The 64,882-nt window shown below is 49.2% G+C and overlaps 2 protein-coding genes across 9 annotated transcripts; one reads left to right on the top strand and one right to left on the bottom strand.

Moving 5' to 3' along the window:
• Window positions 1–21,301: 21,301 nt before the first annotated feature.
• Window positions 21,302–30,808, bottom strand: CCDC105 (coiled-coil domain containing 105). The gene is made up of 7 exons (XM_047849450.1): window positions 30,168–30,808; window positions 29,216–29,320; window positions 23,529–23,727; window positions 22,971–23,137; window positions 22,737–22,832; window positions 22,529–22,642; window positions 21,302–21,716 (listed from the first exon to the last, which is right to left on the bottom strand). Exons 1-7 carry the CDS (start codon window positions 30,735–30,737, stop codon window positions 21,465–21,467), a joined length of 1,503 nt encoding a protein of 500 aa, XP_047705406.1. The 5' UTR covers window positions 30,738–30,808; the 3' UTR covers window positions 21,302–21,464.
• An 18,003-nt stretch (window positions 30,809–48,811) lies between these two features.
• Window positions 48,812–64,671, top strand: SLC1A6 (solute carrier family 1 member 6). Of its 8 annotated transcripts, none has more exons than XM_047825806.1 (13): window positions 48,812–48,955; window positions 50,292–50,388; window positions 50,844–50,847; window positions 54,574–54,833; window positions 55,029–55,166; window positions 56,656–56,860; window positions 57,605–57,647; window positions 58,152–58,495; window positions 60,988–61,221; window positions 62,414–62,608; window positions 63,395–63,529; window positions 64,102–64,181; window positions 64,372–64,519. In XM_047825806.1, exons 4-13 carry the CDS (start codon window positions 54,629–54,631, stop codon window positions 64,389–64,391), a joined length of 1,599 nt encoding a protein of 532 aa, XP_047681762.1. In that variant the 5' UTR covers window positions 48,812–48,955; window positions 50,292–50,388; window positions 50,844–50,847; window positions 54,574–54,628; the 3' UTR covers window positions 64,392–64,519. The 8 variants fall into 8 exon arrangements, with proteins under 8 accessions (XP_047681762.1, XP_047681772.1, XP_047681729.1 ...); XM_047825816.1 differs by having other exon boundaries at window positions 64,102–64,147; window positions 64,372–64,502; XM_047825773.1 differs by lacking the exon at window positions 64,102–64,181 and having other exon boundaries at window positions 64,372–64,671.
• Window positions 64,672–64,882: the final 211 nt, after the last annotated feature.

Here is a 64,882-nt window from a genome sequence, read left to right as displayed (position 1 = left end):
ATCTCTGAACCCTCCCTGGACCAGGTCAGATCCTAACTTCAAGGGCTCCCTCCACTTCTCCGGGGCATTCATATTGTTCTTATAATGCCGATGTGATGTCTGCCTTTCCCAGAGGAAAGGCTGAAAAAGTGTGAGCCACACATACAGTTTTCACTCAGCAATCGGTATGGCCCAGGGAAACATTCAATAAAGGTCTGTGAATTGGGAACAAATGCCTGGCATTGTCAGAATCGACACTCATCATGTTCCCTAACCCTGCAGGTATAAGCTGGAGTAATACCACCTCCCTCATTAAGACTATAGTATGAAAACATCTAATACAAGACTTGGGGCAGGGGCCCAAGAAGGGGAGTTCAAGAAATCTTTGTGGAGTGTGAATGAAGATGGTAAGGAGGTGGGGTGCCTGTGTGGCTCAGTTGGTTAAGCATCTGAGTCTTGGCTTCATCTCAGGTCATGATCTCATGGTTCGTGAGTCCAAGCCCTGCATTGGGCTCTGCACTGACAGCATGGAGCCTGCTTGGGATTCTCTCTCTCCCTCTCTCCCTGACCCTCCCCTACTTGCTCTCTCTCTCTGTCTCTCTCCAAAAAAAAAAAAAAAGATAAGGAGGAAACTATGACTCATCATAGGCTGGGGTAACTGTTAATTAATCAATTAATTAAGTTGATGAATTATATTTAGTATTACAATGTTAATAGTGGTCTAAATTTATTATTTGGTGACATTCTGTTGTTTTATTTTATGATGGTGAGCTGTCTGCTTGGAGCTCTCATGGGGGATCCAGACAGTCTGTAGACAGTTTAGGATGGCCAGTGGTGAAATGGGGGTACAGCAGGCTGTGGGAACCCCAAGGAGACCCCTGCCCTGGCCCAGCACAAGAAGTGGGGCTGAGCTATCCCCATACTGCATTTCCATTCTGGTTTGGCTGCAGACAAAATCACAACCTTTCTGAGTCAGAATTGCCTCACCTATTAACACCTGCTTGGAGAACTGTTCTGAGGAAGAAATAAAACAGCTTCTGGAAAGTGACTAGGCACAGCATGACCATTCAGCAGGCACTGGTTCAGAACCGGTTTTTGGAGCTGTGGATACACAGTCCTCAGGGGCTTACATACCAAGGCAACCCTTCTTTTCCATGGCTATGCTGCAGTTACTTGGGAAGCTCTTAAAAATATAGATGTTTGCATCCTCCTCTAGAAGATTCTGATTTAAGTCATCAAGGGGGGTCTTGACATAGATTTTTTTTTTAAAAGAGACCCAGGTGAACTGAATGTGTTACAAGGTTGAAAACCAGCAGTTTTGTGGGAAGGGACAGATAATAACTGAGCATATTAATAAACAAGATAATGTGGATGGTGAGCCATGTTTAAAATGGAAATAGACCAGAGAGGGGGTGACAGAGGATGACCACAGATGGTGACAGAGTGGTTGGACTGGGTCTTGGAGGAGACAGCTTTTGAGCCAGTCCTGGGAAGTGGATGTGCTTGATTCACATGACTCTTGCCTCCTCCCCTTACACTACTGGTTTTCCAACATCGCTGCACATTGGAAGCACTGAATGAATGTTAAAAAATGCCAATGCCTGGCTCCCATCCCTAGAGATCTGATTTAATGGAGCTGAGGGCATATATATCATAAAATTTATCATAATAACAATTTTATTTTTATGTTTTTAAGTTTATCTATCTATTTATTTAGAGAGTGTGTGTGTGTGTGTGTGTGTGTGCACATGTGTGCACGTGAGGGGAGGAGCAGAGACAGAGAGAGAGAATCCCAAGCAAAGATGCCAAACCCATGAACTGTGAGATCATGACTTCAGTCAAAATCAAGCGTCAGATGCTGAACTGACTGAGCCACCCAGGTGCCCCTATTTTTATTTATTTATTTATTTTTAAAGATTGTATTTTTTAGAGTAGTCTCTACATCCAATGTGGGGCTTGAACTTACAACCCTCAGATCAAGAATCACATGTTCTGCTGACTGAGCCGACCAGGCACCCCTATTTTAATTTTTAAAATCCTTTTTTGGGGGTGCCTGGGTGGCTCCGTCGGTTAAGTGTCCAACTTCAGCTTGGGTCATCATCTCACGGTTTGTGGGTTCAAGCCCTGTATCGGTGTCTGTGCTGACAGTATGGAGCTTGCTTGGGATCCTATCTCTCTTTGTCCCTCCCCCTGCCTCAAAATAAATAAATAAATTTAAAAAAACACAAAAAAAATTTTAGTGGAATTATAGGTTATTAATTTCTCTAAAGTTTTTTTATTGTAACCATTTTAAAAGGTAAAATTCAGTAGCACCGAGTACATTTACAATGTGGTGCAACCATCACCTCTAATTCCAGAACAGTTTCATCACTTCAAGTCAAAACCCTGTAATCATTAAGCAGTTCATTCTCCCCTTCTGCCAGCTCTTGCAATCATTATTCTGAATTAATTCTGTCTCTATAAATTTGCCTGTTCTTTTTTTAAATGTTTATTTTTGAGAGAGAGAGAGAGAGAGAGAGAGCAGGGAGGAGGAGCAGAAAGAAAGGGAGACACAGAATCCAAAGCAGGCTCCAGGCTCTGAGCTGTCAGCACAGAGCCCGATGCGGGGCTCGAACCCACAGACCGTGAGATCATGACCTGAGCCGAAGTCGGAGGCTTAACTGATTGAGCTACCCAGACACCCCTGCCTATTCTTTTCTTAAAAGTTTATTTACTTTATTTACTTTGAGAAAGAGAGAGAGAGAGAGCGTATGAGCAGAGGAGGGGCAGAGAGTGAGGGAGACAGAATCCCAAGCAGGCTCCATACTGTCAGTGCAGAGCCCTACACGGGGCTCAGTATCACCAACCGTGAGATCATGACCTGAGCCTAAATCAAAAGTCAGATGCTTAACAGACTGGGCCACCCTAATGCCCCTGTCTCTATAAATTTGCCTGTTCTTGTTCACAGTGGCCAAAAGGTAAATGCTGAATGTCCACGAATGGATGAATGCATAAACAATATGTGATCTATCCATATAACAGGATATTATTCAGACATAAAAAAGAATGAAGCTCTGTATGGACAGATTTTGCAAGTATCACTCTCAGGTGAAAAGAACCAGACACAAAAAGACACACAATGCGTGGTGTCCCAGGATTTCTAAAGCCCTAGATGACCATGACGTGTAGTGAAGCTTGGAAACCACCACCTTGTACCATATTGAGTTTCAATCAATAAAATATTGAGGTCTAGGCATAGGTTGACGCTGCCACAGTCATAGCCAACAATGACATCCCAGACCTGAAAGGAGCTTCCTTCTCAGGTAGATGTGGGTGGGGCACCCAGTCGCTACACTGCTTCGTGTCCTGGACTGTTTCACAGAAAAGTGAGGGGAGACCCTTTGCTGAATGTGCACACGCTCTGTGGACACCATTGTCCTGTGAGCTCATGGGCATAGGGGCAACATCCTGCCTCTACACACAGCCAGAGAATGGCCATGTGCTCACCCAAAGAATGCTCACCTCCCGGCACATGTGTGAAGCCATCTTTGTAGCAATAGAGCCGTTTCCTTGCTTGGTGCCTTGATTGTTGTTTTTTCCCCCTCTGGTCTTTTATTTTTATTTTAAAAAAGGTTTTAATTTAAATTCCAGTTAGTTACTATGTAGCATAATGTTAGTTTCATGGGTACACAATACAGTGATTCACTACTCCCATACAACACCCTGTGCTCATCCCAACTAGCACACTCCTTTATTCTTATCTCAACTAGCCCATGGTGCCATTTGAACCTCAGGTCCTGACCTCTGGGGCCCCCTTTGCTTGTGTCAGGGTTGCAGCAGTGAGAACTCGTGGTGACGAAAGGAGGCGGTGTTGCTCAAAGACTTGGCAAGTTCTTGTCGTCTCCGTCTCTCTTGAGGGGTAAACAACCCCCTGGGCGCCCGACAAGATGAGACTGGCATCTCGTCTTGCTGGATTTTGTTGGCCATGGTCTTGGAAGACGCCCGTGTGCCCCAGGCTCTCCTTCCCTCCCTGAACGTATCAAAGTTATGGGAGCCACTGAACTTGTGATACAACGGGGAACACAGGTGTGGGGCTGTCACTCGGAGCATTTGAGGAATGGGCACTCTGAGCCCGACAACAACTTCGAGATTGCTTGGAGAAAACCGAGGTTTAGGAAAGCGAAGTAAGTTAGGCTCAGCAGACAGCTCTCTCAGCCTCCTGAGGCCTCTTATTTTCTTTCCTTCATGGTTCAGGGTTCAGATCAATGGAAGAGAAATCGAAGAAGGGTTTGGCTAGTCCCCCAAGTCCAGCCTGAGAAGGTCATGTGAGCTCAACAGGATAAATGAGCCAGCCCAAACCACTCAGGGTGTCTTGAAGCAGGTCTGGCAACAAAACAGTTCTCTCTCAGACCTTGACTGAGTGAGCCCACAGTGCAGGGCCACGTTCTGCAGTCTGGTCTACCCCTTGCGCATCTATATGTCTCAACCGCTCTCATTCCTGCCAATCAGTATGATGTAGGTGTATGTGTGTATGAGGGAGTGTGTGTGTGTAAGGGGGGGCAGGTAGAGGGAATGCAAATACGTGGGCATTCTTCACTTTAGAGCAAGCCGATAGCTGAGTGGAAGTCACAGTAACATAATGGTTAAAGACACAGGTTGTAGAATCAGACTGTCTGGTTGGGTTGCCCGACCTCAGTGACTTAAATAACATAAGCTCTTAGTGGCTTGGTTTCCATGTCTGTAAAGAAGAGACAATAAAGTCCATCTTGCTTTGCTGTTGTAAAGAGTTAATATAGTCAAAGCACTTAAAAGAGCGTCTCTTATTTATAGAACACTCTATTTTACTTCCTGCATACCTCTTGGATTCATCCCTTTCTCTCCAGAATCAGTTCTTAGTTGGGATGGCCAATATCCATGACCTGGACAGTGGCTGCAGATTCCTAACTGATCTCCACTAGCAGGCGTGAGCCCTGGACAAGCCCCTGCCACACCCCAGGACACCAGCCTCTTTACACTAGGAGATTGGCTCTGGTCAGCGAGTTGGTGTTTTGGAAGCTGCATGGCGTGTGCACTGTATGTCTTTTTCATAATGAGGGCGGAGAAAAGGAGAGGGGAAGGAGGTGGCTGTAAATTGATACCATCAATGGACTGAGCCAAGTCTGCTGGGAAGAGGCCTGGTTCACCCTGTTGTGGGATGCAATGACTTAATAGTAATTAATGATGGCTACAATCGTTGTGCACGTGATAAAGATAAAAGAATGATTATAATGTATTAGTGCCATGAGCCAGCAGAAATGGCAACTGTGGTTACTCTTGCAATGAAGAGTCACAAACATGTTTTTGTGTTCAGAAATGGGTGAGGAAAGAGATGGGAATGAATGAGTGAGTGAGAGAGGATTCTAGCAAGTGTGTGGAAACTTACTGCCAGAAAAGGGATTATGCTAGAATTGCCTGCACAGAGCCGATGCTCACAGGGCTGTCAGCTACGTGTCAATTGATAAGACATCGTGGATCTCAAGGGGGCTCCACTGGTGAGTTATCAAGGCCTTCTGGATGCCTTTCCATCATGGGTGGAAAATGTCTATGTGAAATAAGGTCTTCCAAATACTGGCCTCCTGAAGTTCTCTTGATTGTGGACAAGACACGGGGCCATTCCTGCTGGGGGGGCAGGGAGGCTTACTGGTGTTACACAGGAAGCTTACTGGTGTTACTCCCACAGTGGGAGGAACATTTTTAAAATTTATTTATTATGAACTACTGGGACCTTATGAAGATAAAAAGCTTCTGCACAGCAAAGGAAACAACCAACAAAACTAAAAGGCAACCAACGGAATGGGAAAAGATATTTGCAAATGACATATCGGACAAAGGGCTAGTATCCAAAATCTATAAAGAGCTCACCAAACTCCACACCCGAAAAACAAATAACCCAGTGAAGAAATAGGCAGAAAACATAAATAGACACTTCTTTAAAGAAGACATCCGGATGGCCAAAAGGCACATGAAAAGATGTTCAACGTCGCTCCTTATCAGGGAAATACAAATCAAAACCACACTCAGATATCACCTCACGCCAGAGTGGCCAAAATGAACAAATCAGGAGACTATAGATGCTGGCGAGGATGTGGAGAAACGGGAACCCTCTTGCACTGTTGGTGGGAATGCAAATTGGTGCGACCGCTCTGGAAAGCAGTGTGGAGGTTCCTCAGAAAATTAAAAATAGACCTATCCTATGATCCAGCAATAGCACTGCTAGGAATTTACCCAAGGGATACAGGAGTACTGATGCATAGAGGCACCTGTACCCCAATGTTTATAGCAACACTCTCAACAATAGCCAAAATATGGAAAGAGCCTAAATGTCCATCAATTGATGAATGGATAAAGAAATTGTGGTTTATATACACAATGGAGTACTACATGGCAATGAGAAAGAATGAAATATGGCCTTTTGTAGTAACGTGGATGGAACTGGAGAGTGTGATGCTAAGTGAAATATGCCATACAGAGAAAGACAGATACCATATGTTTTCACTCTTATGTGGATCCTGAGAAACTTAACAGAAACCCATGGGGGAGGGGAAGGAAAAAAAAAAAAAGAGGTTAGAGTGGGAGAGAGCCAAAGCATAGGAGACTGTTAAAAACTGAGAACAAACTGAGGGTTGATGGGGGTGGGAGGGAGGGGAGGGCGGGTGATGGGTATTGAGGAGGGCACCTTTTGGGATGAGCACTGGGTGTTGTATGGAAACCAATTTGACAATAAATTTCATATATTGAAAAAAAATAAAATTTATTTATTTATTTATTTAGAGAAGGAGAGAGAGAGAGAGAGAGAGGCAGAGAGAGGGAGAGAATCTCAAGCAGGCTCTGCATTGTCAGTGCAGAGTCTGATGTGGGTCTTGAGCTCACGAACCGTGAAACCATGACCCGAGCCGAAGTCTGACGCCTAAGGGACTGAGCCACTCAGGCGTCCCTGGGGGAACATTTTTAGGTAGGACTTCCTTTACTTTCTTCCCTCCCTCCCTGGTCTCCTTCCTGCTACATTTATTAAGTGTCTACAATGGCTCCGGCATAGTGAATATAACAGAGGAAATTTAGGTACGGTCCATGCTGTTGTGGCTTTTACATTTCCTTGGGGGAGGCAGTCAGTCATTAGCAGGTTTCCCCTGCTCTCCCCCAAAGTAGAGGACTCTTAAGCCCAAGTGGCATAAAGTGAAGCAGTGATCACCATTACTTTGTGTGGAAAAAAATTTTGAGCATTCTCAGACCCGCCCCCCCCCCCCCCCACCAAAAAAAAAGCCTTTCTGACAGTTCAGGACACACCCTGCTAACGGATGCACAAAATAAGTTGCGATAAAGCGCTGATGCTCCCAGACAGGTTCAAAGCTATGGCGGCTTGTGTGAGGTGTGAGGAAGGGATCAGGTTCCTTCTGCAGGTCGCTGTCCAGCTTTCCCAGCACCACTTGCTGAAGAGACAGCCTTTCCTCCGCTGGATATTCTTTCCTGCTCTGTTGAAGATCAGTTGGCCACACGTGTTTATGCGGAGATGCTGAGAGTAGTTCCCAGGGAAGGAGCTTGGCAGGGAGACTTGCGATGCATGGGGTGTGTGCTGCCTCTATCGCGGCTCGCTGAGAAACAAAAGTCGAATGCCATTTTCACTTTTTGCCTTTTTTTTCCCCATCAAAGCAGAAATTGTCTTCAAATTTCCTTTAATTATCAAAGACAGATACCAGTGTAGGTCTTTCCTAAGAGTGAAGTGGTATAATGGGAGCTTTCGGAAAGCGGGGGATACTTGTAAAACAATCCCACTAATGAATATAAGGTTCATTAAGATAAATCTGCTGAGGTGTGGGGGAGGGAGTGTGGTTCCATGAGAACTTGAGCCCAACCAAGAGTACTAAGGGATCTGGCGAGGCTTCCCTGAGGAAGGGACATGCCCGAGTGGGTGTCTTCTGGTTGAGGCGTAAGATGGGGGTGGGGAATGAGAAAGAGTGGTTCACGTTGAGAATCAATGTGACAAAATGGAGTGAGACTTTCCTCCAAGTGAAGCAGAATCAGATTTTCCCACCTTGACCTCCAGTACTGCAAGTGGCAGTGCCGGGACTCAGAGATGTGTGTAGCTCCCAGATCACTCAAAACAAACCCAGAGAAGCCTTTCCCCAATTTGTAAGGCATTAGACTATGTGCTTGGTGAGTGTCCTGATGGAGTGAACCTCTTCAGGAGTCTGTTGATAGGGGTGTCTGAGTGGCTCCATTGGGTAAGGGTCTGACTTCGGCTCAGGTCATGATCTCGCGGTTTGTGAGTTCGAGCCCTACGTCGGGCTCTGGGCTGACAGCTCAGAGCCTGGAACCTTTTTCGGATTCTGTGTCTCCCTCTCTCTCTGCGCCCCTCCCCCCCCCCCCCCCCCCGTGCTCTGTCTCGCGCTCTCTCTGTCTCAAAAATAAACATTAAAAAAAAAGAAGTTTGTTGATAAAAATTGGGTACTCAGGACTGCTGATCCTGACAGTCCTTGAACCCTCAAGTATACTGATGGACCACAGAATTTTCCATCAGCGCTAATGAGCTTCCTAATGGAAGAAAGGGGCTTTCCAACAGAGACCATGTGAGGAAAACAATGAGGGATGTGCAGAAGAAGAGGGAGGTCCTAAATTAAATACGTATAAGGGACAAGGCATCTGGACCACATCCAAACAGAAATCTGATCTGTCACAATGGGTCCCTGGCCACCTCTCCGGCCTCATCCACCGCCACCCTAAAAATATCTTTCAGCTTCCTGAAAATGTACCACTTTCTTCCTCCCTCCCTCCCTCCCTGCTTCCCTCCCTTCCTCCTTCTTTCTCGTGAAATGTCAGATCTTTGTTGATAAGCTTCTCCTGAAATTTAATTTTTTTCTATATGCAATATAATATTAGTTTCAGGTATACCACATAGTGATTTGATATTTGTGTACATGACGAAATTATCGCTATGATAGGATTAGTTACCATTTGTCACTACACAGTTATTTCAATATTATTGACTATATTCCATACATGATATCCCTGTGGCTTATTTATTTTATAATTGGAAGTTTGCACCTCTTAATCCCTTTACCTATTTCACCTGTCTCCCTTATCCTTCTCTCCTGTAGCAGCCACCAGTTCTCTGCATTTATGAATCTGTTTCTGTTTGGTTTTGTTTGTTCATTTGTCTTGTTTTCTAGTTTCCACACATAACTGAAATGATACGGTATTTGCCTTTCTCTTTCTGATTTATTTCCCTCAGGATAATACCCACTGGGGCCATCCATATTGTCACAAATAGCAAGATTCCATTCTTTTTCTATGGCTGGGTAATATTCTTTTGTTTGTACGTGTATATACCACATTTTCTATACCCACTCTTCTATAGATACACACTTAGGCTGCTTCCATATCTTGGCTATTGTAAATAGTGCTGCAGTGAACGTGAGGGGCACATGTATCTTTTTTACTAGTGTTTTTCTTTTCTTCAGGTAACGAAAGTGGAATTGTTGGATTGCATGGTAGTTCTGTTTTGTGAGGAACCTCCATACTGTTCTCCAGCGTGGTTATACCATATATACTTTCATATATATGAAAGATCTTTGTTGATAGACTTTCATATACTTTCTTTCTTGCCCCAGGACCTTTGCCCAGACTGTTCATTCATTCTAAAACATTCTTTCTTACTTTCCTTTTTTCTTTTTAAATATGATTGATTCTTGTTCATATTTCAGGTGACAGCTTTAATGTCAGCTTCTTTAGGGCAGCCTTGCTTGACCTGACTTCTCTCTTGTAGGTAAGATCTCCTTAGTTTTATGTACCATCACAGCTTGCTCCTGTCCTCTTTATCATGCTTCTAATAACTCAGGTCAAAATTTGTCCTGTCTGTTTATGGAGTGCTCACTGTGTGCCAGGTATTATCCTCAGCACTTTAAATATATCGTCTCTCTTTTTTTTTTTAATTTTTTTTCAACGTTTATTTATTTTTGGGACAGAGAGAGACAGAGCATGAACGGGGGAGGGGCAGAGAGAGAGGGAGACACAGAATCGGAAACAGGCTCCAGGCTCCGAGCCATCAGCCCAGAGCCTGACGCGGGGCTCGAACTCCCGGACCGCGAGATCGTGACCTGGCTGAAGTCGGACGCTTAACCGACTGTGCCACCCAGGCGCCCCTATCGTCTCTTTTTTAAAATAAATATTTAAAAAATTTTAAAATGTTTATTTATTTTTGAGAAAGAGAGCATGAGGTGGGGAGGGACAGAGAGAGAGAGGGAGACACGGCATCTGAAGCAGGTTCCAGGCTCTGAGCTGTCAGCACAGAGTCCGACGCAGGGCTTGAACCCACAGACCAGGAGATCATGGCCTGAGCTGAAGTTGGAGGCTTAACTGACTGAGCCACCCAGGTGCCCCAATATAGCATCTCTTTTAATTCTCATAGCCCAGTGAAGAAAGAACTGTTTACTATGACCAATGTATGTATGCATGCATGTATTTTTAAAGTAGGTTTCATGTCTAGCATGGACCCTAACGTGGGTCTTGAATTCACAGCCCTTGAGATGAAGATCTGAGTGGAGATCAAGAGTTGGACGCTTAACCGACTGAGCACCCAGGACCCCCATGACCACATTTCATGTTGGGGAAACTGAAACATGGAGAGGTTAAGTAAGTTGGCCCAGGTTTCTCAGTGACTCCTTGGCTGCACCAGGGTTTGAACTGGTATCTGATTCCAGCATCCACGTTCTTCACTACTTTTTGAAGCATAGAAGGAAGAAGGGTAAGGCTGGAGAATTATGCAGGGGCCTCTCAGAGCAAGATGAGCCTGCTTTTTCCTGGCCACCTGACTCTCAGAGCTTACCCCAGAAAACAGGATCATTAAACCTCATGCTAGAGATATGATGATTCGCAGGGACATAAGGGTTGAGTTGGTAAGCAAGTGATGAACTGGGGGAGGTGGGAGCAGATAGCTGCTCAGTGGTGGAGGGTTATGTCTCTGGAAGAAGGAGACATAGGGGGCCTTGGGCTTCTCATTCTAACACAAAGTGGGAACAAGAAGCATCATATATATATATATTTTAAAATGTATTATTTAGAAAAAAGTGTGGTTGTTGTAATTGGCTCAAGAAATACAAGGCCATTTTTTTTTCTTTCAGGTAAAAATAGAAGTAGATGGTTCAGAGCTGGAATGGAAACTCAGCAACCAGGAAGCCAAACTCACTCTATTGTGCTGCTCTGCTTCCCTCAATATGCAGCCTTTATCTTGTGGCCCAAAATGGCTGCTCCCACTCCCATCACCACATCCTACCTTCCAGTTTGTTGGAAAGAGAAAAGGGGAAGGGGAGAGCATGTTCCTTTCCTTTAAGGGAATGAGGGAATGAGGGATATTGTGTGTATCACTTCTACTTACATTTCATTTGCCAAAATATTGTTCTATCGCCACACTGGCCTCTCTGGATTCCTCAAATCATCCTCAGCTTAGATCTTCCTTTTCAAGGATCTAGTGGTGTCCTCCTTCATACATGTCAAAGCCGTAGCCTCCTGGTTTAATTCCTCAGACCACAGCTCTAGAGAATGAATGGGGTTTTGAAGAGATCTCTGAGCAGGGATCCAGGGGACCTCAGTTCTAGCCCAAACCTGCTACAAGCTCAATTTGAGACCTAAATTTAATTGCTTCTCCTTTCTGGGTCTTAGCATCTCCTTTTGTAAAATGAGGCAATTGGACCCTTTCCCTCTCCTCTCCTTCTAGGTTCTAGAAAGTTCTTCACCATTTTCCACAGAATTCCACGGGGTAACAACTTTGTTAGGACTGGGATGCTCACTCCTAGACCACCTGTGGTTATTCTGATCACTCAACTGTTTATTCCATCTTTCAAGCATTCCCTCAAGAGGTGCACCTTCAGGTAAACCTTTGTTGATGGCAGAGAGTGTCGCAAAAGCTTCAAGTTTCCCCCAAACCCATACCCCATTCTGAGTGCAGAGAAACATAAACCTGAGCTGGCTGTATGGCCACCAAGGTAGGGATTACATTGCCCAGTCCCCCTTGCAGCTAAGCGTGGCCATATGAGTAAGCAGTGGCCAATGGGAATGCACAGGACTTGTAGGTATGACTTTTAGGTCATACCCTTAAAGGGGAGGAACATACCCTTTCCTTCTTCCCTCTTTCCTTCTGTTGGCCACAGGTGTGAGGAGGGGCACAAGGTGAAAGCTATAGCAAGATAGTCACGAAGCCCCCCAGCCATCCTTCCTCCAGTCTTGGACTGCATACCTGAAATTTTACCTTGCTACTCTGTTGTACTGGGCTTATGTGCTTTAAAAATCACATCTGTACCCTAACAAATACAGAATTTAGTACCAGGAGAAGGATGTTACTGCAACAGAACTACAAATATATCACATGGGCTTAGCATAGTGATTTTCAATCAGGGACAATTCTATAATTCTGTCCCTTCCCCAAGGACATTTGGCAAAGTCTGGAAACATTTTAGATGGTCTTGAGTTGGAGGGAGATGTTACTGGCATCCACTGAGCCAAGGATGTTGCTAAATATCCTATAAAACACAGGGCAGCCCCATAATGCAAAGAATGATCTGGCCCAGGGGCACCTGGGTGGCTCAGTTGGTTAAGTGTCCCACTTTGACTCAGGTCATGATCTCATGGTTTGTGCGTTTGAGCCCCACATTGGGTTCCGTGCTAACCGTGCAGAGCTTGCTTGGGATTCTCCCTCCCTCGCTCTCTGCCCCTCCTCTGATCTCTTTCTTTCTCAAAAAGTAAATAAACACACTTAAAAAAAGAATGATCTGGCCCAAAATGTCAACAGTCCCACCACTGAGAAATTCTGGCCTAGCAAGAAGTGGTGAGGACACATGGGTACATGCTGAAAAGCTGGTAACTCATGTTCTGCTGTGATAAAACTTTTGATAAGGCTGTTAACTACAATGTGTGCAGAGCCTATAACTCTAGAGGAAATTGTTTTAAAATTTAGAATGTTGGAGTAGTGTGTTGACTGCTTCTCGCTGCTGTCAGCAAAGTCCTGTAAGAACAAGAGGGACTCAGAATGTGCAAAAGCAGAAAGAGGAGAAAACACGACGAGTGAAAGAAGCCAGACACAGCAGGTCTCATATTGTATGATTTCTTTTACATGAAATGTCCACAACAGGCCAATCCATAGAGGCAGAAAGTAGAGTGCCAGGGGCTGGGGGAGGGGGTTGGGGAGTGACTGCTTAATGGTCATAGTGTTTTATTTTGGGGTGACAAATGTTTTGGAGCTAGACAGTGGTGATTGTTGCCAACACTGAGGATGTAGGAGCTAAGGCTGTGCGGTAGGAGGGTTTGATGAGAGAGGCCGTCTAGAATCTTTAGGCATATTAAGCATATTTGGATGAATTTGTTGGCTTAAGTTATTTATCACAGATGGAACTGACCAGAAATAGACAGACTGAAAGTCTACTAATTTTTTGGGAGAAACCTGTTATTGAAAAAAATTATGTGTGGCTTGTGTCAAACAGCCTATGATTGTTTATTATTTATTTATTTATTTATTTATTAAAAAAAATTTTTTTTAACGTTTATTTTTGAGACAGAGAGAGACAAAGCATGAACGGGGGAGGGTCAAGGAGAGGGAGACACAGAATCTGAAACAGGCTCCAGGCTCTGAGCTGTCAGCACAGAGCCTGACGCGGGGCTCAAACTCACGGACCGCGAGATCATGACCTGAGCCGAAGTCGGCCGCTTAACCGACTGAGCCACCCAGGCGCCCCAGCCTATGATTGTTTAAATCCCCAAACATCTCTGGCTCTAAGTTGATACTAGCAGAAAGTAAACTTTGAAATCTGTACCCTCCTTCCCCAAGGTTCCATTTCTTATGTCCACCTAAAATGTATTTTTTGGAGAAAGATAGACAAAGAAGACCCTTACTGAAGCAAAGCAAGAAATCCTGGAGACAGTGGACAAGGAAATTTCTCCAAAAAGAAGAGTGAAGGAGGAAAGTGAAACTTTCACTCTATCCTTAGCGTATCCAAATTTCCATCATGGCTAAATATGTACATCGTGTCATAGCCAGAAAAACACCTTGCATCCTGAGAAAACCACCCCCAAATTGTACCTTATCTTTTCTTAAACTGTTCAATGGTTTTGCTTAACAATCTTCAAATAGATTAAATATTGGGCCCTGCGGTAGGCACCTTCTGACATCGCTGGCAAGACTCCCCGCCTCTTGGTATTCACTTCCTCGTGTAGCTTGCTCACCTCCAGTGTGGGCTGGACCTAGTGACTTGCTTTTGATGAATAGAATATGGGCGAAGTGATGGGGTGTCATTTCTAAGATTAGGTTACAGAAAGACTGCGACTTTTGCTGTCTCTGACTTGTCTCATGTGCCTTATTTTTCACACGCTAATGCCATGAGTTGCCCTGTTGGGGAGACCTATGTGGCCAACAGCCTGGGAGGGAGGGACTGAATCTTTCTACAACTTGGTGAGTTCAGTCTGGAAGCAGAGCCTCTCCCAGGAGAGCTTCCAGAGGAGACCACAGCCCCAGCTAACATCTTGTCTTCGGCTTTGTGAGAGACCTTACGACAGAAGACTAAGATATGTTGTTTCAAACCACTGAGTGTTGAGGTCATTTTTTACACGGCAATAGATAGTGACTACAACCATATGTTGCTGACCCCTTAAAAGAAAACAGTGTATTCCTGCTATTTTTGCAGTGCTGATCCATACATATAACCACAATGAGGAACCACTCTGTCCCCCCACCAATTGGAATACTGAACAAAATAACCATACTTTTGTTGTGGGGTTAACTTTTATTTTTTCTAATTGAAATTCTAGTTGGTTAACACCTAGTGTCATACTGGTTTCGGGAGTAGAATCTAGTGATTCACCACTTACATATAACACTCGGTGCTCATTACGAGGGTTACTTCCCATCACCCATCTAGTCCATCCTTCACCCCTTTCCCTCCATCAACCCTCAGTTTGTTCTCGATCTTTAAGAGTCTCTAATGGTTTGTTTCCCCCCTCTCTTTTTTCTCCCCCTCCCATATGTTCCTCTGTTTTGTTTCTTAAATATCCCATTTTTGTGAAATGGTATGGTATTTGTCTTTCTCTGACTTATTTTGCTTAGCACAGCACACTCCAGCACCATCCATGCTGTTGCAAATGGTAAGATTTCGTTCTTTTTGATGGCTGAGTAATATTCCACTGTATATATGCCATATCTTTATCCATTCATCAGTTGATGGACAATAGGGTACTGTTTTTTTTTTTTTTAATTTTTTTTCAACGTTTTTAATTTATTTTTGGGACAGAGAGAGACAGAGCATGAACAGGGGAGGGGCAGAGAGAGAGGGAGACACAGAATCAGAAACAGGCTCCAGGCTCCGAGCCATCAGCCCAGAGCCCGACGCGGGGCTCGAACTCGCGGACCGCGAGATCGTGACCTGGCTGAAGTCGGACACTTAACCGACTGCGCCACCCAGGCGCCCCGGTACTGTTTTAGTTCTACGTGAGTCTTCTCCACGACAACATCCCTGGTAAATTCTAGCTCATGCTTAATTGCTTCTGGGTCAAGAGACTCACTACTTCACAAAGTCTCTCCCCCTTCCATGGCTATACATCTCTGAGAAGCAGAGTAGAATGGGAATGATTGCTAATAGATATGGGCTCTCCTTTTGGGGTGATGGGGATGTTTTAGAATTAGATACAGATGGTGGTTCCGTAACACTGTTCACCAATTGCCACTGAGTTGTTCACTTAAAATGGCTAATTTTATGTTATGCGAATTTCACCTCCATAAAAAAAAAAAAACTTGAGTTTCACCATTTATGGAGACCTTCCTATATAACAAGCACTGGGGAGGAATGGCATACAATATTGTCTCGAGTCTTCATAGCAGCCTGGTGAGAGAGTGCTTCTATTATCTACAGTTTTACAGGTGAGAAAATGGAAACTCAAAGGGGTTAGGCAGATTGCCTAAGAGGACACAGCTAGGAAGGATTGCAACCAGGTTTTCCTCTCTTCCCAGCTTCCTCTGCCAATCTCCTAATTGCTAGGCAAACTGGAAAGAGAATAAGGAAACAAGCAAAGTTGTGGTGAGCTGGAGAAGTACCAAGGAACCTTTCCATTTCTTTTTCTTTTTTAAAAAAGTTTATTTATTTATTTTGAGAGAGAGAGAGAGAGAGAGAGAGAGGCAGAGAGAGGGAGAGAGAGAGAGAGAAAGAGAATCTCAGACAGGCTCCACGCTGTCAGCACAGAGCCCCACGTGAGGCTCAAACTCACAAACTATGAGATCATGACCTGAGCGGAAATCAGGAGTTGGACGCTCAACCGATGGAACCACCCAGGTGCCTGGAAACTTTCCATTTCTAAAACTGAACCTTAAGTAAGACAAGGCACATAGAAACACTCTGCAAACTTTAAGTTAATCCATTGATTTGTTCGCTGTTCATGTAACAAATATTTCCCCCATGTTTGCTGTGTGCCAGGTAGTGGGGCTACAGAGGGAATCAGACAGATAGGATCCCTCCTTGCAACAGGTGCTGTGGGTGTCCCACTCAAATCCTCCTGGCATCATTCCCAGGCACACTGCACTGGCCTTCCCAACTGCTAACACCCGCGATTCCATGCCTGAGGGCTATCTCTGACCATTGAAGCTTGGTGGGTCTCCCCATCTTCCCAGAGCTGCCCTCAATCAATGATTGACTAGGGGTGGTGGATAAGCACCAGCTCCCTTGCCCCTTGATTGGAGTAACGGAGACGCATGGTCCCCATGATTTCTGAGAGGTCCCCAGCAGGACTGAGCCTCCGTTGCTCATGGTGGTAGCTTATTTGACACCTGTTACTGGCTGCTTTCTCTCCCTGCATCACTGCCCTGTTTCTAACCTAGGGCTTCTTGGGATCACCTTCTTGATAATCTTCTTACACTTGAATTCTTGCTTTGAGGTCTGCTTCTGGAGCACCACACTAAAGCAGTACCCTCAGGGAGCTTACGGTCACTAGACTGTCACACACAAAGGATTCGAGGATTATGAAGGAAAAGTGCAGGGTACCATGGGCATGTGTGACTGGGGCTTTGACCTAGTGTATAGGGCCAGGGAAACTGAAGATGTTACACAGGAGAATGGGTAGGGAGATAACTTTCTCTTCTTTTTTTCCTCTCAGTGTAGCTTGCGAGTTGCATTCTTTCTTTTTTAAAAAATGTTTATTCATTTATTTTGAGGGAGAGAGAGCAAGTGAGCAGGGGAGGGGCAGAGAGAGGGAGAAAGACAATTCCAAGCATCCTCCATGGTATCAGTGTGGAGCCTGACTGGGGCTCGATCACACAAACCTCGAGATCATGACCTGAGTGGAAATCAAAAGTCGAATGCTCAGATGACTGAGCTACCCAGGTGCCCCACAAGTAGCATTCCTAGAAACATCTTTATAACAAATGTTCTTAAGCAATGAAATACATGCTTTGCACATATGTATAACATGAATGGTATAACTTCCATTCGCTGATACAACACTTAAGAGAGAATTTTCTAAGCAGAAGCAGTAACGTGTGCAAATGCTCAGAGACAGAAGAAAGTTTTGTCTGTGAAAGAAACTGATAGGCCAAATAGTGCCCCCCTCTTACCCCCAAAGATGTCCATGTCCAAATCCCTGGAACCTGTGCATGTTACCTTACATGGCAAAACGGACCCTGCAGATGCACCAAGAATTTTGAGATTGGGAGATAATTCTGGATTATCTGGGTGGGTCCAACGTAATCACAGGGCTCCTTATAAGCAGCAGCCAAGAGGGTCAGGGTCAGAGGGAGATGTGATGACACAAGTAAGGAGTCAATCAGAGGGAGACTTAAAGATGCTGCTACTGGCTGAGGATATGGAGGAAGAGCCACAAGCCAAGGATGTGGGTGCCCCTAGAAGCTGGAGAAGACAAGGAAATGGGTTCTCCCCTAGAGCCTCCAGAGGAATTGTGGCCTTGCTGACACCTTGGCTTTGGCCAAGTAAAGTCCAGTTTGGACTTCTGACTTACGAAACTGTAAGATCCAAATTTGCATTGTTTTAAGCCTCTAAGTTTGTGGTGCTTTGTTACAGCAGCAACAATGAACCGATACAGAAATGAAAATGGCGGAACTGAAAAACACGGGAAGCAAAGGGTGGGGCGTGGTGGGGGAGAGTTGCCTGAGAAGGCGGTAGAGTAGGATAGGGATCAGGCAGTGAGGTCAGATGGATGTGGTCTGAATGGTTGTGTCCCCCCAGAACTCATATGTTGACCTCCAAACCCCCAAAGATAGTGGCATTAGGCGGTGGGGCCTCTGGGAGGTGATTGGGTCCTGAGATTGGAGCCCTCCTAAATGGGATTAATGTCCTTATAAAAGAGACCCCACAGAGCTCCCTTGCGCTTTCCACCACATGAGGACATAGTGAGAAGGAACCAGCTGTGAACCAGGAAGGGGGTTCCCGGGAAAGTGACCATGCTGGTGCCTTGATCTTGGACTTCCCAGCCTCCAGAACTGTGAGAAATAAAATCCTGTTGTTTATAAGCCCCCCAGGTGTGGTATTTTGTTATAGCAGCCTGAGTGGATGAAGACAGTAGGACTGTGTTCTAGGAGCCGTGCGTGGTGGTGGCCACAGGCCATGATGTGCTCTGGAGACTAGAATGCCCACACTGGCTGAGATATAGTTTGTGCATTCCAGAGAAGACAGCACGAGCAGGACCAGTGAGGAAGTTGTCAGAAACTTCCAGGCAAGAAATGATGATGCCTTGGACTAGAAGTGGAGGAGTGTATGGGGCAGGGGATGGAGAAAAACAGATTTTAAAATTATTAGGAGGAGGGTACCCGGCCGGCCCAGTCAGAAAAGCATGTGACTCTTGATCTCGGGGTCATGAGTTTGGGCTCCACACTGAGTGTGGATATACTAATAAAAATAAACTTAAAAAAATTATTGGGAGGAAACTCAACAGCGTGTTTGATTGCACAATACATCTCCCAGGGCTCAGCGGAATCCTGGCCTCAGTTGATGCTACTGAATTACCTCGACTGAGTGACACGGGGATGTGCCTGATATCTAAGGGAGAGGTTGAAAGGCTTTCATGGATCTGAGGCACTTTCACCCGGGGGCCCCTCCCCTCATAAAAAGAAACTTCAAGAATTATTTGACAATGGCATTGGTGTAACTTATGTGAAGTTCCCAGAGTAGTCAAAATTAGAGACAAAGTAGATGGTGGGAGCTAGGGGCGGGGGGAGGGTTGATAGGGAGTCAGTATTTAATGGCGACAGGGTCTTGGTTTTGCAAGATGAAAAAAGTTCTGGAGATGGGATGATGGTGATGGCTGAGCCCCTATGGGAATGTGTTTAATGCCACTGAGCTGGGCGCTTAAAAACGGTTAAGCCAGTACATTTTGTGTTATGCATATTTTACCACAATAAAAAAAATTTGAAATAAAACTCTGCATTGGTATAAAGATGATATAATCCGGACTGGATTTATAGTTTCAATCATTTTAATTTTAATATTTATAATGTTATATATTAAATGGTATATACCATAAACTATTGTCTATGGTATAAATAACATGTAATGTTATGCATTCTACATTCATACGTTTTTTTTTTTCTGACTTTAAAAGAAATTAAAGTGAAAACATTTTCATGGGTCTCTCCATTAGTGTCTGCTGTGGCCAATGCAGAAGTCATCCCCGGGGAAATTGGCAGGAGGGAGAGGGTGCATTTCCAACATTGGTGTGCCGCAGGCATCCCTGGGAAACTCATTAGAAAAGCGCATCCCCAGCTTCTGCCCCCTGAGGTTCAGATTCTGGAGGTCTGGAATGTGGCCCCCCAAGGTGGCATTATTGACAGGCACTGTAGATGTTCTCATGCAGATGGTATATGGAGCTTTCTTCTGGGCAGTGGCATATCCCCTTGTAGACACATCCCCACACTTAAAAAAATTTTTTTAAATGTTTATTTATTTTTGAGAGGGAGGGACAGAACGGGAGCAGGGGAGGGGCAGAGAGAGAGGGAGACACAGAATCCAAAGCAGCTCCAGGCTCTGAGCTGTCAGCACAGAGCCCGACGCAGGGCTCGAACTCACGAGAGCCGTGAGATCACAGCCTGAGCCGAAGTCGGGCGCCCAACCGACTGAGCCGACCAGGTGCCCCTCCCCACACTTTTTAAAGTCCAGACTTAACCTCTTGCCCCTTCTTAGAATCTGTTTCTTCATCTCTAGCATGGGATGATGACCCCCACATTATAGTGTCCCTGAGAGCCTCGCCGGGTGCCCATGATGTGACCTGCGGCAGCAGCTGAAATCTCAGTTCTGAGGCAACCTAGGGGATTATGCAATCACTGTTGGGGAATAGTGGGTGAGCAGAGGTGACAAACCGGGGCTGTGTCAGGAAGGATGAGGGTGGCAGATGGCAACCCAGAGTGTGAGGCATTGTATGCAAATCAATGCTTGCATCCCTATGTAAGGTTTTGGGGTGTGGTGGACGGACAAAGCTGCAGCCAAAGGGACAATTCCCAGCCCCAGGAAGGATCTGCAAGAGCCTCAAAAGTCAGCGGGGTGACGGCAGCTCTGTGTCCCGGAGCATATATGGACCGCATCAATGGGTTTCCTTTTTCACTGGCTTCAACCAGTAGGGAACCCTGGCCAAGGGAGAGAGGTGGGTAGGGGCATTTATGTCCCCAGCATCCACATGACAGCACTGTAAGGCTGGCTGCCTTCAACTACCTTGTCCCTTCGGATTTAGGAGTGGCAAAGGCGGCTCTCCACAATTACCAGCACCTTGGTCCCCTGCTGTCCGTTGAGGTTTTCCTGTATCCTGCCTCCACCTTTGCAAATACAGTGAATTCTCATTCTTTGTGGTAGTTATATTCTATACCTGTGTGTGTGTGTGTGTGTGTATGTGTGTGTGTGTGTAGTGTTAATAACAGCAGCAAGTGTGTGTGTGGGGGCCTGCATTCGTCTAAGAGGGGAGGACAGAGGGGAGCTCCAAATTTTGCTCAGAGTGCAGGCTTTAGAATCAGGGCTTACAATGTCAGCTCGTCAGCTTATCCGCCGCGTAACATTGGGCAGCTACCGTTCTCACAGGCCTCACACACGGACTCCTCTGTCCTTCCTACAAGCCTTTGAGATGGGTGCTGTAATCCTCTCCGTTTTACAGGTGAAGACACTGAGGCCAGAGAGGGGGGCAGGGACTTGCCCAAGGCCACACAGCTTGAGTTTGGGGGGCTGGGATTCGAATTCCCCCCGGAAATCTGGAGCCCCAGTCCAGCCTGTTAACTCCCAGCATACACTGCCCATCAGGTGGTGTAGGGTAAGTGAGTGATATACAGTAGGTGCCTCATACGTGGTAGTCAGTGTCCTTTTTAATTATAGTTCTGCTAGAGGATGCTTAGAGGGAAGGCAGGTCAGGCGAGAGGCAGGGAGGGCGGGCCACGGAGCCGTCCAGTCTCTGCTCTGCAGGCCCCGGCAGGCAGAAACGCGCCGGATGGCCGGCCGGGGCAGAGGGCCCGCCTGTCACTTGGCGGGGGCGCTGGACTCCGCGCGCGGCGGCGGCGTGCGCGGGTCCCAGTCGTTGACCAGGCGCTGCGCCTGCTGGTGGTACACGCGCGGGTGCCCCTGGCGCAGGCGCAGGCGCACCACGTTCAGGTCCACTTCGTACCCGATCCTCTTGCACTTGAGGCTTCGGGCGAGGTTCTGGCGCGTGGCGAGCAGCTCCTGCAGGTTTTCCTCCACGCGCGAGATGTGGCGCTGCAGCTTCTCAGTGCCCTGGGGGGTGCGGGGACCGAGCTGGGAGCTGGGCACTGTCTGGGGTGGGCGAACCCGCCCGGGCCGGTGCGGGTGTGAAAGGAGCACACCTCTAGGAAGGGGAAGGGGCGGGCCTCCGAAGGGCATGGGCACACCTGGGCCACGCGTGCCTGCGGGAGGTCCCCTCCTGGGAAGGGGCTCGAAGAGACCGGAGGGAGGGGGGCACACACTGGGGCCAGAAATGCTGGAAAGGGAATCGGAAACAGGCAGGGGATGGAGAAGGGGACGCACCCGGAGAGCGAGGGGGAGGGGCGGCCGGGACCTGGGAGGTGGGGAGCCTCTGGGCGGGCGTGCCTGAAGCAGCTAGGCTGAGAGAGGGCTTTACTGAGATTCTTGGATACTGAGAACAAACTGAGGGTTGATGGGGGGGGGGGGAGGGAGGGAGAGGGGAAAGTGGGTGCTGGGCGTTGAGGAGGGCACCTGTTGGGATGAGCACTGGGTGTTGTATGGAAACCAATTTGTCAATAAATTATATTTAAAAAAAAAAGAGGGAGCGAGGCGGGCAGAGATTGAGGGCACTTTCTCTCTCTCTCTCTCTCTCTCTCTGTACACACACACACACACACACAACATACAACACCCAATGCTCAGGAGGGCACTTTTTCTGAGACAGGTGTGGGTACCGGAGGGCCTCCTCCCGGAGCTGAAGGACTGACAGCCCTGGGTGAGGGGGTCTTACCTGGATCAGGTGTGCTTGGGGCAGCAGTACCATCGGGATGCGGCTGCACCTGCAGAGGGCGGGAAGGCGCGGAGGGGGCCACGCAGGAGCATACCTGGGCGAGGCGCGTGGCTTCGGGCAGCTGGGTGCCCACGTGTCTCTGGTACACGCGAACCAGGGGTCTGTCCAGCTTCTCTCGGGTCTCCAGGTGACGTTTTGACAGAGGACCCTGGCGGAGTGCGGTGTGCGGGGCAGTGAGGTCCCCGGGCCGGCCTGGCGAGCGACCCTGGTCCCACCCCGCACAGTCTGGCGCCAAAACCCACCTTGATGAGGCCGTGAGTGATGTACATTTCCTGGTTGAATTTCGTGCACCGCTGGATAGTTCCCCGCATTAGTCCTAAGGTCATATTCATTCTTTCCTGGGTGGGGTGGGAGCACAGGGGGATCACAGTGGCTTCCTGGCTCCTCTGCTCCCGCGCCCCTCCCCCGCTGTAGTCCCGCGTGGTCCATCCTAGCCCCCCCCCCCCCCAATGGGCAGTCGCATCCGCCGCGCCCACCTTCAGCTCCAAGGTCTCCCGCATCTTCTGCGCCAACAAGGCGCACACGCGATCGCTTATCTGATGTTGCTGCGCCCGGATGTCCTCCTCGTTCTTTGCCATTTCCAGCAAGGTGTCCTTGGACTCCATCAACAGTCGCTTGGCTTCGTACAGCGCCGTGGCGCACTCTGCGGGCGGCGTGGGGACACTCGTTGGAGAGTCAAGGCCTCCTTTTCCCGGACCCTGGCGACCCTGGCTCTCTGAGCCCCCCTCCTCTGTGTTCAGGTTGTGTTGGGCCCTGGGCGAGGGGACTTTATTGAAGGACCTGGACAAAGTCCAGGGGAGGAGTTCGTAGAAGTAGCGTCCCGGACTGACTGAGGGAGTGCTGGCAGGCATGAGTGTGTGGGAAGCAGGAGTGGGCGTGAAGAGCCAATCAAGAACGTGGGCTCAGTGGAGACGAGCTCTCAGCCCCCCTCACTAGGGGGGCAATTCCCCAGGGATGGCAGTGGCTGAGCAGTGGAGGAGGAGTGGGCACCCCAGGGTACCTACTGCAGTGCACTCCTTTCTGTGGAGGCCTACCTGGGGTATAGGTGCCCACAGGGTCTGGAGGCGGCGTTTTTTGGCCCTGAGAGCTCGGGGAAGGGATGCGGGAGAGGTTCACCCAGGAGTGGCGGCCAGCCTGCTCCAGAACCTTATCCAGCGGCTGGTTCATAAGGTCCACAGCTTGGAGCCTCTCCTTACAGCAGAAGGCCAGAGTATCACGGCAGGAGGCCAGGGCCTGGGAACGAGGAAGCAGAGGGAGCAGAGAAAAAGGCAGAGAGTGAGCTGGGAGGTTGGGAGAGGCAGCCGGAAGCGATTTCTCCGCTGGAGGCTGCAAAGCGTTGCCACCTCCAACCGGGACCCTCTCCAGTTCTCCCTTGAAGGCGGGAAGAATTGATTTCCAAGGGGAAGTTCAGACCCTCCCCGCACCCCTCCCCTGTCCAGAAGCCTTCAGTGATCCCTGGGTGGAGAGGGGAAGAGCAGTAGGGGCTGGTGGTAGCTTCCCTGTCCTTGGTGTCATTTTCTTCTTGGGTTCTGTGCCTGGCTTTGCTCTGGCACCCCAAGAAAGCCCCTCCCCCCATCCACTGCCCCATCTATAAAGAGGAGAGATCTCACTGGCTATATCTACACCAATAGTCTTCCGGTATCAGCCCTTTGCTCCCCAGCTACATTCAGGGCTGATCCTCTCCCCTAGCCTCAGGGTCTCTCCTCCTTTGCTCTAATTAGTACCAGGAGCCCTCCGCTGTCCTCAGAGTATCTCCCCCACCAACATGTATCTGAACTCCTCCTCCCACCCAAACCCTACTTCCACCATTATAAAATGAAGTATATCGCATTTCTTTGATACTTGTGGTTATTTAAAAGTTATATCCATTATATAAACACCACCCTCATCAAAATATAGAACATTGCCATCATCCCAGAAATGTTCCTGGCGCCCCTACCGTCCTCTCCTCTAAGCTGCCCTGCAGATTAGTTTTGCCTGTTTCTTTCTTTCTTTTTTCTTTTTTTTTAAGTTTATTTATTTATTTTGAGAGAGAGACAGCACAAGTTGGGGAGGGGCAGAGAGAGAGAACCCCAAGCAGGCTCCGCACTGCCACCACAGAGCTTGGTGTGGGGCTTGAACCCGTGAAGAAGCCGTGAGATCGTGACCTCAGCCGAAACCAAGAGTTGGATGCTTAACTGACTGAGCCACCCAGGCGCCCCTTGCCTGTTTCTTAAGATGTCCATAAGCTACAGCCTATGGACTGGCTGCCTCTCTTTGTAACTAACACTTTATTGGAATATAGCTGCACTTATTCATGTACGTGTTGTCTCTGGCTGTTTTGTGCCACACTGACCTATTTTTTTTTTTAATTTTTTTTTCAACATTTATTTATTTTTGGGACAGAGAGAGACAGAGCATGAACGGGGGAGGGGCAGAGAGAGAGGGAGACACAGAATCGGAAACAGGCTCCAGGCTCTGAGCCATCAGCCCAGAGCCTGACGTGGGGCTCGAACTCCCGGACCGCGAGATCGTGACCTGGCTGAAGTCGGACGCTTAACCGACTGCGCCACCCAGGCGCCCCTAATTTTTAATTTTTAAAATTAAATTATCCCCTTATTTATTTATTTTAATATTTTTAATAGAATTTGTCGAATTGGTTTCCATACGACACCCAGTGCTCATCCCAACAAGTGCCTCTTTAATGCCCTATTTTTTTTTAAATATATATTTTTTAAAATTTTTGACAGAGAGAGAGAGAGAGAGAGTGCCAGCGGGGAGGAGCAGAGAGAGAGGGGGACAGAGGATTTGAAGCAGGCTCTGTGCTGACAGCAGAGAGCCCGATACGGGGCTCGAACTCACAAACTGTGAGATCATGACCTGATCATGACCCAGGTGCCCCTACACTGGCCTAATTGAGTAGTTGTGATAGAGACTGCATTTCACGCAAAACCTAAAATATTTACTATCTGGTTCTTCAAAGAAATTTTCTTTTGAAATCTAGAACTTTATATAAATGGAACCATACCATGTGTACTTTATGTCTAGCTTCTTTTGTTGAATATTGTATCTTTGGGATTCAGCCATTTGGGTAAAAAATAGATTTAAAAAGTCTTTCATTCATTAATTCAAATATTCATCAAGCCCCTCGTGTATGCAGTGTATCAGGGAGTGGGGATGCAGTGGGGAAAACCAGTCCAATTCCTGCCCCCCAAAAGTGACAGGGTTGGGGTGCCTGGGTGGCTCAGTTAAGCGTCTGACTTCGGCTCAGGTCATGATCTTGAGGTTCTTGAGTTCGAGCCGCGCGTCAGGCTCTGTGCTGACAGCTCAGAGCCTAGAGCCTGCTGCTGATTCTGCCTCCCTCTCTCTGCCCCTCCCCTGCTCATTCTCTGTTTCTCTGTCTCTCTCAAAAATAAATAAACATAAAAAAAAAGAAAAAGAAATGACAGGGTCAATATATGCAGACAAGACTGGTTAGTGAGTGGATCAGAGAAATGGGGATTACCTGGAGGGGAGCATGGGATCTAGAGGTTTTTGTTTTTGTTTTGTTTTGTATTGTCGTAAAACAGACATAACAAAATTTTCCATTTTAACCATTTTAAGTGCACAGTTCAGTGACATTAATGTGTACCCACCACCTCTGTCCGTTTCCAGAATTTTTTTTTTTTTATTATCCCAAACAGATCTGTACTTGTTAGAGAATAATTCCCCATTCGTTCACTGGTGAGAATGATCCAATGAAGATGGAAATATTGGTGATACAGGAGAACGGGGAGAAGGTGGGTGCAGAGGTAGACGGAATTACAGCATTGGCAGAGGAATAATGAGGTTCCCTTCAGTGACTCCCATGAGTTGGGGTCATTCATTGAGAATGAGGAAAGCAGGAATGGAGAGGTCTGAAGGAAGAGAAAGAATGAAATAACTTGCCCAGTGGGACAACAAACCTTCTAGACACACGCAGTGAGATCCCTGGGAAGGTTCTGAGTGCCAATTTGAATTCATTATCTTAAGTTGAAACAGGTCTGTTTGGATGTAAGCATTTTTCTCCAGAAATATGTACATTAGGCCTCTCCAGTGGCCCTTCTCAATTTCCATCTCTGGTTTTTTTTTCCCACCTCTCCATTCACCTTTCTCTCTTGCAAACCCTTCCCTACTGGGGCCAACCTCAGGGTCTTCTCCCTTGTCAGTTTGACTTTCTCAAAGGATTTTTCAGGACTCACCAGATTTAAAAGAATATGACCCTGGCCTGGGGTTGTGGTGGGTGAGCACAGCTAAGGTTCAGCACCACGGATAGTGGTGCAACCAGCTCTTAAATTTCCTCTCCCAACCTCACCCAGGACCCTGGTCTGTCCCTTACTTGAATGTCCTTGTAATGTGAACTCTGTGAGGGCAAGGCCGTCTCTGTCTTCTTCATTACTTTGTCTTCAGTGCCAAGCATGGTACCCAGACACCGGGGTACTGGATTAATAGTTGTTAAATACATGAGTCAAAAGCACACACAAGTTACTAGCTAACTTTAACTGGTCCCAAGGGTTCCATCAAACCTGGCTGCCTTTTCGTCTTCATTAGTGCCCTCATAAAGAAACCGTTGTTGCAAGAGTGAAGGATGTAGTGAGAGACCGTCTCTGGCTGGAGGTGGCAAAGATTGAGCACATATTACATGTAAAGAGCTAGGCTCAAGACATCTGAGCTGACTCACAAGGTGGTTCTCCCACTTCTGGGTGTATATCCAAAGAAAATCAGCATCTCAAAGAGATATCGGCACTCCCATGTTCATTTCAGCATTATTTACAATAGCCAAGACATGAAAACAATCTAAATGTCTGTTAATAGGTTAGTGAATAAGGAACAATGTGATATATATACTATTATCATATTAATTATATAATATTGATGTACTATAATCAAAACATTGATATCTTAATATACTATAATATATAAAATAATTATGTAATATAGAATATATTATAACATGTAATATTTTACAATATGTTGTATATTTACATATATCATATATAGAAATTATGTTATATAATATGATATAATGTATAATTGTATAATTATATAATTATGTAAATGTAATATAATAATATAATATAATATAATTATAATAAACATATTATTTATTATATAATATAATTATATTATATCATATGTAAGCTATATAAAATTTATAATAACAATTATATAATCATAATATTATATAATGATATAATCATAGTTAATATATATTAAAGATACTTAATAATATATATTATATATTATACATGCTATGTATTATGTATTGTATTACAGTACATAAGATATGGCATATTAATATATATAGCATATATTATATAGTTTATATGCTATAATATATAGTATATAGCATACAATATATAGTATATTGTTATAGACTATATTAATATGTAATGTAATATATACATATTATAAATTATATAACATACTAAGATAATAATCAATGTTTTATAATATTAACATCATATATTAATAATATATAACAATAGTATAATACATGATAGATAATATAATATGTATATAATATTATATATGCAACAGAATATTATTCAGCCTTGAAAAAGGACATCTTGCCATTTATGACAACATAGATGAGCCTGGAGGTTCATTATTATGCTGAATGAAATAAACCAGATGCAAAAAGATCTCACTTATATGTGGAATCTAAAATAGTCAAATGCATAGCAGCAGAGCATAGAATGGTGGTTTCCAGGCCCTGGGGGGAGGGAGCAATGGGGGAAATGTTGGTCAAGGGGCATAAAGTCACATTGATGCAAGATGCTTAAGTTTGGAGATCTAATATAGAACAATGTGACTATAGAGAACAATATCTCATTTTATAATTGAAATTTGCTAAGAGTTTAGATCTTCAGTGTTCTCCCACACATACATAAAGGTAAGTATGTGAGGTGATGGATATGTTAACTACCTTGACTATGGTGATTATTTCACAATGTCTACATATATCAAATCATCAAGTTGTAAAAGGCGAAAGATTTATGCGCTCTGAAGAGAAACCAGACCATTTTCAAATCATCAAGTTGTACATCTTGAATATATACAATTTTAAGTTGTCAATTAGGGGCGCCTGGGTGGCTCAGTCAGTTAAGCGTCTGACTTCGGCTCAGGTCATGATTTCGCGGTCCGTGGGTTCGAGCCCCGCGTTGGGCTCTGTGCTGACAGCTCAGAGCCTGGAGCCTGCTTCGGATTCTGTCTCCCTCTCTCTCTGACCCTCCCCTGTTCATGCTCTGTCTCTTTCTGTCTCAAAAATAAATAAACGTTAAAAAAAAACTTCAAATAAAAAAAATAAATTGTCAATTATATCTTTTTAAGGATGAAAGCAAAAAGACACCTGAGCTTGACCCACAGCCCTGCCACTGGCTAGCCCTGTGCCTTGGTTGAGTCTGTGTCTCTCCGAGCCTCAGTTTTCCTGTCTCTAATGAGGGGATCATCGTTTCTATTTCACAGGAGTGTTTTAAGATGTTAGCTCTGACTGCACAGGGCTCGGCTCAGAAGGGGTGTTCATTGTTATTCTGAGGCCTAACTCCATCTCTCAGAGCCTCAGTTTCCCCATTTCACAAAGTGGAAATACAGTGAATGTCAGGTTAGGGTGGGCAGGGGTGTGGATTGAGGGTTTGCTGTGGCTACGGTCCCCAAGGTCAGAGCAGTTCACCCGTTTGGATCCACCTGCAGCCCTCTTAACTTGACCTGAGGTATTCCCAACCTTGAGCAGAGCCTCGGATTTTTCCATATCTCTTTCCATCTTCCTCTTCATGCTCTTAAGCTCCTCCTTCTCCCAGGTAAGCATACTGTCAGCTTTGTCAGGGACCTAGCAGACAAGGAGAGACTCTCTCACACCTTTGAGAGGGCTGGACAGAGATTTCTCCTTCCAGGGTAGTAGAGGGTTTGCCAAGTTCGTAAGCTCTTGGTTTGGAGAATGGAGTTGGGGGTGCTCTTGCCCATTGGGAATCTGAGAAGCCTTCATTCTTTCAGGGGGCTGTCACCGGGTGGGGTGTCTTACCCTTTAGAGGGTGGAGATGGGAGCTTCTCCGTGGGGTCTCGTCGTCCCCTGGGGAGGCTGGAATGTTCCCCACTTTTGGGGTGAGGGTCTATGTTTCACTTTACGGGGAGGACGTCACCAGGGCTGAGACTAGGGGGTCTCGCTCTTTCTCTGGCTGGGGATGTGACTCCCAGGTGCAAGGACTCAGAGTTTGAGGGTCTCAACCTGTAAGCAGGACCTGTTCCTTTCTCCCCAGATGAGGCCAGGGGAGGGGTTCTCACTCTCGGAGGCTGTGGTGGGGAGGACTGGGGCTTAAAAAAAAAAAAACATTTTGAGGAGAGTTTCAAGGGTTGGGACCAGGACATCACCTACTGTCCTCAGCGAGGTGTGTGTGGGGCTTTGGATGTGTTTTCACTGGGCTTTGAGGGTCTCACGCCCACAGGAGGGCCTCACCTTCTGGGCTCAGAATCGAGGCACCCCGTCGTGGGGGGTGTCCTCATCTTCTGGTGCCCTTACTCCTGGGGTGGAGGTGGGGGTTCTCTCTACGGGGAGGGGTTTTCTCAGGCCGAGCATCTACCTGGGATCGAGCATCTACCTGGGATCGGAGGCCTCGGGCTTTGCCACTGAACCTGGGGTGGGGTTGGGTGGGGCGGGGGGGGGGGGGGCAGCGTCCCACCTTCTCAGACTTGGGCCGGTAGCCCCGAAGCTTGCTGCTCTGCTGGTTAATAAGCAGGCCTTTGCGGACTTGGGCGAGCCCGCGGTCGGTGGCCTCGCGCTGGCGCTGCAGCAGCCACAGCTGCCCATTGACCTGGTGCTGCGCGCGGCACAGGCGGGCGGCGGCGAGGCGCGCCCCGCGCGCGTGCGCGTGCACCACCTCGGCGCTCTGCAGGGCCCGGGCGTCGCGGTGCAGGGGCAGCGGCAGGCGGGCGTGCCAGGCGGGGGGCTTCACTTTGCCCTTCCACAGCGTGACGCCCTCGCCCGGCGGCGGCTTCTCCACGGTGCCGCCGCCCGCGAGCATCTCCACGCGGAAGCGCCAGGGCAGGATGTAGGCGGCGCGGCAGAGGTGGCGCGCCACGTGCGGCTCCCGCACGCTGTCCTCGGGTTGCCACATGGTCACCGCCTCCTGCTCGCAGCGGTCGGTCAGCTGGCGCGCCTTCTGCAGGGTGGCCATGGCCGCCTGGCGCCACGCCGGAGCCCCAACGCGCGCGTCCTGGCTGCGCTCGGCTGGGGGGATCAGCACGGGCATGGTCCCGGCTTCGTGTCTCCCCACGGGGAGAGGCAGGGACTCCCAAGACGCGCCGCTCGCTCCTGGCCGGAACGGGGAGTGAAACAGAGTGCCCATCACCATGGCGACGGTGGCAACAGCGCGCAGTTCCGGAAGTGGGGGAGGGGAAAGGCTGGAGAGAGGCGCGGATGGAGTCTTTGCTTTGGAACTTGGCCGGGGTGGCTTGGCATCCTGGCTCCTGCGGGAAGCCGGCCTCATCTAGCGCCTCTCTCGCTGGCGCTTCTTCTCTCCAGCAACACAGGCCTCCTTCCAGCTGCTGGGACGCGCTAAGCTCTTTCCCGCCTTGTCAAAGCCTCGGATTCGCTGTTCCTTCCCGGTGGCATCCTCCTTTGCCTGTCCTTCCCTCCCAGGGCTGGCTCTTTTCCAGTCTTCAGAACCGAGCTCAAATATCATCACTATCTTAAAAGGCTCTTTCCTTAAAAAAATTTAAAAAAAGTTTATTTGTTTTTGAGAGAGAGACAGAGCACAAGCGGTGGGGGCGCAGAGAGAGAGGGAGACACAGAATCTGAAGCAGGTTCCAGGCTCTGAGCTGTCAGCACAGAGGCTGACCCGGGGCTCGAACTCACGAACCGTGAGAGCATGACCTGAGCTGAAGTCGGCTGCTTAACCAACGGAGCCACCCAGGTGCCCCCAAAGGCTCATTCCTTAGTACCATATCCTAGCTCTACTCTTTCCCACCGCTCAGGACTTTTTGGTGCAATCCAGAGAAACAGAAAAGATGGCCATACAGTCAGAATCACAGCCCAAATCCAAACAAACAAACCAACAAACAAACAGCCCCAAACCAAAACCAACCGCCTCCCCCCAAACCAACGATAACAACAACAATAAGACACGTGGCGCCTACCACTGCAGAACCGTTCAGCTGTGTGGTCTATCTTGGAGGCTGCTGCTGGAGGTAGCCCCCCACCAGTCAGTTCTCCACGGCACCTGCCTCTCCACCTTTCTGGTTCCCAGGGTGTAAGCTGGCTGCATCTAATTGGTTGAGCCTGTGTCACGTGGCCATGCCCTAGCTGCAAGGGAAGCTAGGAGAGTGCGCAGGCGCCTGAGACTCTTTTGTTTCAATGGCAGAATGGAGAGCATTAGTTCCTACGGAGACGCGGCTGATGTAGATTTCCTTCAACAAAGGAAGCAGGTTCCAGTCTGGGGAAGAAAGAAGAGACGGCTGCCCTCCACGCCTCCCCCACAGTTCTCCATTGCGTCACCTCCTTTGTTTCTTTCTAGCAGTGGCCTGTTTACTTGAGCATTTGGTAGGCACCCCGAACTCGCCAGGTCCCAAGCCAAACTTTTGATGCATCGCCCCAATCTTTCCCTCCACTAGTTTTGCTTGACTTGATAGCTGGCCCTCCAGCCACCCCAGTCGACTTTGCAGCTTCCTTACTTTTTCATGTCTGCATCCAACCCATCCACAAGTTCTGCCAGCCCTATCTTCAAAATTTATCCCCAATGGGATCATCCTTTCTTCCGCTGCTACCGCCAACATTCTTAGTCTCACTGCCGTCATCAACCCTCATCACATGATCTCTCTGCCTATACCTGCTTCCTCAGATTCATTCTCCACACCACGGCCAGCACTACGTTTTACACTAGAGCACATCCTTTTCTTACTTAAAGCCCTTCAGTGAACCCCGCGGTACTTAGAATAAAGTCCAAACTCTTTACTCACCAGGCTCTGCGTGATCTGGTTTTTCTCACTTCCCTGAACTAACTCATCTGCTACCTCCCACCCCCAGGTCCACTAACTGTGCCCCAGCCTCCCTGGCTGTCTTTGTATTCCTCCAACACATCATGCTAATTCCTACCCCAGGGCCTTTGCATTTGCTGTTATCTTTTGGTTGGATCTCTTTCCGTTAAGATTTTGCCTGGCTTGGTTCTTGGTGTCCCTCATGGAGGTCTCACCTCTTAGACAGGTCTTTCTGGACTACTTGCTCAAAAGTAGCTCTCTTAGGCTTACGGGCTTCATATAGTGTCACTCATCACTACCTGAAAGCCTCTTATCCATTTATTTACTTTATAATCCGCTCCCCACCCCAATCCTAGAAAGAACCTTCCTCTCAAGTGCCCAGCATAGCTCATAGCGTATAGTAGGTTCTCAAATGCATGTGATGATGTGATCATAGGCTGTGATCATTTTATTTGTTTCCTTTTTTTTTTTGGAGATGAAATTCTCATAAATAAAACTAATGATGCTAACGTGCACAATTCAGAGGCATTTAGCAGTATATTTATGATGTTGTGTCACCGCCAGCTCTATCTAGGTCCAAAGCATTTTCATCATCCCCCACGTAAAACCCCATACCCATCAGCAGTCACTTCCCATTTTAGCTCTCGCCCCCCCCCCCCCCCCCCCACCAGCTCGGGGCAAACACTAGTCTCCTTTCTGTCTCCATGGATTTGCCTGTTCTCATATTTCAGGTAAATTAATCGTACGCTGTGACCCTTTGTGTCTTTCCTCTTTCCCTTAGCACAATGATTTCAAGGTTTGTCCATGCTGTACCATGTACCAGTGTTTCATTTCTTTTTATGACCAAGTTCCATTATATTTATATGCCAGAATTTTGTCTATCCATTGATGGACATTTAATTTGTTATTTAAAAAAATTTTTTTTAATGTTTATTTATTTCTGAGACAGAGAGAGACAGAGCATGAGTGGGGGAGGGGCAGAGAGAGAGAGGGAGACACAGAATCAGAAGCAGGATCCAGGCTCCGAGCTGTCAGCACGGAGCCCGACGCGGGGCTTGAACTCACAAACTCACTTGACTCTCACAAACTGAGATCATGACCTGAGCTGAAGTTGGTCGCTCAACCGACTGAGCCACCCAGGCGCTCCTGATTTTTTTCTTTTCTCCTTTTTTCATTTTGCCCATCAGGCTGTGAGTTTTAGGAGGGTAGTGACCTTTCCTCTCTTATATGCTACCGTACCCGGGATCAAGTACAGATTGTGGCTCATATTAAGCACTCAGTAAACATTTATTATTAAATGAATACGTGAGTGAAGGGCTGAGTGTGTATTTTCTTGTTAAGTGATTGAGAGGCGTAAGGATGAAGAAGGAATGAATGACCCTGGCTTTGCAAAAATAAAGGACACATTCAGTAATGGTGAGGAGTAAGACAGTCAACCAAAGCCTCCCAGTCCGGCCATGCTGGAGACCCAGCAGGGTCACCAGGAAGCAATGGAGGCAGGTAATCTTCAGCAATGGAGGCTTGTGTCCAGGACCTACAGGAATGTGGGTTTAGCGTAGTCGCTGGGCCCAATGGTGTCTGCACAACAGATCTTCATTAGAGTCAGGATAGTGCCATGGTCAAGACTCCTGAGCTGGATGACTTGGGTTCATATTATGATTCAGACACTTACTGTCTGTGTGACCTTGGGCAAGTCCCTTACTTCTCCGTGCCTCCGTTTCCTCATCTGTTGACTAGGATAATAGGATCGTGGCATGGATTAAATGAGTTAATATGAGAAAAGAGCTTAGGGGCACCTGGGTGGCTCAGTCGGTCAAGAGTCTGATTCTTGATTTCAGATTAGGTCAGGATGTCATGGTTTGTGGGCTCCACATCGGGCTCTGCACTGCCAGTGCAGCCTGTTTGCCTGCCCCACCCCTGCTCTCTCTCTCTCTCTCTCTCTCTCTCTCAAAATAAATAAATAAACATTAAAAAGGAGAGAGAGAGAAAACAGCTTAAGATGGTGGCTGACAGAGAATAAGCATGATGCAATTGCTTACTTTAAAAAAAATTTAACGCTCATTTATTTTTGAGAGAGAGACTGAGCACAAGTGGGGGAGGGCAGAGAGAGAGAGAGGGAGACACAACCTCCGAAGTAGGCTCCAGGCTCCGAGCTGTCAGCACAGAGCCTGACGCGGGGCTCGAACCCACAAACTGTGAGATCATGACCTGAGCCCAAGTTGGACGCTTAACCGACTGAGCTACCCAGGCACCCCATGCAACTGCTTACTTTTCATGTTTATTAATTGAGTGAATACATGAATGGGCTATTGTAATACCAAGAGAGGCAGAGAGGGCTTCACAAAGACCCAGGGGGACAGTCCACTTGGGACAACATGCTGTACTCAACCTTTGCTTTGTTCATTTAGTGCTTCTGTTTTCCCAGCCAGAGGGTTGTACTGGGTTGTTTTGCTGCCTGACGTACAGAGCACTTCTGTTGGGCACTGTTCCTGCCCAACTACCTGTGGGACACCCGTGGAAGCTTTCTTGCGCCCGGCCACGTATGGAGGATTTGGGCTCTAACAAGCGCCTCTGGTGGAATTCATCAGGGCCATGAGTCGGGGTGTGGTCTGTTCCATTCCGGCTTTTTATTGGCTCAACCCGTTGGGGCCAACACACTCCTAATGCATAGCACCATTGTTTCAACTTTGACGTCGGTGCGTTCTGCGGTTCAGTGCTCAGTCCGCCAACTTCTCATTTTCATCCTCTGACCCGAGCGTGACTATATCAACTCCTAAAACTCATCTCTAGTTCCTGGCTCTGATGGATACTTTCCAGTAGCCCGACACATATATGCGTGTGTTTGAGAAATGAGTGAACTGTCGTCTGCTCTGCTTTCAAAGCCTGTTGGTCACAGCCTTGGTTGGGACCTGCTAATCCCAAACGGGTCTGTATGTAAAATCCTAACGCCCAACGTGATGGCATTAGGAGGTGGGGCCTTGGAGAGTTGATTAGGTAATGAGGGTGGAACTCTTATAAATTAAATTGGTGCCCTATGAAAGAGACCCCAGAGAGCTCCCTTTCTCTTTCTTCCATGTGAAGGCAAGGCGAGAATTTGGCTGTCTATGAGCCAGGAAGTCCTCATGAGACAGTGAACCCAATGGCATATTGATCTTGGATTTCCTAGCCTCCAGAACTGTGAGAAATAGATTTCTGTTGCTTATAAGCCACCGTGTCTATGATATTTTGTTATAGCAGCCCGGCTGGGGTCAACTCTCAGTCTCCAAGAATTCAACTATGTGCAGCTGAGCAGAAATGATGAAAGCCAGAAAATGCCTCAGAAACATTCACATACATGACCAGAGGGGTAGGAAAAATTCTCATTACTTTTCAAACACAAATACCTCTCTTAAGCTAACAAATAAGCCTGTTTTTTTTTTTTTTTTTTTTTTAATTTTTTTTTTTTTCAACGTTTATTTATTTTTGGGACAGAGAGAGACAGAGCATGAACGGGGGAGGGGCAGAGAGAGAGGGAGACACAGAATCAGAAACAGGCTCCAGGCTCTGAGCCATCAGCCCAGAGCCCGACGCGGGGCTCGAACTCACGGACTGCGAGATCGTGACCTGGCTGAAGTCGGACGCTTAACCGACTGCGCCACCCAGGCGCCCCAAATAAGCCTGTTTTTATGCTATGAAAGTAACAGGTACACATTGTGTAAAAGCGTGTAAAATGCAGAAAAATATAATGAAGAGAATGAGAATCATCTATAATTTTATCATCCAGAGAGATCTGTTGTGAACCTGTTTTCATTTCACTCCAGTATTTCCCTCTACTCCTCCTCCCATATATATAGTTATGGTTAGACACATCTCCCTCCTCCCAACATACCAAAGTTCACATATTTCTAACTCAGCCCAATGGGGAATAATATTTGTGAAATTAACTCTCTGATTTTTATAATGAAGAACGCTTTACAGCAGCTCCGATTTTTGTAGCCATCTTTGCTGGGACCACCTGTTCTGCCTACCAAGTGCTTCCAAGTGGGGGACAGAATTTTGCCCTTGGATTAAATAGTGTGAAATTGCAGGGTGTATGAGGAAGGAGAACCTTCTAAAACTTTTGGCTTTGCTTTCTTTTTTTCCTTTGGTATTACATGGAGATGCCCTTCACTCTGAAATTTTGGCAGGTAATTATCAGAGATCCCTTTTTAGGTTCCCCGATGTCTTCCCTTCTGGGGCACCAGGTTCTACTTTTAGTAGGTGCCCCCCTTTCTCTTGGAGATAATCACATCAGTTGGTCTTTTGTTCCAGGGGGATATGACCTAGAATCAATTTTGTCTTTGAGAAATGAGGTCACTCTCCTGGGGGAGGTGTCAGGAGACAGTGGGAAGCCCCGGGGCTGGGAGAGGAGGTTCTTCCTGGTTCTTCCCAGTCACCTCCTGCAAAGGTGGTGACCATGCTTGTTGGTGAGGCATACGGACTGGTCCCTATGACTCTGGTCCCCATCAGTGCCCTGAAATGCCATCTTGCAATGGACAAATTCCAGGGTTTCTTTTCTGTCCCATTCAACTGGATCTCTAGGTAGCATTGGAAATTATCAACCACCTGAAATGTGAATCATCCCCCATACTCGTTCACTTTCCCCTTTTGCCTCTGGTCCTGGCCCTTCACTGGCTGGTTGTCTGCCATCCACCCCTCAAGTGTAGAGTTCTTCAGGTGAGTTTGGTAGCCTTGAAGGTGGCCCCCAATGGTCTCCACATTTTGGTCTTCATGCCTTGTGTAGTCTCTTCCCTTTGAGTGTGAGCTGGGCCTAGTAACTCACTTCTAATGACTAGAATATGGCAAAAATGATAGGATGCCACTTCTGAATTAGGTTATAAAGAGATCATGGCTTTTGTCTTGCTCACTTTTTCAGAAATGGAGAAGCCCACATGGCAAGGAACTGAGGGATCCTCTGGCTATCAACCAGCAGCGACCTGAAGCCCTCAGTCCAATAACCCACGAGGGATTGAATCCTGCTGAGAACTGCATGAGTGAGTCTAGAAGCACACTCTTTCCCAGTTGAGCCTTGAGGAGAGATAGCAGCCCCAGCCAACATCATGTCTGCAGGCTGGTGAGAGACTGAGCTGATGGATTCAGCTAAGCTATGCCCTGATCCACAAGAACCCATTCAATAAATATGTGTTGTCTTAAGCTGCTGAGTTTTGGGATAATTTGTTATACAGCAATAGCTAACTGACACATTCGGTTTCCATCTTCCATTCACTTCTCATTCCTCATCTTCTCCCTAGAAAAGCTCATTCACATTAGTGGCTTTAGGTATTACTTGTTAGGTTAGGATGACTATGGCTTTAAGTCTAAGGGGGTAGATTCGGTGAGGTGAGCCTTAAGTTCAGAATAGCCAAATTTCTTACCATGCTCTACAAAGTCCCAGTTCCTTACCACCTGGCTCCTGTCCACCTTTCCTTCCCCATATCCTGCCACTCTGTCCTTGAATCATGAAGGGTCAGCCATGCTCTGCTCAGACTCACTGAGCTTCCGTAGTCTCGTGGTCTTTGCTCTTGCTTTCCCTCTCTCTGGAATGTTCTTCTCTCTCTGGGATGTTCTCCTGTGTTTTCATATGGTTTACTCTCTCTCACCCTTTATGTCTCTGTTCAAATACTATTTCCCAAAGGGCCCTTCCTTGACTATCTGATTGGAAGCATTACACTGTCATGCCACACTGTAGCCCTCCTTCTCTTCACAGCACTTTTGGTTTGTGATTCTCACTCACCTCCTTCTCTAGATGTCAGCTCCTTGATGAGGATCTCATCTGTCGTAGTCATAACTGAATCACGTTGCCTAGCTCATTTCCTGGCACAGGGAAGACCCTCCATGCTTGTTTGTTAAAGGACTGAATGATGGTGGTCCTGTCACACTTGGAAATAATCCATGGACATTCCTGTTCTGGCTAGCCAACCCCCAAACATCCTTTGCAGTCGTGGGGGAACCCAAAAAAGGGGAGGGGCAGGACCGATAAAGAGCTCTACCTACTGTTAGGGTTGAATTGCCCCCCCCCCCCCGCAAAAGGTATGTTGAAGTCTCTACCCCTGGTACCTGTGAACGTGACCTTACTTGGAAATAAGGTCTTTGTGGATGTAGTTAGTTAAGTACAATGAGATTATGCTGGATAGGATGTGTCCCTGTCCAATGGAAGAGGTCTTTACAGGAAGGCTATGTGAAGACACAAACACTAGGCCATGTAAAGAAGGAGGCGGAGACTGGCATGATGCATCTACAAGCTGAGGAACGCCAGTGTTTGCTGGTAACCCCTAGAAACTGGAAGAAGCAGGGAAGAATCCTCTCCTAGAGCCTCGGAGGAAGCGTAACCCTGCCAACACCAACACCTTGATTTCAGACTTCTGGTCTCCAGGAGTGTGAGAGACCATTGCTGTTGATTAAATGCCCCCAGTTTGTGGTGATCTGTTAAGGCACTCTAGGAAGTTGATATCATGGTATCTGTCCTTTTCATCTGTGGTCCTCTGCCTACTCCTGATCGATCTCTGTGGCATTCCCTGTCACTTGGGCACATGGCAAGCACCTTTTCGGTGCTCCAATGACAGAGCCAGAGAGAAGTCTTTTCCTCTCCCAGCTGTCTGAGCCCACCTTCTGATTTCCAGGTTTCCCTCCCTAATCCTCTTCCATGCTCCCATCTCCTGCTGGAGACTTCTTTAAATGGAACCTTCCAGATTTTCCAAAACAGAGAGTCTATTGATATGGTCTATAAAGATCAGCCTCCTGCAGTGGCAGAGCAGGTCGGAAATAGGTAGTGGACTTGGGGGTCCACCAGAAAATCTCTCTTTCCTGATGGATTGATTGATCTGACAAATATTTACTGAGCACCTGCTCTGTGTCAGGCACTGAGCTAAGAACCACGAAAAGAGGGTGACAAGACAAAGCCCCTTCTCTCCTGGGGCTTCTCATCCAGTGGGGGAGACAGAATATGATGAACTAAAGTAAACCACTGAGATCATGGCAGATAGACGTAATCGCTTAAGGCGTATGATGAATAATAATAAAAATCCAGTAATCACTAGAGACAGGACAACAAAGAGGCAAAGTGACATGATTCTAATTCTTTTTATTGTGGCAAAATATACATGGCATAAACGTTATCATTGTAACCATTAAAATATATTTGTATATATATTATATATATATATATATATATATATATATATATAAATATATATATTTAGAGAGAGAGCATGGGGGAGGGGCAGAGGGAGAGCGGGGGAGAGAATCTCAAGCAGTCTCCGTGCCCAGCAATGAGCCCAATGTGGGGCTCGATCTCACGACTGTGAGATCATGACCTGAGCTGAAATCAAGAGCTGGACGCTCCACCAACTGAGCCACCCAGGGTCCCCCCCTTTGAGACCATTTTTAAGTGCGTGGTTTAGTGGCATTAAGTCCATTCACACTGTTGTGCGGCCATCACGGTCATCCATGTCCAGAACGCTCTCATTTTATAAACTCGAACTCTGTCCCCATTAAATACTAGCTCCCATTCCTTCCTGCCTCCCCCTCCCCGCCCCCCAAACCCGGAAGTAGGCAAAATATCCCCACCTGGAAAGCAACCCAGCCTTATCACGGTCATGAGGGATAGGATTAGGATTCTATGTTTTCTGCATTACAGAAAGCTTTCCACAACGAGCACGCATTACCGTGATCATTAAAGAACAGTCTTTAAAGTTTCTGCTCTCCGTTCCTCCTCTCTCTCTTTCCCTCGGTGCTGCTGCCTTTCCTGTGTTCCCAGCTTTTCCCACTGCTGCTCCTGCAGTCTAACTTCTCACAGCCTGCTTCTTTATATCTTATGTTTCTCGAGTGGTGATGGCCAATTGTATTAATTTGTTTTTCATGGAGACGCAGTGGACACATACGCTGGTCCCCGCTTTCCTGCGGCCTCGCTTCCCACGGTTTCGCTTACACTCAGTCAGCTGAGCCCTGGAAGCAGATGGCCCTCCTTGTGACACATTGTCAGAAGTGCCCAAGGCTGTGTCACGCGCCCGCGTCATTTCGCCTCACTTCACGTCATCACGTATGAGTTTTAGCATCTGGCATCATCGCAAGAGGAAGGGTGGATACAGTACACTGAGATATCTTGAGGGCGGGGCAGAGAGAGCAAGCATATTCACACAAACATTATTGCAGCACATTGTTATAATTGTTTCATTTTATGTTAGTTCTTGTTAATCTCTTTTTTTTTCAATGTTTATTTATTTTTGAGAGAGATGGAGACAGAATGCGAGTGGCTTAGGGGCAGAGAGAGAGGAAGACACAGAATCAGAAGCAGGCTCCAGGCTCCGAGCAGTCGGCACAGAGCCCGATGCGGGGCTCGAACTCACAAGCTGTGAGATCGTGACCTGAGCTGAGGTCGGTCGCTCAACCAACGGAGCCACCCAGGCGCCCCGCTTGTTAATCTCTTAATGGGCCCGACCTACAAATTAAACTTTATCATGGGTGTGTACATATAGGAAAAAAACATAGTGTATATAAGGTTGGGTGCTATTTGGGATTCAGGCACTGGGAGTCTTGGAATGCCCAGGCAGACAAATCAATTTGATACATTTATATATTGCAATATGCTTGCATTCGCCAACGCCTCTATCATGTCACATACTTACCATTTCGTGTGTGTGTGTGTGTGTGTGTGTGTGTGTGTGGTAGGAACAATTAGGGTCTAGACTCTCAGCAAGTTCAAAGTTGATAATACAGTACTGATCTCTAAGATCATTCTGCTGTGCCTTACATCCCCAGGACTTATTGATCCGTGCCTATATAGTTTGCTAGGGTTTTCCCCAAATGGCTTTCTCGCAGGAAGTCTCAGCAGGAAGGAGATGCATCCTCAAACTGGGCGGTGTGGTGACAGTTTGGTGATGGTGTGGTGGGGAGCGGGTAAGGAAACCACAAGGAGGGTGCAGTAGCCTGGAGCCAGCGATGCCTGTGCAGAAGCAGAGTGAGGAGGGAGCATTTAGTGCCAGGGCCTGGAGAGGGCCACCTCCCCAGGACTGGAGGGCTGCAGTCCAGGGGCACAGCCATCTGCAGTGTGCGAATGGGGAAAGGCACCCTGGCCTCATGCTTCTCTATCGGTCTCACCTCCTGTAAGGTCTCCCTTTGCCTAAACCCAACCAGAAGCCATAGAGCAAGGGAGCCTGTTGGTGTGATCCATGACAGTCAGTGTCCTAGGACACAGAACAAGGGGAGGGTAGAGAGTGTCTCAGGAGGTCATAAGGAAGTTCTCCGGGGCCGTTTGTCAATCAGGCAGAGCTCTGAGGACAGGGCCGTGCTTTCCTGCCCAGTGCAATGCTGGGCACCAAGTTCATACATGTTGAATAAATATTCATGAGCCAGAAGGAGACTCGATTAAAAAAAAAAGGTTTTTTAACATTTATTTATTTTTGAGAGACTGAGAGAGACAGAGCATGAGCAGGGGAGGGGCAGAGAGAGAAGGAGACACAGAATCCGAAGCAGGCTCCAGGCTCCAAGCTGTCAGCACAGAGCCCGACGTGGGGCTCGAACCCACGAACCGTGAGATCATGACCCGAGCCGAAGTCGGATGCTTCACCGACTGAGCCACTCGGGCGCCCTGAGACTCAGTTTTTTTTTTTTTAATTTAATTTTTTATTTTTTTAAATTTACATCCAAATTAGTTAGCATACAGTGCAACAATGATTTCAGGAGTAGATTCCTTAGTGCCCCTTCCCCATTTAGCCCATCCCCCCCCAACCCCTCCAGTAACCCTCAGTTTGTTCTCCATACTTATGAGAGACTCAATTTTTTAATTGTAAACGACACATAACACCCCCTGCAGCCATTTTCCCAGCTTTACTGAGATATAATTGACACGTAACTTTGTGTAAGTGTAACGTGTACAACGTGCTGATTTGATACATGTATACATTGCAGAAATGATCATCGGCATAGCCCTTGTAACCACTGCAAAGTCACAGTTCAGTGGTATTGCGTTCATTCACCATGCGGTGCAACCACCACCGCTATCTACCTCCAGAACATTCCCATCTCCCCAAAAAGAAAATCGTGTACACCTTAGCTGTCACTTTCCATCGCCCCTCCGCCCAGCCGCAGGCAACCATAATCTGTTTTCCGTCTTTCTGGATTTACCTATTCTGAAGATCTCATCCCAACATGAATGCACACTTAATTGGGAGGGGGGAAGAAAACTCATTCCCTCCTGTCTTTCTTCTTCTTTCCCCCACTGTAATTCTGCTCGGGGTTTGCATATCAGGCCACTCCGGTGGTGACAAGGGTGGGTTTCGGAGAAGGAGGACCTGACCTTCCTCTCCCTTTTCCTTGGCTCCCCCCGGGGCCCTGGGAATGATGGGGAAGCTGCTAGCTGATAATGAGACCCCCTCTTCCTTAATGACTCTGGGGGCTGCGGGGATGCCGCAGGCCAGCTCTGCCCTAATTAATTAATAGGGAGCGCTTCCCACAGAGGAATTAGCCTCGATTCCTCCACCTCAGGCTCTTCTTGGCTCATCCCCTGCACACGCCCCACCCGACAGCCGGGCAGTCATCTGGGACAGCCTGGGGATGCTCCACCGGCTGGCCTGCCCTCCTCACCCTATAGAACCAGGCTGGAGCCGGTGGTCAGAGTGGACCTGGGGTGAGCTCACCCTCTGACCCCGCCACGTCTTACCAATGTGGGCTGTGACTTAACCTCATTGAGCCCCTTTTACATCTATAAAGGGGAGCCAGTAGCCTTTCCCTTGTTGAGAAAGTAAGAGTCATCTCAGGGCCGGGGTGAGGACTGTGAGAGACACTTGTTGGGGGTGTGAAATCTACAGGAGTGCCCAAACACTCTGTGGTTAAGAGAAGTGGTGTTGGGATGTTATTATTGGAAGATCATTGGAATATTAGCTTTGCGAGGTGACGGATATGTTTATGGCCTTAACGGTGGTGATGGCTTCAGGGCTGTATACTTATTCCCAAGCTCATCGAGTTGTATACATTAAACACATTCAGCGTTTTACGTGTCAAGTGTATCTCAGTAAAATCGTTTTAAAAAAAGAAACGAAGAGGGCAATGAGGTAGATAGTGACTCTGTGTTTACCTAAATTTCAACGCAGCAAAATATATCAGGTTTCTTTGTTTTCTTTGTGTGTTATTCTTTGGGCAGTAGTTATGTTATCTTTATCCATTCAGAGGTAGCAAAGATATTCTCCTATAAAAAGGATAAATAATATTCCAATGTCCACAATTCACCCCCATCTCTCCCCCCACCAAAATTAGTGCAAAAATCCATAGTGAGCAAATGTAAAAAAAGACAGCATCTGTAAGAGTGTTGAGCCAAGCCATATGGGGGCCTGAGAAGGAGTAAAAATCAGGAATTCTGATCCTGTCTCTATTTGGAAAGTTGCTGTTTCGTTCATGGTGCATTTTGCATTCACTTGGGTTTTTAAAAATGTTGTGTTGAAACGTTATTTATCTTAAATACTGGGGTTTTGGTACCACTATTCTCTCTATTGAGGTGGAACAGCATAAACTTTGTACAACATAGGGGGCGCCTGGGTGGTTCAGTCGTTTAAGTATCTGACTTCGGCTCAGGTCATGATCTCACCGTCCATGAGTTCGAGCCCTGCGTCGGGCTCTGTGCTGACAGCTCAGAGCCTGGAGCCTGCTTCGGATTCTGTGTCTCCCTCTCTCTCTGCCCCTCCCCTGCTCATGCTCTGTTTCTCTCTGTCTCAAAAATAAATAAAAACATTAAACAAATTATTATTTTTTTTAAACTTTTTTTTTTCAACGTTTATTTATTTTGGGGACAGACAGAGACAGAGCATGAACAGGGGAGGGGCAGAGAGAGAGGGAGACACAGAATCGGAAACAGGCTCCAGGCTCCGAGCCATCAGCCCAGAGCCCGACGCGGGGCTCGAACTCACGGACCGCGAGATCGTGACCTGGCTGAAGTCGGATGCTTAACCGACTGTGCCACCCAGGCGGCCCGAAAAACATTAAACACATTAAACAAAAATTCATGCAACATACAATTCAGCATTTCAAAGAGTACAATTCAGTGGCCCTTTGCACATTCACAATGTCGTGCGGCCATTATCTTTATCCTATCCAGTTCCAGGACATTTTCATCCCCCCAAAGGACATCAGCGCCCATCAGCGGCCACTCCCCACTCCCCCCAGCCCTGTGTTGGCCTAGCCTGTGCTCTCACGGTTCGGTTCGAAAGCAATGGTGAGTAAAACAGCCGCTAGCACCTTCGCGGGAATCAAGCTGGCGACCCCACGCTGTGCAGAGACCTCATATTCTTCACCACCACACTCACGGCTCAAAAACCAAAAGCCAGTTTTCCTGTAGTGTGTCCTCGATGAAGCAATAAAAATTGTGTGTTTCATTCGGCCTCAACTCTAGAGTTCAGTTTTTTCTTGATTTTAATGGAGTGTTTTTTTTTTTTTTTAAAGACTTTTGTCTTAAAGAACCGTTTTAGATTCACAGCCACGTAGAGCAGAAGGTACAGCGGTTTCTCAGATGCCCCTGCCCCGCTCCCCCCCAGGCGCAGCCTTGGCCACCATCAACGTCCCGACCAGAGCGGATCACTCGCTACGACTGATGGGCCTGCACAGACACAGCGTCCTCACCCAGAGTCCACAGTTCGCATTAAGGATCACCCTTGGTGTTGCGCATTCTGTGGGTTTGGACAAATGTAGAATGACACGTACCCATCCTTACAGTCTCAGACGGAGTGATTTCGCTCCTCGGTGCTCCCCTTACTCTTCCCTTCCCTTCCCCAACCCCTGCCAAACACGGGTCCTTTTCCTGGCTCTCTGGTTTTGCCTTTTCCCAGCACATCATATAGTTGGCATCACACAACGTGTAGCCTTTTCAGATGGGCTTCTCTCAGTAATACGCTTTTAAGTTTCCTCTGTGCCTTTTCATGCCTCGAGAGCTCATTTCTTTATTTTTTATTTATTATTATCATTATCTTTAAAAATATTTTTATTTCTTTTTGAGACAGAGAGAGAGAGAGCACAAAGTGGGGGAGGGACACAGAGAGAGAGAGAGAGGGAGACACAGAATCTGAAGCAGGTTCCAGGCTCTGAGCTGTCAGCACAGGGCTTGAACTCACGAACCGTGAGATCTTGACCGGAGCCGCTGGTTACAACATTTTTTACGACCAATCATCAACCAATCAATACTTCACTCTGTTTTATGTGTGTTTCTGTTTAAAGACACCTTATGGGGGCACCTGGGTGGCTCAGCCGGTTAAGCTTCTGAACTCTCGGTTTTGGCTCAGGTCGTGATCTCAAGGTTTGTGAGTTGGAGCCCCGTGTTGGCCTCTGTGCTGACAGCGTGGAGCCTGCTTGGGATTCTCTCTGTCTCCCTCTCTACCGCACTGTCTCATGCTCTCTCTCTCTCTCTCAAAAATAAATAAACTTAAAAAAAAAAGACACCTTATGCAATATAAATTGTTGATTCATTAACATTGAATTCACAACCAACAGCCCTGCAACTCCTGTCTGAGTAAAACTCATCGAGCACATGTATTTTCTCAGTGAGGCACAACACAGACTTCTCTTGCTAACCAACCTTGGACGGCGCCCAGCCTCATGCCAGAGGCCATTTTAAACAGTCAAATCAACAAAAAGCACCCAAAGTGAAAAACATGGCACTAACTAGACCATGAGAGGGATGTCTTTTACAGCGGAACGTCTCAAACGAGTAGGCAGAGCATAGCCTTGTTCAGCATCAGCGGGGAACACGCACCCCAGCCAGCCCAACCTTTGCATCGCTCTGACTACGTTTGCCAAGGGCCGCAAAAGTGCCACACGTATTGATTTCGGGGTTACACATAAGTTTGGGCGAGTGAGCTCATCAATATGGAATCCTCACATAATAAGGATCAACTGTATGAGAATCCCACTTTCTTTTTTTTTAGTTTTTAATGTTTATTTATTTTTGAGAGGGGGAGAGAGAGAGAGAGAGAGAGAGAGAGAGAGAGAGACAGAGAATCTGAAGCAGGCTCCAGGCTCTGAGCTGTCAACACAGAGCCTGAAACGGGGCTTGAACTCACGGACCGGGAGATCATGACCTGAGCCGAAGTCGGACGCTTAACCCACTGAGCCACCCAGGTGCCCCAAAGCTTTCTCCGGCTTGACTTCGAATTCAATAAAGATCGATACGTATCATCTACATGGATGAAAGCTTGCAGAGTCTCCCATGATCTTTTTCATCAACAGACACAATTTCTTAGAGTAGTTTTACATCTACAGAAAAACTGAAGAGATGTTACAGGGAGTTGCCATACTCCCCCCAATAACTTCCCCTCTCTTCCATTAGTACAATACGTTTGTTTCAATTAAGCAGTCAATACTGACACATCATTACTAAAGTCCACACTCGGTTGAGATCGCCTCAGTTTTTCCCCTAATGTCCTTTTTCTGTTCTGGGACCCCCTGTGGGATCTCCCATTATATTAGGCTACTCTTTGCTGTGATAGTTTCTCAGACTTCCCTTGTGTTTGATGGCTGGCCAGTTTAGACGAGTACTAGCCCAGAATATCCTAGGAACCTCTCTATGGGAATTTGATTTCTTAAAATCACGATTATTCTGGGGTTTTGGGTTTTGGAGGGGCCACTCTAATTGTTAGAAAGCGTAGGGGCACCTGGGTGGCTCAGTCGGTTAAGTGTCTGACCTCGGCTCAGGTCATGAACTCCTGGTTGGTGGGTTCGAGCCCCGCGTCGGGCTTTGTGCTGTCAGCTCAGAGCCCGGAGCCTGCTTCCAATTCTGTGTCTCCCTCTCTCTCTGCTCCTCCCTTGTTTGCGCTCTGTCTCTGTCTCTCTCTCAAAAATAAATATTTTAAAGAAGTGTAAAGGGGTTCTGAGACCCAATCATTTCATTTTACTTACTTATTATTTTGTGTAAAACAGCAAGGAGGGGTCTGTCTTCTTCCCTGCTCAATCTCCAGCTTCTAGCGCAGCTTAGCTCACAGGGGACACGCACTAAATATTTGTGGAGTGAATGACTCCAAGAGCCAGGAGCTCTAGGCTCAGGCTCAGAGAGGGACGCACAACCAGGGTGCACAGCCGGTGTGGGAAAAGAGGGAGTGGGGAGGTTTAGGGGGGGAGGGGGTGACAGGTGTTTGTGTGGTCCAGGAGAACCCGACATCTAGGGCAGGGTCTGGACCTTAGCCACACGTTGAGATCACTCGGGGAGCATTAACATACGCTGATGCCTGAGTCTCACGCCCGAGGACACTGATGTGATTGGTCTAGGGTGCCACTTGGGGATTCTAAGGTACAGTTAAGTTTGAGAGCTACGTCCCTGTGGGGACAGTGTCAAGGAGGGCAGTCCAGGCAGTAGGTTGAGGTGGCTGCTCCCTGCCTGGGTGACTTCGGGCGAGTTTCCCAACCTCTCTGAGCGCCTGTCCTCTCTTCCAATGGGGGCAGTGATATCTACCTCATCGTGCGGAGACTATGAGCAAAAGAGACCGCCCACACTAGCACGTCCGGATCAACAATTGTTCGATAACAACAACAACCACATACTGATTTTTATCACAGGTGCGGGGCTGCGCCCTCGGCTCTGGAAAATGGCAGTTAGCTGTCAGGACAGACGGGAGGTGCTGGAAGCGACCAGTGCCGGGTCTTTTGAGAAGAAACGCAGGACCGGCCTCGCCGGGTACGGATTCTAGGGACGGCAAAGGATAATATTAATTACAAGAGCACAGGAATTAGTGATCTCCCATTCGCGCGAGGCCTCACGCTGCACGAAGCCTGTCCACACCCGCGCGCTTGGATTTTTCTCAGTTTTTAATTTTCTGCGGGGTCGGCGGAGTCATCTCCGCTGTTTAAATAAGGCTAGGCTCAGAGAGGGAGAGGGGTCAGCCCAAGGGCGCACAGCGGCCCAGAGGCCAAGGCCGGGCTGTGCACCCGAAGGGAGACGCGCGGGGCGGCGGAGCCCACGTGGCGGCTGCGGGCACCGGGCCCAGCGGTGGCGGGCGGGTCCCCGCGCCCTCCAGGGACGTTCAGGCCTCAGGAGGGCCGCGGAGGCGCGGGAGGCGGGGGCTCGGAGGCGCGGGGCGGGGGCGGGACGCGCGAGAGGCCACCCACCCCGCCCACCCCAGGATCCCCCCCCCCCCGCCTCCCTCCCTCTCTCCCCTCCTCCCTCCCCACCCGCGCCCTGCCCCTTCCTCCGGCGCGCGGTGGCAGAGCCTGGGCTCGGCGCGGGGGAGGCGGGGGGCATCCCGGAGGGGATCCCGCCCCCTCCCCCGGCCGCCCCGCGCCCCCGCACCCACGTGAGCGCAGGGCCAGCCCGGCTCCCACCCGCCGCACAGCGCGTCCCGGCTCCCTGCCGGTGCCTCCGCCGTCCGGTCCCCGCGCCAAGCGCTGCGCCATCCCTGGCGGGTCCCCGCTGCTCGGGCCGGGCGCTTCGCCGGGCTCCGGCACCTGCATCCGGGAGCAGCGCGCAGGCCGAGGCGCGGGCAGGCCGCCCCCGCCGCTCCGGGCGCGGGTGAGTGGGGGGCCCCGCGGCCGCGCTGGGGCAGGGGCTCCGAGGTAGGGGCGGGCGGGGTCCGAGGCGGGCTCGGCCCCGCACCGGGTCGGGCGGGTGGGGCGCCCCGCGTCCCCCTTGCCACCTCTCGGCCGCCTTTGTCTCGGCTGCTCCCTGCCCCTTAGCGTGGTCGCCGCCGCTCCTCTGGTCGCCTTGGTGAGTTTCCTACCACCTCAGTCACCCGAGGGCTCGGTGCCCATCGCCCCTCCTCCCCCCCACCCGTGGCCTCAACTCGCGGGCCGGTGTCCATCTCTCTGCCTGATGCTTCCTCCATTTCCAGGGCTCGGTTCCCTTTCTTCTCGGGCGTGTATGCCTCCAACTCCGGGCAGACTTGGGTTGTGGCTGAGACTTCGGCCACCGCTGCGCTGCGCGGGTGCTGGGTGTGAAGGGTGCGTGGGGGCGGTGGTGGTGGTGCGTGCGTGGGAGCCTGAATTTGTGAGTGGGTTTGCCTGCCCAAAGAGGCGCGTGGGCTGGGTGTTGAAATGTGGGGAGGGATTTGAATGTCTGAAGTTTTGTGTCTGGAGCCCCAAGTTGTGTGTGTGTGTGTGTGTGTGTGTGTGTGCGTGCGCGCGCGCGCGCGCGCGCGCGCGTAGGAACTGTATGGCCGTCACTGTATGGAGTTTTATTTACGAAGGGGAACTGTGCGGGGTCTTGAAGGCGTGTGTCAGGTCGTATGTCTGACGCTGTGCATGGATGTGTGTGCATGTGTTTGTGTGTGCAGGGATTGTGTGACGGACGCGGCATGAGTGGAGTTGCGTTTTGAAGGCTTGGTGTGGGCTTGTGTGCCTGAACAGTTGTGTGTGTGCGTGTGTGACCGCGTGTCTGTGCGGTTGTATATGTGTCAGTTGCACACAAAGGCGTGTGAGGCTGTGTGTTTGGATGCGTGTGTGATATGTGATGTATGTGACTTTTCTCTTTCCTTCCCCCGCTCGCTGCTCTGGCTAGCAGAGTGTTGAGATAAAATGGAGAGGAAGCATACGGTCGCCAACCAAGCTTGCTTCAGCTTTAGGATGTGGGAGGCCCTTCCTTTCTTTCTTTTGGATCCAAGGGAGGGGGGGCCAGTACATGCGGTCACCTCTGAGAGTCTGGAGGTTGGGGGAGGCGGGTGGGACACCCATGCTGGAACCCTTGTGGAGACTGGGGACACTAGAAAGGCCCCTTCCCCAGTGGCAAACCTAAGAAACAGGGTCAAGAGAATACCTAGGACCAGGAGACACTGGACAGGCTGTCTGTCCCCTGGCTGTTGGGTTTCTGCTTTTTTATTGACCCCGGTTAACGTCCGTTTCACGCTCACCAGGTGCTGTTGTAAGCCTCATGCGAATAGAGCCCTCTAAGCCACACAGAAAGTGACCAGTTCCAGCAAGGTGGAGGGAGGTTTGAGACAAAGCGCTCAGGTATGCGGTTCTGTTAGGTCAGGGGCTGGTGGATTTTGTCAGTAAAGGGCCCGAGAGATTGCGCTGCGGCCCATACGATCTCTGTCCCAACACCCCAGCTCGGCCATTGTAGCATGAAAGTCGGCCGTAGACAATATGTCAGGAATGAGCATGGCCAGGTGCCAAGAAAGCTGTTTACAGATACAAGCAGTGGGCCGGATGTGGCCCTCAGCTGATGGTTTGTCCATCCCTGCTTTGTGCTGTGCTGCTTCTTGTAGGGAGGAGGAAGGAAAGAGACAAAACGAGCCCTGGAGCTTTGTGGCTGGTTTGGATCTCAGCAGAGCACTCCCTTGGGACCCATGGGCAGTTTCACAGTACTGCTTGGTGACTGGGAACGTGAGAGAGAGAGAGAGAGAGAGAGGAATTAAGAGTTTCCCGTGTAATCTGTGGTCCCATGTCTGGGATTTTTTTCACAGCAAGGTGAGAAGCAGCACTGGGGTTTCAAAGCGGTGGACCAATTTGGAGCAGGACCCCAACTGGGATCTGGCATTGAGAATGCGGGCCTGGACCTGGCGGAAGCGTGGCTTGGAAAGTTGAGGCAGCTGTCTCATCTTTTGGATATGGGGGGGTGGGGGTGGGTCAGGGGAGGGCAAGGAAGACAGTAACCCCGGAAAAGAAGCCGCACAGCTAGCGGCAGCAAACAACCCCACCCCAACCCCCCCTCCCTCCAGGGGTCTACCTACTAGAGGAACTGACATCTGTGAGACTCCCAGCCCATCCTGGGTGGATTTTGGCACTGAGACTGGGGGCCAGCCAAGGGGAGGGGTTGGAGGCCACGATCCCTCAGAGAGTGGCAGGTGTAACACCAGGCAAACCAAACGTGCACAGAGTTCAGCACAGGAACAGTATGGATTGTCTTCCTTTGGTTCGCTCCTTTTTAAAGAGCGAGAGCGAGTGTGTATGAGCCAGGGAGGGGCGGAGAGAGAGGGAGAAAGAGAATCCCAGGCAGGCTCCGCAATATATGCACAGAGCGCTGCCACGGGGCTTGATCCCATGAACCATGAGATCATGACCCTGAGCTGAAATGAAGAGTCGGACTCTTAATCAACTGAGCCTCCCAGGTGCCCCTTGGAGAGTTTTTTCTAAGAGCCAGATCAGTCTGTTGTATTTGTCAGGAAACAGCACACTCCAAAAGCAGAATTGGAAAGAGTTTAACTTAAGGAGTATTTACAAAGATCGGAGCAAAGTGAAGGGAAACCAGTAAGGGTGGTGTAGTAGCAGTCAGGGACCAGCAAGAGTGGGGGAGGGGAGGGATCAGGAGGGAGGCAGGGAGGTAGCAGGACTGGAGCCTTGGCTGTAACAAAGGATTGTGTTTCTTTTTTGGTTGAAACATACTTGATGTATAACATTGCCTAAGGGTAAGGTGTGTGCCATGTTGTTTTGGTACATTTGTGTCTTGTAATACCATTGGCATTAGCAAGAGCACCTCTATCACATCAAGGGAGCCAAGAACACCCAATGGGGAAAAGGATAGTCTCTTCAACAGGTGCTGGGAAAACTGGATAAACACATACAGAACAATGAAATTGGTCCCCTATTTTATACTCCTCAGAAAAAGTAACTTGAAATGGGCCCAAGACTTAAACATAAGACCTGATACCTAGAAGACGAGGTAGGGAAGAATCCCTGTGACATTGGTCTTGGCAATGATTGTTTTGGCTAGAACACCAAAAGCATAAATGGAAGCCAAAATAAACAAGAGGGACCACATCAAACTAAAAACCTTCTTCGCAGCAAAAGAAACAACAGAATGGAAAGACAGCGTGCAGAATGGGAGACACTTTTTGTAAACCATGTATCAGATAAGAGGTTAACATCCTAAATCTGTAAAGAGCTCATGCAACTCAACAATAACAACAGCAACAAAAACCACCTGACTAAAACATGGACAGAGGAACTAAATACGCATTTTTTTTTTTCAGAGAAGATGTCCGAATGGCCTACAGGTATGAAGGATTGTCTGATGGGACCTGTGGCTTGAGGCAGGGGAACACAGCCACTGCCAAATAGGGGCGTGTCAGGGGTGGGGTAGGGAGAATAAATGCTCCTCCCACCACCATTCTCCTGCCCACTGGCCAGACCAAAAGGGGAGCCAGCAGCCAAGGGAGCCTCAGCAATGCCATCCACCCCTGGTGGTCAGCCTTTTGCCCTGGAGTGAATATAAAGGGACAGCAGAATTCCCAGGATGCCTGGGATATGGGCACCTGCCACTTTTTTTTTTTCCCCTGTGAGATCATTGTAGGCCAGGCTGCCTGTTGCTCCTAAATAGTAGGTCCAGTGCCCAGGGCTCATGATACTTTTAGGACCCACAGAGATGTTTTCACTTTTTTTAAAATCAGAAGAAAGAACTACGCTTCTATTTATTTATTTTATTTTTTATTAAATTTTTTTTTAATGTTTATTTATTTTTGAGAGAGACAGAGACAGAGTGTGAGTGAGGGAGGGGCAGAGAGAGAGGAAGACACAGAATCCAGAACAGGTTCCAGGCTCCGAGCTGCCGGCACAGAGCCCGACGCAGGGCTCGAACTCAAACCGGGAGATCATGACCTGAGCCTAAGTTGGACGCTCAACCGACTGAGCCACCCAGACACCCCTACTTATTTTTTTTAAATAAAAATATGTTTTATTTATTTTTGAGACAGAGAGGGAGAGAGAGAAAGAGAGTGTGAGCGGGGGAGGGGCAGAGAGAGAGGGAGACACAGAATCCGAAGCAGGTTCCAGGCTCTGAGCTGTCAGCACAGAGCCTGACTTGGGGCTCGAACCCACAGACTGTGAGATCATGACCTAAGCTGAAGTCGGACACCTAACCGACTGAGCCACCCAGGCTCTCCAAGAACTGCACTTAGTAAAAGAAAATATTAAAAAAAATTTTTTTAACATGTATTTATTGTTGAGAGACAGAAAGAGACACCGTTAGCAGGGGAGGGTCAGAGAGGGAGGGAGACACAGAATCTGAAGCAGGCTCCAGGCTCTGAGCTGTCAGCACAGAGCTGGACGTGGGGCTTGAACTCACAAACTGTGAGATCGTGACCTGAGCCGAAGTCGGACGCTTAACCGACTGAACCACCCAGGCGCCCCTAAAAGAAAATATTTTAAAGTATAATGTTCGGTGAAATTCACAGAACAGAAACCCAACCGTTTTAAAGAGGCATCAGGGGCATCTCGGACATTCTCAGTGTTGTGCAACCACTATATTCACCTTTATAACAATTCAGTTGTAAAATACAACTTAATACTTTACTTTTTTTTAATGGAGGAAGAAGTCCACAAAAGCAAAAGTTCCTCTGGCCCACAAGAGTCATGTTTCCAAGCTGCCTTAAACTTGTATTTAGTAGGTAAGAGGATTGACAGGTTTTTATTTTTGTATGCACTTCATTTAATGTGTGTTAAAATATAATTTGCATTTCAAGTAATGATCTAAAGCTTCCGTTTGAGATACATTTATTTCAGTAAGCAAATAAGGTTATAGGGAAGTGGTCAGATACAGAGAAGACGCAAAAGTCTCGTTTTGGGAATAGTGCCTGGCACCCCGGAGAGAACTCTGAACATCACATTCCCCTTCAAAGATGAGTCCTGAAGAGCCCCTGGGGACAAGGTCACCATTTCCTCCCTAAGGAACCGCACCTCCAGCTCCTTTCTTCACCTGAACACTCATGCAGACCAGTTGCATTTGTCGGGCACTGACTTTTGCCAGGCTCCTGATGATTTTGTCATTGTGGATGGTCCACTTGTCCGCACCTCCAGGCCAGACACGAAACCACATTAATTTGGGGGGCTAACCCCAGGGGCCTTGTCTAGGGCTCTGCATGCACGTGGCGCTCAGCAAAGGCTCTTTAGTTTGGTTTGTGAGCTGGGGCAGCCCCCACCTCCTCCTGATGGTGTGAAATGAGGGTTCTGGAGCCAGGGAGTGGCAGAAACCTCCATTACCTTGTGATCTCCCACCCCGCCTCTCCCCAGCCACGTCCGGAGCGATTCAGGAGATCTGGACCTCTTTCTCCCCGGGGTGTAACCCTGGAGCCCCAGGCGGTGTTCTCAGGTGTCTCAGGATGGGCGAGTCCCAGCAGGTGGACGTCCGCCCTCCGCTGGTGCCTGGATCCTCTCTGAGCCCCTCGCTGGTTTCTTCCACCCTTTCCCCTCTCCCTACAGCCGCCCTCTGTCCTGCCCCTCACTGGAAGGCCCCTGTGGCCCCGGCAGATAGACGATGAGCAGCCACGGGAACAGCCTGTTCCTGCGGGAGAGTGGCCAGCGGCTGGGCCGGGTGGGCTGGCTGCAGCGGCTGCAAGAAAGTCTGCAGCAGAGGGCACTGCGCACGCGCCTGCGCCTGCAGACCATGACCCGTGAGCACGTGCTGCGCTTCCTGCGCCGGAACGCCTTCATCCTGTTGACCGTCAGCGCGGTGGTCATCGGTGAGCCGGCTTGGGGGGGGCGGGGTCCCCGGGGAAATCTCCTGCCCGCACACATCTTCACTCCACCTACCAGTTGTCACCCACGCGAGCGCATCCCGCCGCCCACTGCGTTCCCTCCGCCCCCATAAGGACGCATTCACACAGACGGGGCTGAGTGACCCAAACCACTCCACAGAGCCCCTCTTTCGGTCCTAGGGGTCAGCCTGGCCTTTGCCCTGCGCCCGTACCAGCTTACCTACCGGCAGATCAAGTACTTCTCTTTCCCCGGAGAGCTTCTCATGAGGATGCTGCAGATGCTCGTGCTGCCGCTCATTGTCTCCAGCCTGGTCACAGGTGAGAGAGCCCAGGCCAGTGGTGGCTTCTAAGACCCATCCGACAGTCCCAGCTCGAACCTGGAGCCAAAGCTATCCCAGGCATGAGATCACCTCCCTACCTCAGGACCTGCAACGCGAAGCCGGCACCTAGCCCCGAGTTCTTGGGCCAGAGCCCGGATCTTCGTCAGACTCAGGTTCCAGACCCAGTGTGACCTATGCCACTTAGTAGCTTTACCGGACTTCTCCATGGAGGTAGAATACCAGCCCGCCAGGGGCTTAGTATCATTCAGGGGGGCAGCCAGGGAAGAGAGTACGGCACGGATGGCCAAGGGGTGGGATGCGGGTAAAGGTGTTTGAGATGGAGGGGACAGGATGGTGGGTGGGGGATGGGGTAGCAATATGGATGGGCTAGGCAGAGGTCGGCGAATTCTTTTGGAAAGGGCCAGAGAGTGAACATTTTCAGCATGGGGGGGGGGGGGTTGCGTATGATCTCTGTCATAACTACCCAGTTCTCTTAAGGTACTATGGGAGCAGCCGCGGACTCCTATATAATCAAGTGGGCATGGTTGTGTTCCAATAAAACTTTATTTGCAAAAACAAACCTAAGTGGTTGATTGCCAACCTCCAGACTTGATTGGCATGAAGGTTGGCATGAAGAATGGTTCATGGACTGGGTTTCCCAGAAGCAGAGCTAAGATGGGGATCTTTGCACAAGCGATTGGTCAAGGGATGGCATTCAAGAGAGACCTACGAGCAAGTGAAGGAAGCAAGATGAGGCAGGGAAAGACTCTCAGCAGAGATGTGGGTTCAGAAGAAGGTTGGCCTCCCAGCCCTATCCCACGGGTAGCTGTGGAACAGGAGTAATGCTACAGGATTGTTCTTCTCACCCCTGCCCCCGCCTGAGTCAAAGGGGCTGGCCCTTTGAATCCCAGTTCCAGGCAGCCTTTGGCTTGAGACCTTCCATGGGGTGTTTCTGGGCAAGGCAGCTTTTGTTCTGCTGAGGGCAGCTCTCAAGAGGGGGGGGCAGCACGAACTGTTAGCAGCCAACAGACGCAGCAGCTGAAGGACAGGTGCATTAGTCTGGTAAAGGGCATTTGGATGGGGCACCAAAAGATGTATCTCTCAGAAGTAGTTTACAGTGAGGTGAGTTGGAGGGAGGTACGATCTTGGGGTCAATAGCAGAATGAAGAGTGGGATGACAATGAAGTCGTGGTACAACATAGGGATGAATGGAGGCCGGGGTGGGGGTTGAAAAGGGAGGGTTGGTGATGTGGTGTTTGGGATAAAGGACGGGGTGGAAGGTGTACACGGAAAACGGAATGGGGGTTGAAGAAAGATGAGTGGGTTGAAGGATGGTGGGGTGGGTGCTGGCATGGGACCCAGAAGAAGGAGATGCCTGGTGGGATGCTTGTTGAGTTGGTGGTATGAGGAGAGTAGAGCTGATGGATGGGCGAGTGCGTGGTGGGGTGTGGACGGGGCTGCTCAGGGCGGCACCCCCTGTCCTCTAGGTATGGCGTCCCTGGATAACAAGGCAACAGGCCGGATGGGGATGCGGGCAGCTGTATACTACATGGTGACCACGGTCATTGCTGTCTTCATTGGCATCCTCATGGTCACCATCATCCACCCTGGGAAGGGCTCCAAGGAGGGGCTGCACCGCGAGGGCCGCATTGAGACCATCCCCACAGCTGATGCCTTCATGGACCTGGTCAGGTGACGTCCTTTCTAATTTTGATGGGCACTCTAAGCCTAGATGCAACAAAGTGTGCTCAAGGAGAGACTAGGGAACAGGCTGATTCAGCCTGGAAATGCAACACCCAAGTTGAACCTAGTCTCTTGGTACCTGCTTTCTGCCCTGGAGCATTGCACAAATGCTCTGAGAGTCGGTGACTTCTAGGGTATGACCTTTTGGCCCTTAGGCTCCGGAGGCTAGAGCTGCATGTTGAGACAGGCTCAGAACAGGTGGTGGCTGGTGTTCCCAAGCTCCCTCGGGGGATGAATGATTCTCTTAGAGAGGCAAGATTTTGACAGCCAGAATCAAGGCTCACCATGGTTCTTCCCTGGTCCCTGACTTGGGGGAAACGCACACGTTGTCTGGGTTTTTTGAGGCATCACTGGTACGTGTGTGTGAGTTGAAATCCCCAAGGTGGCTTGGTAGGGGATTTCTCCTCCCCACTGAAGGGCTTGGAGAGACCTGGATTTGAGGTCCATCTGTACCTCTCAGGGGCTGTGTGGCTTTGGGCACCTTCCATAAAGTCTCTGTGGTTTTGGTTTCTTTGTGCATAAAATGGGGACATCAATAGTGCTAGAAGGGACACTTCTAGAGGTTGTAGGGTTTAGATCATACAGGTCACTTAGCTCAGTACCTGGCCTAGAGTAAGCATTCACATGTTGACTGCCATTATTATTGTTGGTGCTGCTGCTAACTACCTCCCTTCCTCTGATGTTTTTCTGCAGAAATATGTTTCCACCCAACCTTGTGGAGGCCTGCTTCAAACAGGTCAGGAGGAAGTACACAGTTTGCTCAAGGAGGTTTGGAGGGTGGGAGTGGTGGTAGGGGGCTTGCTGCTGAGTGAATGGTCCCCGAGTGAGGGATGGGAAGAAGGGCCTGACAGAGCAATGGGCAGGGGCTTTTGGAAGAGTCTGGGAGAGAGAATGTACCTCCCATTGGTGGGATGACCAGCTCTTAGGCCGTGAGCTTCCTGGGGATGGTTCTGGAGGAGGAACCAATGTGTCTCACCATAGATGGTTGAGGAGAGAGGCCTTCTAATCTGTTGGAGCAGGGAGCTTTGAAAAATGCGGAATCTACGCATTGGTCATTCACTCCTCCATTCATGTGTTGCTTCACTCGTTCTTCTACGCGTTGGTCAAGTACTTCGTTTACTCACTCAGATCCACTGAATAAGATTCTCCAGGGTGTGGCAACCAGGAATTGGTGTTCCCGGTAAATTTCTCCAGGAGGTTCTGATGCATCGATTTTGGCCCCGATCTCTCCATATTTCAGTTCAAGACGCAGTACAGCACAAGGTTGGTAACTAGGACCATAGTGAGGACAGAGAATGGATCTGAGCCGGGTACCGCCATGCCTCCCCCATCCTCGATGGACAACGGAACCAGCCTCCTGGAAAATGTCACATGGGCCTTGGGCACCCTACAGGAGGTGCTGAGCTTCGAGGAGACTGTGCCTGTGCCTGGCTCAGCCAATGGCATCAATGCCCTGGGCCTCGTGGTCTTCTCTGTGGCCTTTGGGCTGGTCATCGGTGGCATGAAACACAAGGGCCGAGTCCTGCGGGATTTCTTCGACAGCCTCAATGAGGCTATTATGAGGATGGTGGGCATCATTATCTGGTGAGTGCTGGGCTGTGACAGTGTGGGCAGGTGATGGCCCTCGGGAAGGGTGGAGCTGGGGCTGGGAAGTCCGGTGGTGGGGCAGATGCTCAAGGGGCCATTGGGGCCTTTTGACCCAGATCATTTATATACGTATTGGTGAATCGACTCATTCATGTGTTCACTTATAAATTCACTCATGGACTCATCTTCACATTAATGAAACCATTGATTGATTTGTTCATTTATTGACTCACTGCACCATCGATTCATTCGAGCTCATTCTTTGGCCTGCTCATTCATCTCTGCATTTGCTATCCTCCCATTGACTGGCTCACATATTCCCTGCATTCATTCACCTCTTCGCTTAACACCCTCATTCATTCACTCACCCCTTCGTTTGTGTCTCATTTGCTCCTTTTCTAACTCATTTAGCCCCTTGCTAATTATTCCTTAATCGATACATGCACGCATTCATTCATTCTTTACATGTGTCTGTTCCTTCACCAATTCCTTCACTCATTCAGCAGACATTTTCCCAGGCTAACTCGGTCTTGAACTCTGGAATACGGAGATCCGTTGAATTCAATCATGAAGTCTTGGAGGAGACAGCCACATACTAGATAAATGTGATTCAAGGCGGAAGGTACTAGAGTAAAGGGACATTTAAAAGGCGTTGAGAACGTGGAGAAGTGAGCAGCCAGTGGACAGATAGGTAGTGGACTCTGCTTGGGAAGCCGAGGAGAGAGTCATAGAAAAGGTCACTTCTCAGTTGGGTCTTGAAAGGTAAGTGGGAATCCAATAGGACAGGGAGGGGGAAGAGGCCCTTCAAGTGGAGACGAGAGAACACGCAAAGCCTGCAAGGACCTGAATTGTCTGGAGAATGGCAGGGAGTTCAGGGAGGTGGGAGCACAAGGTGAGTTGGGAGTGGCCATGAAAGATGTTAACAAGACCAGGGCGCCTGGGTGGCTCAGCCGGTTGAGTGTCCAACTCCTGGTTTCAACTCAGGTTGTGATCTCACAGTTCATGGGTTCAAGTCCCTCGTCGGGCTCTGTGCTGACGGCGTGGAGCCTGCTTGGCATTTTTTTCTCCCTCTTTCTGCCCCTCCCCCATTCTCTCGGTCTCTCTCAAAAATAAATAAATTAAAAAAAAAAAAAAAAGGTGTGGACGAGACTGTCTGGTCCCAAACTGGAGAAGATTTTGTACATCATCCCCAATAACTAGAAAGCTGTGTAGGGGGCTAGAGGCCAAGGTGAAAGCTTGGAAAAGCAGTGGATGGTGAGCTTGTCAAGGATAAATAAGACCAACGAGGCTGAGTTTTGGAAACCATAAATCTAAAGTGGTGTCGTTGGCAGGTTTGGGTCAAATATCCCGATGTACCGGGTGGCTGAGGGTAGAAGGAAAGAAGCCCTGTGCAGTTGACCTGAAGGTGAGGAACTTTGTTGGGGGATCAGGAGGAAGGACGAAGATGGGGAGGTTGGGAAGGGCGTTCATGAGCAGACACAGAGGTACGTCTAGGCTGGGAGACAACTCTGCACCTTCACATCGGCTGTCACCCTGAGCCCAGCTGGGGGGGGGGACAGGTGAGCCCCCGATGAACTCACTTCTGTCCCCTCTCTTTCACTCGCTGCTCTAGCCGCACCGGTCTGCTCTCCACTCCTTTACTTCTTCCAGCTCATGCTAATCTCAGGGTCTTTGCACTGTGCCTGCAATGCTTCCCGCGCGGGTGGATGTGTCCCTCCTCACCACTCGGGCCTCTGCGTGAATGTCAGCATCTCTAGAGAAGCCCCTCCTTGATCACGCATGTTTCCACAGCCCCACTCAGGGGCTCTGTTTCGCGGCGGTCGCCCTCCTAAGTTTTAAATTAGGCGTTTCTATGTGTACCGCCCGTTTCCCCATCAGGATGTGGGTGCCACAGGGGTAGCGACCTTGTGACCAGAGCAGAGCGGGTGCTCAGGAGAGAGGTTGAATAAGTAGATGATTTGACAGGACACGTGGTTTGAGATGCCCATGGGAAATTCAGGTGCAATAGCTCAGGGTTGGTGAGTGAGTGGGAGTATGCACTTACAGAAAAGGCAGTAGGGGCCTAGAGGTTACCCACTTAGCGCAAAAAGAGTTGGAGGCGGTGAATAAGGGGCGTTCAAAGGCCAGCGGTAGGGACCGTCTGGGCCACGTCTAGGGAGAGAGTCCCAAGGGCGGTGATTCTTTGGGGAGGGACTTGAATGGGAATGGAGGTAAGAGAGACCTCATAAGATTGTATCGTGTGGAGTTGTAGGAGCCTTTCCCCACTGTAGTGGGCATGAGTTCTGGGTGAGTGGGAAGAGGAAGTGGACTGTGCCTGTGGGGCCCTTCCCTGTTTGTGAGTGTGTGGGGGAGGTTGGGATGGAGTAGGGTGCTGGACCATGGGCACTGCCTGGCCCCAGGGGCTTATATGGGCAAAGCCTTGGGAATGCCAGCTCCGAGCCTTAGGGGAAGTCATGAGGGAGCTCTGACAGGCCTCTGGCTTGGCCTAGGTACGCACCCGTGGGCATCCTGTTCCTGATTGCTGGGAAGATCCTCGAGATGGAAGACATGGCCGTCCTGGGGGGTCAGCTGGGCATGTACACCCTGACCGTCATCGTGGGCTTGTTCCTCCATGCTGGTGGTGTCCTGCCCCTCATCTACTTCCTCATCACCCACCGGAACCCCTTCCCCTTCATTGGGGGCGTGCTGCAGGCCCTCATCACTGCCATGGGCACGTCTTCCAGGTACGGCCTAATCCCCCACCCCTGGTGCTTTTCCGAGGTTCGCTGTTGTCCACCTGCTCTCCTACGAGTCCTGCCCTCCTTCACCCCCTACTGAGCCTCGTCTGTGCTGTGCGGTAATGTCAGCGGCTCTGGAAGGTCTCCAGGTCGACCAACACCTCAGTGCTGATCTCTGTCCCCACACTGGCTCTCCTGACCTCTTTTCCTCCTTGTCTATTTCTGTTGTGTGTGGAGGAGAACTAGCTGCCAGTCTTGAGGTTAAGCCCAAGCTTCCCACGGGCTCCATGTTCTCGGTCATTTTTCTGGCTCAGAGAGTTTCATTTACCCTCGGGGTGGTGGCTGGGAGCTCTCTTGGCCTCCTTGTCCTTTTCTTGTGGTTTTAGGGGGTTAGTAAAGAACTTCCCTTTTCCCCATCATCTAAATTCAAAATAGTTTGAGAAGTGTCACAAGGGCCAACCAGCTGGAAGAATGGTACCATTTTTATTGCTCGCAATGCTGCCTGGAGATTTGGTCTGTGGCCAATAGGATGGGTGCCATCACAGCCCAGAATTAAACTCAACCTGGTCGTCACAGGGCTGGATCCCCAAAGGCCTTCTCTGTGGGTCCAGGCTTCTCACTGCATGGCATCAGACTGACCAGGCAGAGCTCGTGTTTTGTGGACAGACGGACTCCCAAATGAGACGGCCGCTCCTTCAGCTAAACTCCCCCATCAGTTAGGCCCCCCTTCCTCCCCTGAGGGGCGGTGGGAGAGAGGCAAGAAGGGTTAGTGTAGCTGTGGTGCCCCATGAACTACAGGAGTGGGGGACTAGGGGTCCCTGTAATACTTCTCTCTCAACCTTGAGGGTGTGGGTGGGAGGCCAGCAGACCGTTAATCCCCTCCTTTCTGGAAGTGGAAAGTGCACTAGTGACACAAACACGTGCCTAGTAATCAGCCTTAAGCTATTGGCTTTAAGCGGGTCCAGAGACCTTCACCCTAGGGGACTGCCATTGCTGTGTGCTTCTGGCAACATGAGGAATCCCTCTTCCCTGTGCAGTTATCAGTCTCTGAAATGTTATACGCCTGCCAGTCTCTCCTCGCTCTGGCTCCCATCTGGGCTCTTAGTGTTCTCAGCAGACTCTCTCTTTCGACTCGTGGCGGCCCCGGCCCCCACCCTGCCACCCCCCCGTTCTCAGTCTCCTGGGCTCTCTCCCCTAGCTCTGCAACGCTGCCCATCACCTTCCGCTGCCTGGAGGAGGGCCTAGGTGTGGACCGACGCATCACCAGGTTTGTGCTGCCTGTGGGGGCCACCGTCAACATGGACGGGACCGCCCTGTACGAGGCCCTGGCCGCCATCTTCATCGCCCAAGTCAACAACTATGAGCTCAACCTGGGCCAGATCACAACTATCAGGTGAGGTGGTCTTGGGTGGGCTGTGTGAGCAGGTGAGACCTCAGAAGTCATTAGCTTGGCTGGGGGGTGGGCGCTCAGCTTGAGGTCAGGGGAGGCTTTGAATGTTGGAGCGGGGGGATGTGGGATGAGCCCAGTCACCCAGGCCAACTGAGCTTGTCAGGAGCTGGTGTGATGTTTTAGTCCCCATTTCCTTGCCCATGCTGTTGTGGGACATCCCTTTGCCCAGGATTTTCCAAAGTATGGCCTGGTGCAACCTAATGACACGAGGCTCTTACGTTGGATTCCTGGGCCTCGTCACCCAGAGGTTCCAACGCGGTCATTATAAATACAACAGCAAACATTATCACCTCCTTTCGGTCTTTGCTTCGGGGCCACACTTTCGGGGAAGTGTTCCCTGAATGTTCGGTTTAAAATCGCATGGTCTGGACCCTCGTAGACTGACCCGTTCCTCCATAGCGCCATCTGCCTTAGTATATATGTTAAGTACTCATCTCGCTCATTGCCTGCCTCCCCCCCCCCCCCCCCCCCCCCGCCTAGAATGTGAGCTCTGTTTGGGCAGGGGTTTTCTTCCATGGGAATTTCTACTAGGCCTCTAGCTTGTAGCATATGCTCCGTAAGTATGAGTTGAAAGAAAACATTTATTGAAGGCTGCTTTTCGTTTTCAGGAACTTAATTTAAGATGTCCCGGGGAACCGCCTCTCCCCTTCCATGGTGTCCTTTCTCACTGTCCGCCTCATCTTCCCCTTCCCTCCTCCTGCCCCCCCTGTGTTCTCTTTCCATGTGCAGTATCACGGCGACAGCAGCCAGCGTTGGGGCTGCTGGCATCCCCCAGGCGGGTCTGGTCACCATGGTCATTGTGCTCACATCGGTGGGCCTGCCCACTGAAGACATCACGCTGATCATAGCGGTGGACTGGTTCCTGTGAGTCCCTTCAGACCCTGGTGCTCTCGCTCCTCAACCCTCACTCCCCACCCGCGTTCCCCGTGAGACCCCCAACCCGTGGGCCCTCAGTCCAGCAAGGACACAGAGTTCTAGAACTTGAGAGCAGAAGGGAAGCCGTGGAGCACACTCTGGGCCGTGGCCCGCGGTTCCCAGAGGTAACCTTGGGGAAGTAGGACAGGGAGGAGAGGAGCAATGGGGGCTTTAGCTCTCAGCCTGAAAAGCCCCTGCTTTATGCAGAAGTCACAAGAAGGCGATCTGTGGGACAGAGCTGGCTTGCCAGTGTTTTTTGTGTGTTTGTTTTTAATTCTCAACTTTGAAACACGGGAGGTTTACATTAAAAAAACCCCCAAAAAACTCTGGACTTTCCTCCCCATTTGGGAGCTCTCTGCCGGACCCAAGTCCCATTTAGACAGCCTCCAGTCTTGCCGGGGAAGCTTTGGCATCTTTCCCTGGTTACACATAGTTCACTTTGGTGAGCTGATTTACTCATGGTGGTTCCCGTCCTCCTCCTGTATGCCGTTCAGCCCACAGCCTCTCGTTTTCTCCATCAGATGTTTATGTCCTTACAAAGAGAGAATTGCATTGCTGAGATCAAATGTGAGCACGTCAGCATTGAGCCAACCTGTGTTTGGTAGGAGGGGAAACTGAGGACACTGAAGGGGAGGGACCTGCCTGAGGTTATGTGGTTGTGGAGGGGACGTGAGCCCCAACTCCCAGCACAAGGGACCCCCCCCCCCCGACCCTGCTACACCCACTCTTCCATGAACTCTTGAAACTTCGAGTAACCGTGGCTTCTCTCTCCCCTCCCCTCCCCTCCCCAGTGACCGGCTTCGCACAATGACCAATGTTCTGGGGGACTCTATTGGAGCAGCTGTCATTGAGCATTTGTCTCAGCGGGAGCTGGAGCTGCAAGAAGCCGAGCTCACCCTCCCCAGCCTGGGGAAGCCCTACAAGTCGCTCATGGCACAAGAGAAGGGGGCGTCCAGGGGCCGGGGAGGCAACGAGAGTGCCATGTGAGGGGACCCCAGCCCTGCTGCCCATAGAGGAGGGAACGGGGCTGGGGAGGGGGGGTCCTAGGGAAGACCCACTTGCCCGAATGACTGTGCGCTGAACACACGTGTTCTGTCCAGCTTGTTTGGTGGAAACTAAGATAAAGGAGCAGGAACCAAAGGGTGTCCAAGGCCTCCATTTCTCTCTGGGCGCATGCAGAGAACTCGTGGAGGGCAGTGAGCTTCGGGTCCGACAAGCGGAGGGGTAAGCTCATGCCCTTTATTTTCTCAAGGAGTGGTGGAATTGAAGGAAGTAAGGGATAACCGCCATTTATCATAATAA

This window comes from Prionailurus viverrinus, chromosome A2 (genome assembly GCF_022837055.1).
Source record: "Prionailurus viverrinus isolate Anna chromosome A2, UM_Priviv_1.0, whole genome shotgun sequence".
In the NCBI taxonomy this organism is placed as follows: Eukaryota; Metazoa; Chordata; class Mammalia; order Carnivora; family Felidae; genus Prionailurus; species Prionailurus viverrinus.
Note: the sequence above shows the minus strand (reverse complement) of the source record. Positions and strands in the feature narration are given on the sequence as shown.

Excerpts from the sequence above, each read along its gene's own strand:
- SLC1A6 (XM_047825781.1), top strand. The coding sequence starts at position 54,629 with ATGAGCAGCCACGGGAACAGCCTGTTCCTGCGGGAGAGTGGCCAGCGG. Across the intron at positions 55,167-56,655 it reads TGTCTCCAGCCTGGTCACAG|GTATGGCGTCCCTGGATAAC; the intron begins GTGAGAGAGCCC and ends CCTGTCCTCTAG. Across the intron at positions 56,861-57,604 it reads GCCTTCATGGACCTGGTCAG|AAATATGTTTCCACCCAACC; the intron begins GTGACGTCCTTT and ends GTTTTTCTGCAG.
- CCDC105 (XM_047849450.1), bottom strand. The coding sequence starts at position 30,737 with ATGCCCGTGCTGATCCCCCCAGCCGAGCGCAGCCAGGACGCGCGCGTT. Across the intron at positions 29,321-30,167 it reads ACCGGCCCAAGTCTGAGAAG|GTCCCTGACAAAGCTGACAG; the intron begins GTGGGACGCTGC and ends CTTGTCTGCTAG. Across the intron at positions 22,833-22,970 it reads GGGAGACCTTGGAGCTGAAG|GAAAGAATGAATATGACCTT; the intron begins GTGGGCGCGGCG and ends CACCCCACCCAG.